Source organism: Lactuca saligna, chromosome 3, assembly GCF_052625555.1.
Source record: "Lactuca saligna cultivar CGN05327 chromosome 3, ASM5262555v1, whole genome shotgun sequence".
Classification (NCBI taxonomy): Eukaryota; Viridiplantae; Streptophyta; class Magnoliopsida; order Asterales; family Asteraceae; genus Lactuca; species Lactuca saligna.
In genome coordinates this window covers 175,466,433-175,538,521 of record NC_136419.1, presented here as the reverse complement: position 1 = coordinate 175,538,521, position 72,089 = coordinate 175,466,433, and positions in this window count along the sequence as shown.

Genomic DNA, 72,089 nt, shown 5'->3' with positions numbered 1-72,089 from the left:
AAGTAGAAGAAGGATACCTCATGGTAAATGGGATATCGTTGGAGGACAACCCAATAAATCCCCTTACAAAGGGACTGACTAGGGTTAAGCACTTGCAGCATGCAAGGGGCAATGGGCTAACAGACGATATTAGTTTTAGTGGTTAGATAAATAAAAACTTGTAATAGCTAAAATGTAATTGACATTTGATGATTAAATAAAAGGAGTTTTATTTATAAGTAAAGTTATTGTCTTGTGTCAATTATTTAATATTGTTTCATTTTGCATGTTTTGACTTCCAGAATAATAAGATTATTCAAATCATCCACAGCTGATCATAGTTTGGAAGTAGGTAATGAGGCTAGACTGTCATAAGTTGGCTTGTAGATTGTCTAAGACGTTAGACATAGCAAAAGTATGCTACACCATTCATGAGTACAACTGAAATAAGATTTGAGTATTGGATTCAACTCGCGCTCACCAGAATTACTTCATGGAATTTATCACGAGTAATTGTTAGATGATAATATCATATAATCTTCAAACCAAGATATATGAATTGTTGACTACTTGTTGGTTGTGCATTGATGGCATGAAAATGCATCAGTAACTTGATATTATAAAACATGTCACTATGCATGATTTGAAGAGTAGTTAGTACAAGCGTATAATGTCAAAGTTTATATATTCCTTTTATCCTAAGAGGAGTAAAATTAATATCTTGGGCCCCTCGATGATTCTATTTTGACTATGTGTCAGGCCCGATCAGAACTAAATTGATGTGTTCAGTTATGTTCTATGTCTAACGAATCGGAAATCGGGAAAAAAATTGCAGGACAATAAGTATGACCATGTTCCATGTGTTTGTATGCATAGATATCTTGAGAATAGAGGAATATATGTTCCCTTATCTGAAGGATGCATCACTGACTAGGTTAGAGTTCGATAGTTGCTTTTGAAAGCTTACGATTGCTAATTCGGATCCTGAAGTAGCATTGACAGCTATAGTTATTAGATCCAAGTGGGAGACTGTTGGATTTGGTGTCTAAACCCATAACTATAACTAGGATGTACTTGACCCGATTATAGCATGGTCCTTTTGGGTTTCCTTCACCAGTGCAATTTGATAGGATGGACTTTTGAGAATAAGGTTATTTAAGATTTATTAATATATTACAAGTATAATATATTAATATGAAATCATATTATTTATTTAGTATTGATCAAGAATTAATTTAGAATTAATTTTTTGATCAAAAGAGACTAATTAAATATATGGGGATTTATTATGTAAATCAATGATTCTTATAGTGCGGGCTAATGATCCATGGCTATTTAGGATGGGATAAACCAATGAGATAATCCATGGATAGTCTATGGAGGTTTTAACCCCTTGAGCCTACGTAATATGAAAGGTCATTAGGGTTTACAAGGTGTAATCCTAGCACTTGCCACACTATAAATAAACCCCCTAGAGCCAAAATCGGTTGCCACAACATTCTTAGAGAGTGTGTATTGATTTTGTGCTAAGTAACTTATTCTCTCAAGCCTCCTTTTGCATATTGGTGTGTGTAAACCGTTAGAGGCATCACACTTGAGGTGCTAAAGCTTTCAAAGGTCAGGAACTACAAGTCCTTCTAAGAAGTAAGTCATATAACTATTTGTATTGTTTGTTTGACAATTTTTATGCTAGTTAGGATATATGCTTTGGAAAATGAAAATATATATGTATAATTAGAGAAAACATTGATCTAAAGCATTTAGGGTCGCATGTGCACCATAGGAATGTTATAGTGCTCAAAACCCGACACACCTATCTCTCATCACTTGTCGCTACACAATATATATTTATAAGTATAAAAATATGTTTACATTTTAAATCACGTAAACATGTATAAAATGTTAATCTAAATTAGATATCAGGAACACAGATAATATACACACATGGCATGTAATTTATTAAACACTTCATATCTATGTGTAAGATGAAAGTAACTATGTACTCACTTGTTAAAGTGATGATTCCAAACTCGGGCAACGTTTCGCTTCTAACAATTCTATTTTCCTTCGACGAAACCTAGTATCATTACTACTAGATTTTAGTCTAATATTTATTGCGACTATTTACAAGCGATATTGTTTTATAAGTGTTAAACAATACTTTTCAATCACTATGTACAGACAGGGGCCAGACATGAAACATCGGAAGGCAGGACCATTTTGGCATTATAGCACTTCTGAAATCCAACAACCCTATGCAACCCTTCAAACCAGTTTCCCCGTACCGTGAGTAGTTAAAAGATACTATAATAACACTTTATATTTTATAATACTTAGCACATATATTGTCTATAGGTTCATAATAATGACTTATGAATATAAATATAACTTACACTGAAATTAGAATAGTGTAGCTTAACTTGTCGCGTTTTTATTGAAAACTGGGAAATTACGCAGGCAGAACTCCGACTCTAAAAACTTCTTTTGTCGACTTTTTGACGACTGGGAGTTTCTCTATCACTGTAATGCCCGTAGATCCGGGCTAGTCAATTTAGAGGCAATAAGGGATGAAAATGACTTTTCTAGAAAAGATTATTTAGAATAAATAATCTTAGCCAAGTTGTAGAATATTTCACAAGGTTTCCGTACATATAAAGAACGCCGAAATCCGACTTATAACGAAGAAGTTATGGCCCGTCGAAGTTTTACGGCAAAACCGGCACGACACCGGGAAGCGTAAATAGTGAATTTACGATAGAGAGAGATTTATCCTTAGCAATCTAAATGAAAGTCGTAGAATATGTTAAACTAAGAGCGTCGACAAAAAGAACGCCCAAATTTGACTTCGTATGAGGAAGTTATGATTTTTCTAAGATTCGACTTAGCAGTGCACGACCCGAAACTCGAATTTTAGTTCGAGCGGTGTTTGGCTTATGCGACCTAAATGAGAGTTGAAGATCTCATTAATAGGAACTCAACAGTAAAAAGACAGATGAAAACGGAGTCCGTATGAAGGAGTTATGAATTCTTCGCGGTCATTTAACAGTCTAAACGCCTCCTACTGTTAAATTTGAGATCGGTTGAGAGATAGCCAATGGAGTCTAAAAGAAAGTTGTAGATATTGATTTTACCTACGTGTGGATATAAAGAACGTCGAAAACAGAGCTCATATGCGAAAGTTATGATTTTTCTAAGTTTGAAGGTTGATACGCGATAGGGGTGACGTGGCACCACCAGAATTGGACACGTGGCACCACCAGAAGGTTGCCACATGCACTAACTCGGAGAGTCATGACTCAGACTCGGCAATTCCACCAGTCGGGCCTCCTATAAATAGAGGTGCCCGGCATTCACTTCTCTTCACACCTCTCCAACATTCTTTCTCTCTCTAGTTTCTCTCTCTAGCCTCCCAAACCCTCCCTTAAGCCTAGGTAAACCCCCTAGCACCCGAAGGAAGCCTCGAGGCTCCCGGAGTTCCGAGAAAAGAGCCTTTCGGCTCGGGAACGCTGCTCCAACGAAGCCCGATTTTCGAGAAAAACCCGCTTTAAGTGAGCTGTACCTATCCTATCTTTAGTTTAGCTTATGTTTTAATATAGGAATGTTATTGGGTCCTTAAAATAATTATTTGGGCTATTATTATGAGTTATATTGAGTGTTATTAATGCTTATATAATAATAATAATAATATTCAGATAATTAATTAGTCGCGGTTATCGTTAGACTAAACCCTAGTGGTGTTGATACTAGGTTTTATCGAAGGAAATTGTTTTGAGAGTATCGAAGCACTGTCCGAGTGTTGAGTCACCACATATTAGGTGAGTGCATGGTCCCTTTCATCATACACATAGATATGAAGTATTTATTATATAATTTACGTGTTGTGAGTGCATAGTTCCCTTTCATCTTACACATAGATATGAAGTATTTTATTATAAATTACGTGCTATGTGTGCATATTGTCTGAATACTTGTTGTCTATGCTGATGAAAGATTTTATACATGTTTTAAATGATTTAAACTATATATGTATTTTATATCTATGAAAATGTTGGGGTAAAACATGGGTAGATATAATAGATAACATATGAGTTGGATGATGAGTTGAGAGGTGATATAGACTATGAGGTGTGGGTGAGAGGTGTACGATGTGAGAAGCCTTTTTCACAAACGATGTCCCCGTCATTTAGTAGAGTATGGATGACAACCACGGACTATCTTAGATAGTCCAAGTGGAACACTAGCAGGCTCGCAACCTGTAGGTGTTGTTAATGATGTGTTCACCTGGTGTACTCTAAACCTTGGTGATCATGCAGACTTGATACCTAGACCCTGGCGATCATGCAAACTTGGTTCCAAAACCCTGGTGACTATGTAGACTTAGTGCCTATTTTATAAATTCTGGCGACTATGCAGACTTAGTGCCTAAACCCCGGTGACGATGGAGTTCGTGCCGATTCCTTAGGATGATCCTTAGGAACGTATGAACGAGGAATAGTTGATTCTTAGGGTAGATCCTTAAGAATAAAACAGATAATGGGGATGGGTAATTGGGTTGATTGTTTGATTGTGTGAAAATAATAATTATATTATTGTGGGTTGAAAACCCTATGTACTCACCAGGGTTCCCAACCTGACCCACTCAGTTTATTTATATCACAGGTGTTGATATGAAGTCACTTTACACTGAGAGATTTAAAGAGATGTAGATCACTAGTGTAAATAAATGTAAGTTCTATTTATGCTTATGTTTCTTTATTAACGATGACATCCCAAACGTTTTGAAATGAATAAAATACATTTCTCCGAAAATGTTTTAATAACGTATTTATCATGTTTTTCTGGGAACAAATTCCGCAACATTTTTATTTAAAGAACTCTGATTTTTAAAAAGCATAAACAAATTCGGTCTTTTCTGGCCGTGAAAATGGGGATGTCACAGTTGGTATCAGAGCATTAGTTTAAGCGAACTAGGAATATGGATTTATTTCTAGACTTAAACTTAGAATGCTAAGCAATGATTGTGAAGAGTGTGTTTAATAAAATTTAGGTAATACACCTGAATAGACACAAGCACTAGCTTATTTAGGGAAAATTCCTAACATGCTTTTATGTGCTAAATGATTTATGATATGCATTATATGATCGGATCTATGGTCTGTTGCCGACCGGATCTGGAAATTTTATGTGCTCAGGTTTCTAAACGTTTAATTACGATATTAGAATCGGCATGTAACTTTTTGGAGAAATAAGGAGGAATACGTGTCTAATTCTTCCTCTATCTATATTCTCATCTCGATACACCAAACGCTTTCTTTGGAGAATAGAATGTCATGATAAGCACTCATAGAGAATTGAGTAAGTGGATAAAATGAAAAGGCTTACGATAGTGAATGACACCTATCGGAAGATATCATAAGAGTGGTATCTTGCCTTTAGAATATGTCATGCAGTACGTTTAGAGGAGTACAGTACGTCCGAAGTACACCTTCGATTGGCAGGATGATGGAATGATTGGCGTAATTCATGAAGTTGACCCATCGTATGGTATTTCCACCGAGCTGAAGCAGAATTGATGATTGAAGATACGCATAGAAGAAGTCCTAGTAGAGTCTAGGGAAAATTTTGTGATTGTTTGGACACATTTTTATGTGTTAAAAATTGTTTTGTGATAATAACTTGGGAAACTGCGAGACAATACTTGGGACGAGTATGAATAGGTGTGAATGGTAGTAGAGGCCTATACTACTGGAAGCACAGGACTCACGCTTGGATCAGGGAAAGTCACAAGGTTACCAAGAAGCCAGTAATTGATTTCGTTTTATTCAAGTATGTCGTTACCATTGTTTCGGTAATGACTAAGAAGATTGTTGTTATCCCGACCCTAGTGGTCATGTCACATTGAGTCTGACTACGATGATTAGGTTACGTGGTTTAGAGAACCAAGTTGATGTAGCGTCCGACTTTAACCAAACAACTGAAATCAAAGCGACCAATAGAAGTATCGGCTCGACGCTAAAGAAGTTGGTAGCTAGAAATGCTACATGTTAACGTGTGATTATATCACATTAGAACGTGAAGGAAGGCATAGTTTATTTCAGAATCTAACTCTAAAAGACCTAAGTCTAAACGAGCGTCACATGATGATACGTCGTAATCTGGAGTCTAACCTGAAGAAGATAGCAGGTGCACAATTAAGTACTGCTTACAGACAATAAGTCTAAAAGATAGACTTGAAGGATTATAGAAGTTACAATTATTACCTAGGATGAATAGATAACAAATGGAGTAATCACGTGAGCCCTGTTTCGTTGATGATTTCGGGACGTAATCATCCTAAGGGGGAGATAATTGTAACGCCCGTAGATCCAGGCTAGTCAATTTAGAGGCAATAAGGGTCGAAAATGACTTTTCGACAAAAGATTATTTAGAATAAATAATCTTAACCAAGTTGTAGAATATGTCACAAGGTTTCCGTACATATAAAGAACGCCGAAATCCGAGTTATAACGAAGAAGTTATGGTCCGTCGAAGTTTTACGGCAAAACCGGCACGGCACCGGGAAGCGTAAATATCGAATTTACGATAGACCGAGATTTATCCTTAGAAATCTAAATGAAAGTCATAGAATATGTTAAACTAAGAGCGTCGACAAAAAGAACGCCCAAATCTGACTTCGTATGAGGAAGTTATGATTTTTCTAAGATTCGACTTAGCAGTGCACGACCCGAAACTCGAATTTTAGTTCGAGCGGTTTTTGGCTTATGCGACCTAAATGAGAGTTGAAGATCTCATTAATAGGAACTCAAAGGTAAAAAGACAGATGAAAACGGAGTCCGTATAAAGGAGTTATGAATTCTTCATGGTCATTTAACAGTCTAAACGCCTCCTACTGTTAAATTTGAGATCGGTCGAGAATTAGCCGACGGAGTCTAAACGAAAGTTGTAGATCTTGATTTTACCTACGCGTGGATATAAAGAACGTCGAAAACAGAGCTCATATGCGAAAGTTATGATTTTTCTAAGTTTGAAGGCTGATACGCGATAGGGGGTGACGTGGCACCACCAGAATTGGACACGTGGCACCACTAGAAGGTTGCCACATGCACCAACTCAGCGAGTCATGACTCAGACTCGGCAAGTCCACCAGTCAGGCCTCCTATAAATAGAGGTGCTGGGCATTCACTTCTCTTCACACCTCTCCAACATTCTTTCTCTCTCTAGTTTCTCTCTCTAGCCTCCCAAACCCTCCCTAAAGCCAAGGTAAACCCCCTAGCACCCGAAGGAAGCCCCGAGGCTCCCGAAGTTCTGAGAAAAGAGCCTTTCGGCTAGGGAACGCTGCTCCAGCGAAGCCCGGTTTTCGAGAAAAACCCGCTGTAAGTGAGTTGTACCTATCATATCTTTAGTTTAGCTTATGTTTTAATATAGGAATGTTATTGGGTCCTTAAAATAATTATTTGGGCTATTATTATTAGTTATATTGAGTGTTATTAATGCTTATATAATAATAATAATAGTCAGATAATTAATTAGTCGCGGTTATCGTTAGACTAAACCCTAGTGGTGCTGATACTAGGTTTTATCGAAGGAAATTGTTTTGAGAGTATCGAAGCACTATCCGAGTGTTGAGTCACCACATATCAGATGAGTGCATGGTCCCTTTCATCTTACACATAGATATGAAGTATTTATTATATAATTTACGTGTTGTGAGTGCATAGTTCCCTTTCATCTTACACATAGATATGAAGTATTTTATTATAAATTACGTGCTATGTGTGCATATTGTCTGAATACTTGTTGTCTATGCTGATGAAAGATTTTATACATGTTTTAAATGATTTAAACTATATATGTATTTTATATCTACGAAAATGTTGGGGTAAAACATGGGTAGATATAATAGATGACATATGAGTTGGATGATGAGTTGAGAGGTGTTATAGACTATGAGGTGTGGGTGAGAGGTGTACGATGTGAGAAGCCTTTTTCCCAAACAATGTCCCCGTCATTCAGCAGAGTATGGATGAAAACCACGGACTATCCTAGATAGTCCAAGTGGAACACTAGCAGGCTCGCAACCTGTAGGTGTTGTGAACGATGTGTTCACCCGGTGTACTCTAAACCTTGGTGATCATGCAGACTTGATACCTAGACCCTGGCGATCATGCAGACTTGGTGACAAAACCCTGGTGACTATGCAAACTTAGTGCCTATTGTATAAATTCTGGTGACTATGCAAACTTAGTGCCTAAACCCCTGTGACGATGGACTTCGTGCCGATTCCTTAGGATGATCTTTAGGAACGTAAGAATAGTTGATTCTTAGGGTAGATCCTTAAGAATAAAACAGATAATAGGGATGGGTAATTGGGTTGATTGTTTGATTGTGTGAAAATAATATTTATATTATTGTGGGTTGAAAACCCTATGTACTCACCAAGTTTCCCAACCTGACCCACTCAGTTTATTTATATCACAGGTGTTGATACGAAGTCACTTTACACTGAGAGATTTAAAGAGATGTAGATCACTAGTTTAAATAAATGTAAGTTCTGTTTATGCTTATATTTCTGTATTAACGATGACATCCCAAACGTTTTGAAATGAATAAAATACGTTTCTCCGAAAATGTTTTAATAATGTATTTATCATGTTTTTCTGGGAACAAATTCCGCAACATTTTTATTTAAAGAACTCTGATTTTTAAAAAGCATAAACAAATTATGTCTTTTCTGGCCGTGAAAATGGGGATGTCACAATCACACCCTAAAAATAGGATAAATTGAGCAAGAAAGAAAGAAGGATTCTAGAGAGAGTTTAGAGGAATAGTCTAATAAAATATGAAGACTTCATCCTTTATTTATAGGGGTTTAATCATAGAGTAGGGCCTAAGTTTTGTCCGTATCTTCCATGTACAAGCTCTATTTTCTACGTTCTTTATATCCACACATTGGTATTTATGCGTAATACAACTTTCATTTATAAACTGTCGGTTAATTCTCATTCTATCTCAGATTTACAAATTTGTATTGAATTTATCGTGCTCGAAGAGTAGGGACTAAGTTTCGTCCATATCTTTAACATACAAGATCTATTATCGAAGTTTTTTATATCCATGTGTATGTATTTATAAGTACTACGACTTTCATTTAGACTCTATCTATTAATTCTCATTCTATCTCAGATTTATAAATTTGTATCGAATTCGCTGCACTTGAAGAGTCAATATCTTTCGCATACAAGCTCCGTTTTCGACTGTATTTTTATTTTTGAGCTCCTATTAACGACATATTCAATTCTTGTTTAGAATGTTTTGGCTAAAATTTACCTATCTAAAATTTGATTTTCTGGTTGTGCACTGCAATGCTAAATTTTAGAAAAAACCATAACTTCCTCATACGAAGTCAGATTTGGATGTTCTTATTATGCACGCTCTCGGTTTTACATATACTATGAAATTTCTTTGATTACTAAGGCTAAAAAGTATTTTTCTCAAAAATTTAGTTTTTACGATACGCAAAGTCGTGTCAATTTATCAGTAAAACTTCAACGAGTCATAACTTCTTCGTTATAAGTCGGATTTTAGCGTTCTTTATATGTATGGAATCCCCGTGACATATAATATAACTTTGGTTAAGATTATTTAGGCTAAATAGTCTTCTGTAATAAAGTTATTTTTAACGCTCATTGTCTCTAAATTGACTAGCATGAATCTACGGGTGGTACAATTATCTCCCCCTTAGGATGATTACGTCCCATAATCATCAACAAAAAGGGCTTATATAATGACTCCATACGTTATCTTTTCATCCTAGGTAATAATTTTAACTCTTGTATCCTTTCAAATGAGCATCTAACTCTTGGACTTTTTGACTGTCGGCGGTGGTCAATTTTGCACCTGCACTTCGTAATATGTTGGACTTTCAAATGTAACCTTCGAGTTACAAATTTGATCCTTATTGGAGACTCCTGCTTCTTCTTAAATTAATATAAGTTCTTTACTTCGACCATCATAACTGATGGATGGGTCATGTTCTAATGACCTTTCATCGTATGATGCAATGCTTTAGACTCAAGCCTTTTTTAGTCAGATTCCAGAATGGAATATACCGTCCTTTAGGTTCTATTGTGGTATAATCACATTCTATAATGCAGCTCTTCTAGCTACAAGCTTCAATGATCACAATACTTCAATTTCACTTCAATCTTTTGGCTTAAGTCAGATGCTAGATCGATCTTGGTTCTCTGAACCACAAAACATACTCATCTTAGTCGGAATCTATTTTATATGACCACTAGGGTCGAAATAACACTCATCTTATTAGTCATTACCAAAACGATGGTAACGACAAACATGAATAAAACAGAATCAATTACTAGCGCCTTGGTAACATTGTGACTTTCCCTAATCCAGGTGTGCGTCCTGTGCTTCCGGTAGTATAGGCCTCTACTACCTTTCACACCTACTCATACTTGTCCCAAGTATTGTCTCGCAGTTTTCCAAGTCACCATACAATAATTTCACATAGTCATTTAGCACATATGAATATGTCCAAATAATTATAAAAATTTCCCTAGAATCTACTAGGACTTCTACCATGCGTATCTTCCACAATGATTCTGCTTCAACTCGATTCGTGGTCGTAACATCAGACGAAGGGATAACTTTAGGGATCATACCAAAAGTTCTTTATGTCTTCCAATCGAAAGTGTACTTCTCCCGTACTAGATGTATTATTTATTAGACACATTCTAAAGGAAAGATACCTCTATTACGATATCTACTGATAGGTATCAATCACTATCATAAGCCTTCTCATTTCCTCCATTTACTTAGTTCACTATGAGTCTTCACCATGACGTTATGTTCACGGAAGCATGTGTTCAGTGTATCGGGACGAGAATATAAATAGAGAAGGTTTAGATGTGCAATCCTCCTTATTACTCTGAAAAGTTACATGCCAATTCTAATATCATAATTAAATGTTTTGAAATATGAACACATAAAATTTTCAGATCTGATAGGCAATAGACCATGGGTCTGATCAAATAATAGCATCATAAAGCATATAATGCTATAGCGTAAATCATTTAGCACATAAAAGCAATTTAGGCATCTAATCCTAGAGTAAGCTAGTGCTTGTGTCAATTCAAGTGTACTACCAAAAATATAATAGACACACTCCTCCCAATCATTGCTTAGCATTTCAAATTTAAGTCTAGAAATAAATCCTTACTTCTAGTTCTCTTAAACTAATGCTCTGATACCAACTTTGACATCCCCAAATTCACGGTCATTTTAAAAATTTTATTTATGCTTATTTGAAAATCAGAGTATTCATTTTAAAGAATAATATTATGGAATTTTTCCCAGAAACATGAAAAATATATTGTCAAATCATTTCCGAAGAAATGTATTTTTTTTTCTTATATTAAAACTTTGGGATGTCATCGTCAACATAGAAACATAAGCATAAACAGACCTTACATTCATTGACACAAGTGATCTACATCTCCTTTAATCTCTAAGTGTAATGTAGCTTCGTATCAACACCTGTGATACAAATAAATTAAGTGGGTCAGGTTATGAAACCTGATGGGTACATAGGGTTTTCAACTCACAATAATATAGTTAATTTGTTTCTTCACATAATTCATGTCAAACAATTAACCCGATTACCCATCCTCATTTTCTTCATTTAATCTTCCCTAAAGATTTATCTTAAGTGTCATATCCTACATTGTATTTATCTCTCATCTCCTTACATAGCATTTTCTTATATATTTGATCATAAGGACTTATCCTAAGGATCATCACCTACATCGCATAGACATTACTGATTCGGGGATTACTCCATGAATATGTGTCCAGTAAGGGTTAGGGTATCATTGCATGAATACGTAGTTACAACATCGCCTGAACTCGTAATTCATAGTAAGGGTTAGAATATCATCACAAGAATACGTAGTTACAACATCGCTTGAACTAGTAATTCATAGTAAGGGTTAGAGTTTCATCGCATGAATACATAGTTACAACATCACATGAACTCGTAATTCAAAGTAAGGGTTAGAGTATCATCGCACGAATACGTAGTAACAACATCTCCTGAACTCGTAATTCATCACCTACAGGTTATGAGTCTGCTGGTGTCACCACATAACTGTCTAGAATAGTCTGTGGTCACCATCTAAACTCTGGTAGATGACTACATCACCACATCGCCGGTCAAGGTAATGGTATCTCCTCTCATCTCACATAACATATTTATCATCATCTATCTATCATCACCTAATTATCATCACCTTTCTATCATCACCCATCTCTCATCACCCGTCGCTACCCAATATATATTTATAAGTATAAAAATATGTATACACTTTAAATCACGTAAACATGTATAAAGTGTTCATCTAGCATAGATATCAGGAACACAGATAATATGCATACATGGCATGTAATTTATTAAATACTTCATATTTATGTGTAAGATGAAAGTAACTATGCACTCACTTGTTAAAGTGATGATTCCAAACTCGGACAACGTGTCGCTTCTAACAATCCTATTTTCCTTCGATGAAACCTAGTATCATTACCGCTAGATTTTAGTCTAATATTTATTGTGACTATTTACATGCGATATTGTTTTATAAGTTTTAAACAATATTTTCAACCGCTATGTACAGATAGTATCCAAACATGAAACACTGGAGGGCATGACCATTTTGGCATTATAGCACTTCTGAAATCCAACAACTCTATGCAGCCCTTCAAACCAGATTCCCAGTATCGCGAGTAGTTAAAAGATTCTATAATAACACTTTATATTTTATAATACTTAGCACATATACTGTTTATAGGTTCATAATTACGTCTTATGAATATAAATATAAGTTACACTAAAAACAAAATAGTGTAGAACTTACCGAGTTTTTAATGAAAATCGGGAAATTAGACATGCAGAACTCCCACTCTTAAAACTTATTTCGTCGGATTTTTGATGACTTGGAGTTTCTCTATCACCTTAAAACTAGAAGAAATTGAGCAAGTAAGAAAGAAGGATTCTAGAGAAAGTTTAGAGGAATGGTGTAAGAAAATATGAAGAATTCATCATTTATTTATAGGGGTTTGATCATAGAGTAGGCCCTAAGTTTCATCTGTATCTTCCACATATGAGCTTCGTTCTATAAATTCTTTATATCCAGGCATTTCTATTTACAAGTACTACAAATTTCATTTAGACCCCACCAGCTAATTCTCAATTTATCTCTAATTTACAAATCTGTATCGAATTTATCGTGCTCGAAGAGTAGGGACTAAGTTTCATCAATATCTTTAACATATGAGCTCTATTCTCAATGTTCTTTATATCCATGTGTTGGTATTTGCAAGTACTATGATTTTCATTTAGACTCCATCGGCTAATTCACATTATATCTCAGGTTTACAAATCTATATCCAATTCGTTGCGTTCGAAGAGTATGGACTTAGTTTCGTCCATATCTTTTGTATACGAGCTCTATTTTTGATTGTATTTTTATCGTTGAGCTCCTATTAACTAGATGCTCAATTCTCATTTATATTGTTTTGGCTAACAATCGACTGATCTAAAATTCTATTTACGAGTTGTGCGCTGCTATGCTAAATCTTAGAAAAATCATAACTTCCTCATACGAAGTCAGATTTGGATGTTCTTTTTATGCAAGCTCTCGGTTTAACACATACTATGAATTTTGTTTAGATTACACAGGCTAAAACGTAATTTCTCAAAAATTTACTTTTTACGATACGCAGAGTCGTGTCAGTTTATCCATAAAACTTCAACAGGTCATAACTTCTTGTTATAAGTCGAATTTCAGCATTCTTTATATGAACAAAATCCTTGTGACATAAACTATAACTTTGGTTAAGATTACTTAGGCTAAATAATCTTCTACCAAAAAGTCATTATTAACGCACATTGTCTTTAAATTGACTAGCCCGAATTTGCGGGCGTTACAACAGCTGCACCTGAGCTAATCACAATGGTAGGAGTACAAGCAATGATACAAATTATGTTGGATCATAAGATGGAAGTGACAATGAATCTACTCCAACAAAATAGGGATGAACCTACCGTGCCTATTTTGCAACCCGAACTAAGTGAAGAGTTGTCTGAGGAGGGAAATTACAGTCATATTGTGAGTCAAGTTGTACCCCGAGTGGTTAGGAGGAGCGACCTAGGGCATAAAGATTGATAGGGTTGGGCGCATGTATATAAAATTCTTGGGTGCCAAACCACCAAGTCTTTAGAAAACCCCAAAGCAAGTGGAAATTATGCACTGGATCTCCAAGATGGAAATGGTATTCGAAAGTTGCAACTACAACGATAAGCAAAAAACAGTCTTTGTAGTCAGACAACTAAATATCAGAGTTTTAATTTAGTGGAAGTTGTTAGCTGATACAATGCCACTGGGAGAAGCCATGTGGATGTCTTGGGAAGCATTCATGGAGCACTTGAAAATGTAATATTACTCAAAGATAGATCTGATAGACCTAAACAACGAGTTTCAGAACCTGAAGAAAGAATAGATGAGTTGATGAATATGCCACCTCATTCACCGAGAGGATGAAGCTATTCCCCTACTTGTTCCAGCTAAACTCTCCAAGATAGATAGATTTGCTAACAGATTGCCAATGAACTTTAGCCCAACAGTCAGAATGACAACTATTTTAAAGACAGTTGTTAGAGCAGCTAAGAATATAGAGACCCGGATAAAAGAAAATGCTCTAGAAAAATAAAAGTTGGGATAAAAGAGGAAGATTGAGGTATCATCAAGATCTCATAAGAAAGAAAGATTCATGAAGTCCAACCTGGATGAATAAAAGTATGGAGGTAGTGGTGGAATCAAGTGGTGTGAGAAGTGCAAGAAGAAGCACTACGGAAGATGCGATGGTGAAGTGACTTGCTGTAAGTGTGGTAGGATCGATCACTATTCCAAAGATTGTAAATTCAAAAACAAGAAGTGTTATGAATGTGGAGATGGTGGGCATATTTCAAAGAACTGTCCAAAGAAAAACAAAGCTGAAAGGCAAAATGCACCACCAAAGCCAAAGGCGAGAGCATTCCAGATGATCCTTAATGAAACAGGTGACAACACAAGGGGTTAGGAGTAACGATCAATAAATTAGCTATATAGTATCATGTGGTGTAGCCTAATATAAGAGGCGTGCTGTAGGGTGAAATTGAATATTTATGTAATCATTTCGAGAAGTAATATAAGCTATAGTTATGTTATCCGATGTGTTAAATGATTATGTGAAATTCTTGTATGGTAACTTGGTGGACTGCAAGACAATACTTGGGACAAGTATGAATTGTGAAAGGTAGTAGAGGCCTATACTACCGGAAGCACATGACTCGCACTTGGATCAGGTAAAGTCACAAGATTACCAAGGCGCTAGTAATTGACTTCATTTTATTCATGTATGTCGTTACCATCATTTTAGTAATGACTAAGAATATTATTATTACTCCGACCCTAGTGGTCATATCAAATCGAGTCCGACTAAGATGAGTATGTTATGTGGTTTAAAGAACTAAGATCGATGTACCATCTGACTTAAGCCAGGCGATTGAAGTGAAAGATAATCGAAGTGATCCATAAAAGTATCACGATAGTTGAAGCTTTAGCTAATAATGCTACATGCTAGAATGTGATTATATAACATTAGAACATGAAGGAAGGAAACTTCCATTTTGGAATTTGACTCTAAAAGACATGATTCTAAGCATTGCATCGTACGATGAGAGGTCATTAGTGAAGGGTTTTGAGCATTCTAACACTCCTAAGGTATACATGCAACCCTAGAAACCTTGGATCTATGTTTTACTAATATGCATGCAAAAATGATTTTCCAAGGTTCTTAACCTATCTATCATAGCATGGGGAACTTTTAAACATAAATGCTAGAAGAAGAACATACCTTTTTGTACTTCGTATTCCTTGAGAACCTTGTGAGCCTAGCACCTCAAGTGTGATCCCTCGAATGTCTCACATAACACTACAACACTTGGAATAACCTTGAGAGATGTACACTACACTCTAAAATCGGCTAGCCCTCTTTCTTGTGCGACTAGTAGCCAATTTTCCTAGACATGGGGCCTTTATATAGTTGTGACACAAGTAGGGTTACACCATGTAAACCATAATTGTCATGGCTTTTCATATTCCAAGATCCATGGGTTTGTAACCTCCATGGACTATCCATGGAGCACCTTACAAGTTTTAACCCAATCCATACAAACCATGGATCATTACCCCAACTAAACAAGAATAGATGATTTACACAATCACCCCATATATTTAATTAGTCTCTTTTTGATCACATAATTAATTCTAAATTAATTCTTGATCAATACTAATTAAATAATATTATTAATATATTAGAACTTATAATATATTAATAAACCTTAAGTGTTATTTCTCTCATTTAGTCTTTCCAGGTGTTGCAATGCCATGCAACCCAAATGGACCATGCTAACCGGGTTAAGTACATTCCAAGAATAGTTATGAACTTAGACACTTAATCCAACAATTAGAACATAACCCATCGGTCTATTATGGTAATCAAAGGAAAGAACCTATCTTAACTCTATTAAGAAGAAGAATAAGTAGTCTCTAATAAGGATTGTTTTTTAACTTGAATGTTACAATTGAAAGTCCAACATAGGATAAAGAGCATGTACAGGATGAAGCGTCGCCAACAGTCAAGATGTCCACGAATTAAAAACTCGTTAGAAAAGACATAATCGTTATGGTTATTACCTATGATGAAAAGATAATGTATGGAGTCAATATACAAGCCCTGTTTCGTTGATGGTTCCGGAACATAATCATCCTAAGGGGGATATAATTGTATCGTCTATAGATTTGAGCTACTCAATTTAAAGACAAACGAAAATGACCTTTTGATAGACGTTTATGTAGATCAAATAATCTTAAACAAAGTATAGTATATATCATAAGGGTTCCGTACATATAAAGAACGCTGAAATCCTAGTTATAACGAAGAAGTTATTACCTGTCGAAGTTTTACGGCAAAACCAACATGACACCGCCTAACGTAAAAAGTGAGTTTGCGATAAAATACTTATTAGCCTTAGGTATCTAAAAAAAAGTCATAGTATATGTTAAACCAAGAATGTACATAAAAAGAACGTCCAAATCTTACTTCGTATGAGGAAGTTACGATTTTTGTAAGATTTAGCATAGTAGGGCACAGCCTGGAATTCAAATTTTAGATTGATCGATTTCTAGCCAACACAACCTAAATGAGAATTGAATATCTCAGTAGTAGGATGTCAACGATATAAAGACAGACGAAAACGGATGTAGGATGACAAAGTTATGAATTTTTAACGGACTTTACCTATGTAAGCTTGTTAAAATATAAATTTAAAGATAAAATCAAAATTAGCCAATAGAGTGTAAAAGAAAGTTGCAGATCCCATTGATACCTATGGGTGGATATAAAGAACATCGAAAATGGAGCTCGTATGCGAAAGTTATGAATTTTAGAAGATAATTAGTTTTTGGAGTGATCACCGAGTGACACGTGGTGTGATCTAAGCCACCACTTCTTCCCCATGCCTTGCCTCCAGATGATGACACTTAGCACCCAACACATCGTGTAGAGGCTCATACACCATTCATAACCTATAAATAGAGGCATAAATCACTTCATTTCTCACACCATTCTAATCCATTCTTTCCTAACACCCCCAAACCTTGAAGGATTTTCCATACCACTTCCTATGTGTTAGAGGCGAGTCCTGGAGCACCAGAAGGACCCAAGACAAAAAGCTTTCAGCTCAGCAGTTCTTCCTGCGCAGAGCCCAGTTCTTCACTAAACTTCATTGTAAGTGAGCTATGCTTACCCTACTATAAGTATAGCATATGTTTTAGTTCATTGTCATTATTATGAACTTATAAACAATATATGTAAGTACTATAAAATATAAAAAGTGTTATTATAATACCTATTAACTGCTCGTTGTATGGGGAATCTGGTTTGAAGGGCCGCATAGGGTTGTTGGATTTCAGAACAGCTTAAATGCCAAAATGGTCCTGGCTCCGGTGTTTCATGTCATGCCCTATCTGTACATAGTAGTTGAAAAGTATTGTTTAACACTAAATAAAACAATATCGCTCGTAGACCTTGAGTTAATTAAGTCTCAATAAATATTAGACTAAAACTTAACAATAATAATGTTATGTTTCGTCTAAGAAAAATATGGTTGTTAGAAGCAAAGCGATGTCCGAATTTCGATTCATCACTTGAACAAGTGAGTGCATAGTTACTTTCATCTTACACATAGATATGAAGTATTTGATATAAATTACGTGCTATGTGTGCATATTATCTGGTTTTCCTGGTATTTATACTAGATGAACGATTTATATATGTTTATGTGATTTAAACTTTATATGTATTTTTATACTTATAAATATATATTGGATAGCGACGGGTGATGAGAGAAAGGTGATGATAGATAGGTGATAATAACTACGTGATGATAGATATGTGATGATAAATAAGTGATGTGAGATGTGATGAGATTCCATAATCTTGACCTGTGATGTTGCGATGTAGTCGTCTACCAGAGTATACACGGCGATGTAAGGAGATGAAAGGTAAATACGATGTAGGAGATGACCCTTAGGATAAATATTTAGGGAAGATTAGATGAAGAAAATGGGGATGGGTAATCGGGTTTATTGTTTTACATGAATTATGTGAAGAAACAAATTAACTATATTATTATTGGTTGAAAATGGGGAAATGTACTCACCAGGTTTCCCACCATGACCCACTCAGTTTATTTATGTCGTAGGTGTTGATTTGAAGATTCAATACACTGAGAGATTAAAGGAGATGTAAATCATTAGTTTAAATGAACGTAAGGTCTGTTTATGCTTATGTTTCTGTATTGACGATGACATCCCAATGTTTTAATATAAATAAAATATATTTCTTCGGAAATGATTTGATAATATTATTATCATGTTTTTTTTTTCTGGGAACAAATTCTGCAATGATATTTTTTAAAATGAATATTCATATTTTTAAATAAGCATAAATAAAAATTTTAAAATGATCATGAATTTGGTGATGTCATGCAACTATATAGGGTTTGTTGGTCTTACCACCTCAATCCAACCGCTCAACCCGAGCCTTCTTTGCATGCTGCTTATAGTCGTCCCACACTAGGTGTCTTGGCCTTTAGCACAAAGCAAGACCTTCTTAACCCAACCAAATGCACATGTCAACATGTAAACAATCAAGGGTCAAGTAGGCACGTAATACAGGAAAACATCAATCATACAGCTCACTACCGCCTACTAGTCCTCTCATAGCATACATTCCCATTGCCAGCTAAACTCTATGAAATGCATAACCATAAGTAACCACAAGTGAGATAGCCACCCAAACAAATGATCCTACTCTAGAGCCACAACCAAACAATGAACAGACAAGAAATCCTAGATCAAGAGTTATCAGGCTATCTTAAATGACTACATATAGTCCCTAGGGCACTCCACTAGATGATAACCAGCAAGTACAGATAACATACAGTTCTACAAATCAATACATCAAAAAAACATACTCGATACAAAGATACAGATCTAACAGATCACTACAACAAAGAAACATACTTGATACCAGGATATAGATCTAAGAAATCACTATAGTAAAGCAACATACTCGATACCAGGATACAGATCTAATAGATCACTACATCATAGCAGTATACTAAATATCAACAATCCAAGCAATGCAACCATATATACTCATAGGTGAGATAGACACCCCGGCATGTGATCTTACTCTAGAACCACAACAAATAAGGAACGAATAAAATAGCCTAGATAAATAGTCCTCACTCTATTCTACATGAGTATATACAGTCCCCAAGGCATCCCTTTTGCTAACAAATAACCAAAACTTTTGGGCCGACATTGGTTCCTTCGACCTACAAGTATAGAGAGCCAAAAGTCACATTGATATGCGTGTAGGTAACCACCATAGTAACAAAGAATTCTACCAACTTCAACTTACTTCCAATCACCTACAGATAAATAGTTGAGTCAATCCCCAATCATAGGTCATGGTCACTGTCAATAATGACTATTTTCACATGAAATAACGATTAGGGTTCCACATAAAATGATAATTAGGGTTAAGTAAGGACACTTAACCTGTGAAGGACTTAACACCTAAGGGTAGGACTGATTATGGTTTGACCTAGTCATTCTCGGGTATAATAATAATCCAAACAATATCCCAAATACGTTCTGCGATCTTTGTCCAAAATAGGGCTTCCCAATTCAGGGGTTTCCCACATAAAATCATAACTAGGGTTAGTGTTCCACACTTAACCCCTTAAGGACTTAATTAATTAAGTCCAATATTGCATTAAGTTAATTGTAGGGCATTACCGAGTATAACGTAAGGGTAGGACTGATTATGGTTTGACCTAGTCATTCTCAGATATAATAATAATCCACACAATATCCCAAATACGTGCCCCGATCATTGTCCAAAATAGGGCTTCCCAATTCAGGCGTTTCCCATATAAAATCATAACTAGGGTTAGTGTTCCACACTTAACCCCTTAAGGACTTAATTCATTAAGTCCAATACTGCATTAAGTTAATTGTACGGCATTATCGAGTACAACTTAAAGTCCAATTAATAGTTCAACACGGGCCTCGAAAAACTCCAAACTAGGGTTTTGTAAACATTAGGGTTTTCTACCCTAGTTAGGATTTCCAACCCAAACATATGCCACTCAATATAAGGTTAGATGCTTAGGTAATTTAATGTTTAATAAGTCAGACACGATCCACTGCCACCTTAGGCAGTGGTGGTTGGCGGCGGTCCATGACGGCAGCCAACCACTCATGGTGGTGGTGGCGGTTTTGAGTTAGAATACAACCAAACAACTCCTACTAGAACAACCACGCAAAAAAAACACATACACACAATAATACATGCACACAACCACCTCACATGGTGGCTGGTGGTGGCAGGAAATGGAAGCAAGGCGGCAGCCACCATGGTTGGCTATCACGATGGTTTTCTTCATTTTTCCAGTCAACAAAAGACACATATACACACCTCTCCAACTTTCCACAACATCAACACACATACCCACACTCGCAAAAGACGAACATAGCCACCCTCATAACAGCATTAGGAAGTCTGAGAATGACATCAAAAGGGATAGTCACTTGGAGCGACGGTAAAGGTGGGACATGACGTAGCGTTAGAAGAAAACAGAGAATGTGGGAGAGGTTACACCTTTATCGGAGAAGGAAACAACAGCTATGAGCTCCGTTCTTCTGACCTCCCTACTGTCATGTTGTCGAGCTCATGATCCTCTTCTTCATCTATAGCAGGAGCGGTGGTGGTCACTCGGTGGTTCAAGGCAGCGAAAAAGATGATGGTGGCGGCTAGGGGTGTGGAAAGGTTACGACTCCAACAATATTAGGGTTAGGGTTTTGGGGTCGTTTAAATGAGAGTCCAAGGGAGGGGGTGATGGGTTTTAGTCCTGCCTCCTTCATTTCAAACTTAATTTATTTTATTAAACTTTAGTCCTTGCCACCAAAATCTTTTTCAGATTAAATTCATTAATTACCAAAAAGCCCCTAGCTTCCACAATTCAATTCATAATTAGTCCGAAAGTTATACTTTAACCCTCAATTTCCAAAATTTATAACATTTAAATCCTTGTGCTAATGCTTTGATAAGTTATTAAGGATGTAGGGCTAACATAAAAATATAAAAATACATCTCAAGGTTTTAGGGTGTATTATTTATTTACTTATTTTATTTTATTTATTTTATTTTAAACCGGATGTTACACAGATTATTTTGGATCCTCTGATTTTGATATATTAGAAGTTCAAAATAAATTTACTAAGATTTTTAAATATGGAATGATCCATTGAATACATACTATAAAATTAACATCCACAGAAAAGGTGTTTGTAACAACCCAAAAACAGGGATAAAATTTTTAATTAAAAGATTATCAATTTCATCATTAATTGTTCCAAAAACCATCATCAAATATAATATTCAAAACATCATAGTACAAATATTCAAAAGGTGGAAATCATGAGGGGTGGATGTTGAGCCATCATGTCGGGCCCTTCCCTTTCGAACCAAAAGTACCTAAAACTATAAACGTAAAATGTAACCACAAATCTTAATGAGATCTACAAAGTACCACATACCAAACATACATTTGGGCTTAACCTTGGGGTATAATGCAACCCAATATACATATATGGGCCCTACCCTAGGGCGTATTTCAACCCGATAAACATATATGGGTTCCACCCTGGGGTATCTTTCAATCTAAAAAAACTATGGTGAGCATAGCCATGGGGTCTATTTCAACCCAAACATATGATAGTGGTCCCCACCCTAGGGTATATTTCAAACTTATAGTCAGGTGAGAAGCTAAACAAAACGTTGCTCCCAAAATCAACTATATCAGTCACCTTCATGAATAACAGTTATCCAAACTCAGACTACATCTCAAAATACCCAAAATACCCCTAGGTCAGACTTGGTCAACTCCTGGTCAAAGTCAAAGTCAATCAGGTCAACTTGGCGAGTACGTTTGGGTGTATTATGCATTTGACCGACATTGAGTGTCTAAATAGGTACGTACAACATACCTTTTGGTACGCCCAACGTACGCAACTGCCACCCATTCTTTCCATTAAGAGCTTGATCCCTAAGCTCTTTCATCTAAAATCTAGATCTAGCCCTAAAAAGATGTCCATAATTATAACGTTTCCAACTTTATGATCTTGCATGGCTATTATGTGCCCAAAACCCAAAACCCTAACTTCCTAACCCATTAAGACAATCTAGATCATGCATGGAAAAAAAAACTAATGCCCAAGATCATATTTTTATGACTTAACATACCCTAAAACCTCTTAAAGGATGACTTAAATGTCTTGAGTATTCCATACTCACAATGATCAATATGTGGGATAAAAAGGTGCCAACTTAAAGCTAGAACAAGATCTTAATGAAACATTCATCAAGGTTGGAGCTTTATACCTCCAGAAGATGGACAAAGGAGAGTAGTTGCTTGATCCAAAGTCTTGAGTGAAGCACCACAACTTCAAGGTTCTTCCTTCACCTCTAAAAGCTCCAAAATGGCACCAAAAGTCTCTTCAAGCTTCAAAATGCACTCACACTCAGTAAGGTTTCAAAATGATGAAGGAGGTTGGAGTTAAGAGAGTATAAGGCCATAAAGATGTTTAAATAAGATCTAAAGCCTAAAAATTTGGGTTTGCACCCTGGCTAAGTACGCCGTATGTACTCATCGTACGCCCAACATAAGTCTGCATGGCCAAAAATAATGAAAATGCCCTTAGGGACTAACTTTTCAAACGATTCACAATCCAAGTGTCGAAAAGGGAATACCTGAAAATAAATATGTTACAACTCACCCCCACTCGAAATAGACTTCTTCCTTAAAGTATGCTATTGCGAATAAATCTAGGTAGTGCTCTCGCATCTTCGTATCAGGCTCCCAAATCCTTCCGACTCTGATGCTGTCGTTGGACCTTGACCAAAGACACCACTTTGTTGTACAAGACCTTCGTCTTACTATCCAAGATCGTCATTGGTTTCTCCACATAATTCAAGCGATCATCAACTTGAATATCATCGAAAGGGACAACTGAGGACTCATCGTATACATACTTTCGGAGCTGAGAAAAAGGGAATGTGTTATGGATCTAGTTGAGCTCGTCAGGTAAATCTAGCTAGTAGGCAACCTTACCCACTCAGGCAGAAATCCTCAAGGGACCATTAAATCTGGGGCCCAACTTGCTTCGCTTCCTAAATCGGATGACACCTTTCCAAGGTGACACCTTCAACAACACCAAGTCGCCCACCTGAAACTCAAGGTCTGAACGTAGCCGATCTGCATAACTCTTCTGCCAACTTTGCATTACTTACAACCTGTCGCACACCTGCTGAATCAACTCAATGGTCTTAGGTACTACCTCAGTACTCCCCGTGACCCGATGTTCGACCTCCCTCCAATAAAATGGGGTTCTGCACCTCCTACCATATACACAACATCTCAAAAGGTGGCCAGTCAATACTAGCATGATAACTATTCTTGTAAGAGAACTCGTCAAGTGCAAAGTAGGTATCCCAATTTTCTCCAAAATATAATATACATGCCAGAGCATATCTTCAAGCATCTTAATCATCCACTCACTCTGACCATTGATCTAGGGGTGGTATGTCATTCTAAATACAACAGAGTACCCAACTCCTCATCAAACTTCCTCCAAAACCTGGAAGTGAAACGAACATCCCGATCCGAAACCACCAAAACTAGCACTCAATGATGAGCCACCACCTCTCGTGTGTGTGTGTGTGTGTGTGTGTGTATATATATATATATATATATATCAGCTAGCTTCTTAGCATATCTACTCTCAACAATCGGTATGAAGTGTGCACTCTTGGTCAATCTACCAACAATGACCTAGATAGAATCGACTCCACATGCCATCCTTAGAAATTTTATGATATAATCCATGGTAATCTCTTCCCACTTCCACATGGGGATGGGTAATGGTTCCATTTTTCCATAAGGTCTCTAATGTTTGGCCTTGACTTTCCTACAAATAAGGCAATACTCGATACACCAGGTTATTTCCCTTTTCATATAGGGCCACCAATAACTCAATTTCAAATCCCAATACATCTTCATAGCCCCTGGATGGATAGAAAAATTTTACTTATGAGCTTCATCCAGAAGTATCTGTCTCGTCCACCAGTAGTCAGAACCAAAACTCTACCATATTGATTCAACAACCCCCAACAGGCTATGATAAATAAAGGAATCTGCCCCCGGTTCGCTCGGCCTTCCAGTTCTCCGTTTTCAATCCCTCTGCATGAGCCTTTTTTATCAAATCCAACAAAGGTGAAGTAATAACCATCCTCAAAAAAATATCAATGATAAGATCAGTCACTACCTTACAGCTCAAAGCATCGGGCCTCCTAGGGTGGTACAGGATCTCGCAATCATAGTCCTTTACCATATCCAACCATCTCCATTGCCATATATTCAAATTAAGTTGATCCAAAAAGTACCTCAAACTATTGGGGTTAGTGTAAATATTACACCTAACCCCATAGTGCCTCTAAATCTTGAGAGAAAAAACCACAGCCCCAATTCCAAATCATGTGTAGGGTAATTCACCTCATGAGGCTTCAACTACCTCGAAGCGTAAGAAATCATATGACATCTTTTCATAATAAAAGCTCCCAAACCTAAAATAGAGGTGTCACAATAAAGCACAAAATCATATGAACCCATGGGAAGCATGAGAATCGGGTCCTTTCATAAACTCTGCCTTAAAGTCTCAAAAGGCAACTGCTGATCAGGCCCCAACCGAAAAGTCACATTTTTCTTCGTTAATCGGGTCAAAGGCACAAAAATCATAGAGAAATACTAGATAAATCCCTAATAATAACCCAAAATAAGTCGGAAACTTGGAATTTTGGATGGGGTCCTAAGAACATCCCATCGCATCACAACCTCGATCTTGGCCGGGTCGACCAATATACCCTTCTGATTGGCAATGTACCCCAAGAACTGCACCTACGCAACCATAATTCACATTTGGAGAATTTAACATAAAGCCTTTCCTTCCTCAGGGTCTCCAACACCTATCACAAGTGTTCCTTGTATTGCTCCTTGGTCTTGGAGTAGACCAGAATATCATCTATGAATACTATCACTATCTGATCCAACATCAGCCTACAAACCTGGTTCCTAAGATCCATGAATGCTATTGTTTCATTAGTGAGCCTAAATGGCATCACCACCAATCGTAATGACCACAAAGAGTACCAAAGGTTGTGTTTTGAACATCATCATCCTTGAACCTTATCTGATGGTTCCCCGATTGCAAATCAATCTTGGAAAACCAAGATCCACCCTGAAAATGGTCAAACAAATCGTCAATGCTCGTGAGTGGGTAACAGTTCTTCACCGTTAGATTATTCAAATCCTGGTAGTTAATGCACATCTTGTGTGAACCATCCTTCTTCTTCACGAACAAGATCAGTGCTCCCTATGGAGAACTGCTCGTTCAATTAAAACCTTTGTCTGGCAGCTCCGAAAGTTGCATAGACAACTCATGCATCTCTGGTGGTGCCAAGCGACACGGTGCGTTAGCTATTAGAGCCACACCAAGAACCAAACCAATCCAGAAATCAAATTGCCTCTTGGAAGGAATTCTTGGTAACTCCTCAAGAAACACATCGGGGGAATATCTAAGAATGGGCACTGCACTCAACGTCATTGTGCCCTCCCTCGAGTATCCACCACCTATGCCACATACCTCGAACAACCTTAATGATGATATCTCTTGACACTCGCACCTGAACAGAGAGTTGGACCATGCAAAGCTTTCTCTCCAGGAACAACCAGTTCTCCCCTAATTGGGGTTCAAACTCTTACTAGATGGTGCTCATAGTCAATCATGGTCCCATTTGGGCCCAACCAATCCATCCCGATAATAACCTTCGATCCTTGTATAGGAATCAGTACCAAATCAATAGAGTACCTATCACTAAATAGATTCAAAACACTCATAGTATGGTCATTCACAATCTCATCCTCTAATGGGTAATCCAGAGTCCTGAGAGTATCATAAAACTTCTTGCTAAGCACAAGAGATGCAAAGGATCGGGTAGCACCCAAATCAAACAGAACATGAGCAGACATACCATTGACAAAAAAGGTCCCTATAAAAAATCAAATATAAACATGATCAGACATACCATTGACCAAAAAGGTCCCTCATCGGTAGTCACAAAACTTCTTGCTAAGAACAAGAGATACAAAGGATCAGATAGCACCCGAATCAAATAGAACATGAGAATACATACCATTGTCCAAAAAGGTCCCTATACAAAATCAAATAGAAACATGAGCATAAATAAGGAAAGCAACAAAAGTTATGAATAAGTCAATACCAGTAACCGCATCTGGTGTTGCATGGGCCTTATCGGTAGTCAGCTGAAATGCTTTGCTCTTCACCATAGGTGCCTCCGCCTTGGCTTGATGGCCATTACTAATCCTCAAGGAGGTTGGCATAGGCACCGTCACTCCTCCCCCTAACAATCTCAGCCAATCGGCTTTTTTATGGCCGATTTGATTGCAATGAAAGAAAATTAGAGCACTCTTGGGGTAGTCACTACTCCTGTGGCCCGACTGACCACAACTAAAACATACTGAACCCGTCAATCGACACTCCCCACCATGCGACTTGTTGCAGTGGCTTCGACCCCGGTGGCCTCTGATTAGTGAATCGAAAGCCTTGGGCCTCTTAGCTTATCCCACTATTGACTACACCTACTCTGGCTTCCACTTCATCCAAAGCTCCAACTCAATCTTCCACTCATGGGCCTTCTCAATCATATCATTCAGGGTCTTGCACCCCGAAAAGCTCGCAAACTCCTTAATATCCTCTCTCAACATGTAATGGTATCTTGCCTTCTTCATCTCCTCATCGATAGCGTATTGTTGAACCAACAGAGCCCTCCCTCAGAACTTGGTGGTGATCTCCGCTACAGTCTCAATAGTCTGGCAAAGCATAGAATTTAAAACATTCACATATGACTCATGAGAATTCTCATTACATAGACCTCCTTAGAGTCTCCAGGTTCTCATCTCGGGTATAGATCTTGTGCTTCTAGTAGTATGGGCCTAATACTACCTTTCACACCTATTTGTACCTAACTCAAGAATCGTCCTGATTCCTCTAAGCCACATACTAGAAATGCGCACCATTCCTATGCTAAATAGCATATATATCCTAGACTTTCTTAGGAATCCTCAACTCTCACCACTCGTAATACTGAGAACCTCAATCAACACTGTTGGTTGCTATATGCATGAAAGTTTTATATAATTGGAATCACATAGACTGTCAAATGATGACTCTACCCTAAGTCCACAACCACATAAGGAACATGAAATGAGGCCAAATCAATCTTTCTAGGGCTATATGATCCTAGTCATATACAACTTTGAAAGCATACACTTAGCAATTAATTGAGCTGATATCAATTCCAAGTAATATATAACATCAAATTCCCCTAGGCTATAAGGCATCACACAAATCAGGAAATTTTTTCATATGATTCCTGAAGGTATCCTTAGCCCTATTCTAGCATATAAATTTTATATTAAGCATACTAATCACAATACATGGGTATGGGTAACTTGGGAACGACTTACATGAGTTCGGATGATTGCACACATCGCACCCTCTTTTTACTTAGTAAAAGAAATTTAGAAGTTCAATTCTTTTTTCTTTTAAAAACAATATAATTTCCTCAGTTTGACTTCTGACACACATGAAAGTGTGCTTGAATCCCTCAAACCAAGGCACTGATACAAACTTTTAATAGTCTAAAAATAGTGATAAAATATTTCATTCAAAGACTATCAATTTTAGTCATTAATTGTTCCAAAAACCATCATCAAATATGATATTGAAAACATCAGAGTACAACTATTCAAAATGCGAAAATCGTGAGGGGAGGATGTTGTGCCATCACGTCAGACCCTTCCTTTTCAAACCAAAAGTACTTGAAACCATAAACATAAACTATAAGCACAAAGCGTAGTGAGTTCCTCAAAGTACCACATACCAAACATATAGTTGAGCTTAACCATGGAGTATAATGCAACCCAATACACATATATAGGCCCCTGCCTGGGTTGTATTTCGACTCGATCAACAAATATGGGCCCCGCCTTGGGGCCTCGCTCTGCAGTATCTTTCAACCCAATCAAACATTGGTGGACCACACCCTTGGGTATATTTCAACTCAAACATATGATACTGAGCCTAGCCTTGGGGTATATTTCAACTTAGTATACACATATATAAGCCACATAACAATTATCACCCAAATAATACAATAATGGCTCGGCATTGGTGCCTTCGGCCCATGGATACAGTGAGAAAACTTACGTCACAATCGGGTGAGAAGCTGAACAAAACGTTGCCCCTAAAATCAACTCTACCAGTTATCTTCACGAATAACAGTGACCTAAACTCAAACCACATCTCAAAATACCCAAAATACCCCTTAGGTCAAACTTGGTCAACCCCTGGTCAAACTCAATGTCAAAGTAAACCGGTTCAACTCAGCAAGTACGCTGGGCATACTCAACAAGTACGTGGGGGCATACTACACGTTTGACCAACATTGACGGGTTGACCACGTACACACAACGTACCCTTTGGTACGCCTAGTGTATGCGGCTTCCACCTATTCTTTCCATTAAGAGCTTAATCTTTAAGCTCTTTCGTCCAAAATCCAGTTCTAGCCCTAAAAAGTTGTCCTTAATCATAGAGTTTCCAACTTTATGATCTTGTTGTTGGATTAGTGTCTAAGTCCATAACTATTTTGGTATGTACTTGACCCGATGGTGCATGGTCCTTTTGGGTTGCCTTCACCAAAGCAACTTGATATGATGAATTATGGAGAGAAAGGATTAAATATGATTTATTAATATATTATGAGACTAAGATATTAAAGGAGAAATCATATTGTTTAATTAATATTAGTCAATAATTAATTGGTAATTAGTTTTGTGACTAAAAGAGATTAATTAAACTTAAGGGACTGGAATTGTAATTATAAGATAATTGCAATTTGAGCCATGGATTGCCTTATATTATAAGGTGGACGAATTCTATGGGAGAAGCTCATATGGAATCGTCCAAGGCTTTGAGGAAAGGGCTCAACGGGTTGCTTAGGGCTTAAGCATCCTAATTAGGGTTTCCTTATTAGATAACCCTAATAGCCTAACTATATATAGATTCCTTAAGGCTCAAAAACGTGGCTAAGACTTCTCTAGGGTTGGTAGATGTGACATCCCCAAAATCTCGGCCAGAAAAGACCGATTTCATTTATGCTTTTTAAAATAATTTTCAGAGTAAATCCTTTTAATTCTAAAAGAGATGCGGAATTTGTTCCCAAAAACAAAACATGATAAAATAGATATTTATCAAAACATTTCATAAAGAAATATGATTTCATTTCATAATCAAAAGTCGGGATGTCACGTTCCGATACAGATCATAAAGCATAAACGATAGCATTACAAGTCATTCAACAAATATATACATATACAGACTTGTAAACAAAACAACTTGATGTTCGCCCATCTTAAGCTCTTGCGCCACTTCCTGTAAAATAAATCAACTGAGTGGGTCAGGCTTGGGAGCCTGGTGAGCATATAGGGTTTTCAACCCACAATAATTATATTTAATTTCAACAATCAACAATAAACCCGATTTCCCATTCCCGTTATCCTCACCTTACGTTCCTAAAAATAACGTCTATTATAAGGAACCTATTTCAGGATTTTTCATCGGGACGGACATCACTGCAGAGGGGCTTCCTCAACAATAAGTGTCCTAAAGGCAACCATGTGGGGGATAGAGTACACCGGTGAACACGTCGTTCACAACACCTACAGGTAATGAGCCTGCTAGTGTTCCACAGGACAGTCTAGAATAGTCCGTGGTCGTCATCCATACTCTGCTGAATGACTAGAATAACACCAATAACACCGAGGCCTCTCATCTATTTATTACACACCAATTATCTACCCATGTTCTACCCAACATATTAGTAGATAAAAATATACGTTTTTATACATAGTTTAAAAACCTGTATAACATGTTTTAATCAACACATATTCCACATAACAGATGAGACATACACACATAACACGTATTTCATAGAGAATACATCAGATCTATAAGATAGAAGAGAGTGAATATACACTCACACGTATAACAACTAAGTATATACACATAACACATATTTTATAGGAAATACTTCATAATATTGCGTTGGAATGAAAATAACTACACACTCACCTGATCAAAAGATGATCGGGCAGCACTACGGCTTGCAGAAGAGGTGTTTCTCTGTAGATCTGGAAGATCTTCACAAAACCGGGCTCCTCGCGGGCAGCGTTTCGGCTCGGGAATAATGCTCTTTGGGATCCTCGGGGCTTCGGATCTTACTTCGGGGCTCGGGAATGATACCGGGGCTTTGGGGCATAAACGGCATGCAAAACGAGGCAAAACTTAGAGAGAGGGAAGAGTTTGAACAAGAGAAAATGGCTGAATTCGAGTTCTATTTATAGGCTGCTGGGTCTGGGATTACGCGGGGCGTACTCAAATTACGCGGGGCGTACTCGGGTTACGCGGGGCATACTTTGACGTCACTGCGTGCGTCGACTGGTGGCACTCGAGTATTGGTCAGACAAGTTGCATCCGACTGAGTACGCGGGGCGTACACAAATTACGCGGGGGGTAATTGACTTGTCAAACTTCTAAATTGCGTAACTTTCGCATACGAGCTCCGTTTTCGACATTCTTTATATCCACGCGAAGGTCAGACCATACTCTACAACTTTCATTTAGACTCCGTCGGCTAATTTTGATTTTTATTTTTATTATTTATTTTTAGAAGGCCGGGACAGAAAAACTTCGTTATAAATTCATAACTTCTTCGTCTGACGTCCGTTCTCGCCTAACTTTTCATCGTTTCGCTACTAACAACAAGATCTTCGATTCTCATTTAGATTGTTTCGGCTAAAAACCGCTCGATCTCAAATCGAGTATTCGGGCTGCATACTGCCATGTCGAAACTTCAGAAAATCATAACTTCCTCATACGAAGTCAGATTTGGGCTTTCCTTTTATGCACACTCTCGGTTTAACGAAATCTACAACTTTCGTTTGGATCGCTAAGGCTAAATATCGCTCTATCTTATATTCATATTTTACGTCACTCGGCGTCGTGTCGGTTCTGTCGCGAAACTTCGACAGGTCATAACTTCTTCGTTATAACTCGGATTTTGGCATTCCTTATATCCCCGGAATCCTTTTTTCGACCACTAAAACTTTATGCAAAGATGTCGGGCTTATCTCACACTTAAATTTTGACGCTTATTTTATTCTTAATTTATTAAATTATAAAAATTAAGAAAATACACACATAAATCACATAATTCAAATAATTCACAAATAATACATTCTTATTATTTCAAGTTGAGTTACAAGGTTAACCTAGACTATTACATTGCTAAAAATGGCAAGCCTAGAAACACGGGCGTTACAATTCTCTCCACCTTAGAATGATTCCGTCCCCGGAATCACACACCAGCAAACAAATGCGGATAGTGACTCATCATGTCACTCTCCGTCTCCCAGGTGAGATTTGGCCCATTCGTGTGTTTCCATCGGACAAGAACTAACTCCACCATCTTACGTCGCAATTTCTTAGTCTTTCGGTCAACAATTGCCTCCGGTTCCTCAATCAACCTTTTGTTCTCATCGATCCTCAACTCTGAAAGTGGAATTATGTCGGGAACTTCTCCCGTGAACTTCCTCAAATAACATACATGGAAAGTGTTATGAATTCCATTCAGTTCTTCTGGTAGTTCGAGCTTGTAAGCTTGGTTCCCAATCCTCTGAAGAACTTTAAACGGTCCAATAAACTTTGGACTTAACTTTCCCCTTTTTCCAAATCTTATAAGTCCCTTCCACGGCGAGACTTTAAGCAAAACCGAATCTCCAACTTCAAAAGTCATCGGTCTTCGCTTTTTGTCAGCATAACTCTTTTGACGATCCTGAGCTGCTAACATTCTCTCCCTAATTATTTTCAACTTTTCAGTAGTTTGATGGACTATCTCCGGCCCCATAAACTGCTTTTCCCCAGCCTCAAGCCAACAAGACGGCGTACGACACTTCTGTCCATACAAGGCTTGATAAGGTGCCATCTTTATGCTCGAGTGAAAACTATTATTATAGGAAAATTCTACCAAAGGTAAATGTTCATCCCAATTACCTAGGAATTCCAAGGTACATGCTCTCAGCATATCTTCAAGTGTTTGTATTGTTCTTTCACTCTGACCATCAGTCTGCGGATGGTAAGTTGTACTTAAACATAACTTGGTACCCATTTCCTCTTGTAGACATTTCCAAAACCTTGAGGTGAAACGACTATCATGATCCGACACAATTGTTAGCGGAACACCGTGAAGTCTCACAATTTCCTTCACATAAGAATTCGCAAGCTTTTCCATAGACCATTTCTCCCTGGCTGCTATGAAATGCGCACTCTTAGTGAATCGATCAACGACCACCCAAATCATGTCGTGACCATTCTTCGTTCTGGGTAGTTTAGTGACAAAATCCATAACAATGTCTTCCCACTTACCCATAGGCACAGGTAAAGGTTCTAAACTCCCGTACGGTTTCTGATGTTGTGTCTTGAGTCTCGCACAAGTCACACACTCAGCCACATACTTCGCAATGTCGAGCTTCATCGTCAGCCACCAATAATAGGGTTTCAGGTCCCTATACATTTTAGTGCTACCGGGATGAATTGAGTACATGGTCTTGTGAGCTTCTTCCATCAGAAGATCTCTGACTCCTCCTGTCTTAGGTATCCAAATCCGATCTTGGAACACCTTCAGTCCGTGACTGTTTACACCGAACACCAACGTTTTGCCCAAACGTTCCTCCTTCCGGTCATTCTTCTCCGAAGCTTCCTCTTGAGCTTTCTTTATACTTTCTAAAATGGTTGAGACAACTTCAATTCTCAATGCTCTTGGCCTTCTCTTTTCAAGATTGACTTTCCGACTGAGAGCATCAGCAACAACATTGGCCTTACCGGGGTGGTAAAGTATCTCACAGTCGTAGTCTTTAAGTAGTTCCAGCCAGCGTCGTTGCCTCATATTCAATTCTTTCTGACTAAAGAGATATTGGAGACTCTTATGATCAGTGAAAAGTTTGCACTTCGTGCCATAGAGGTAATGCCTCCATATTTTCAGAGCGAAAACTACCGCTACCAACTCCAAATCATGAGTCGGGTAGTTCTTTTCATGCTCTTTCAGCTGTCGAGATGCATACGCGATCACCTTATCTCTTTGGGTCAAAACACAACCCAATCCAACACCAGACGCATCGCTATCAACAGCGAAGTCTTCAACTCCATCGGGTAGAGAAAGTATCGGTGCCTCGCATAGTTTCTTCTTTAGCTTCTCGAATGCTTCTTTATGCTTATCACTCCAAGCATAAGTAGCTCCTTTGTGGGTCAAAGCTGTTAATGGACTAGCAATCGAAGAAAAGCCTTGGATAAACCTTTGGTAATATCCAGCTAATCCTAAAAAGCTTCGAATCTCCGTGGGACTTTTTGGTTGTTCCCACTTCATTACAGCTTCAATCTTTGCTGGATCAACCATTATACCTTCTTGGTTGACCACGTGACCCAAGAATTGGACTTCTCGAATCCAAAAATCACATTTGGAGAACTTCGCATACAACTTCTCCTTCTTCAAGACTTCCAAAACTTCTCGTAAGTGTCTGCCATGCTCCTCTTGGCTTTTTGAATAAATCAGAATGTCATCTATGAACACTATCACAGAATTATCAAGGAACGGGTTACAAACTCTGTTCATTAAATCCATGAATGCTGCGGGAGCATTGGTTAGTCCAAACGACATAACCAAAAACTCATAGTGTCCATATCGGGTTCTGAATGCAGTCTTCTCTATATCCTGCTCTCTTACTTTTAGCTGATGATATCCTGACCTCAAGTCGATCTTTGAGAAATAACTTGAACCTTGTAGCTGATCGAATAGGTCATCAATCCTCGGCAACGGATATCTATTCTTTATTGTTGCCTTATTCAGCTCTCGGTAATCAATGCACATCCTCATGCTTCCATCTTTCTTCTTTACGAATAACACCGGAGCTCCCCAGGGTGATGAACTAGGTCTAATGAAACCTTTGTCCAATAACTCCTGAAGTTGCATCATTAGCTCCTTCATCTCCGTCGGTGCTAATCGATAAGGTGCTTTTGCAATTGGCGTTGTTCCGGGCAACAAGTCAATACGAAATTCTACTTGTCGATCGGGCGGTAATCCAGGAAGATCTTCGGGAAATACTTCCGGATAATCACACACAACGGGAATATTTTGCATCACCTTCTTTTCCTTTTTAGCATCGATCACGAATGCTAAGTATGATGTACACCCATTGGTCAAACATTTTCTGGCTTTCATTAGAGAAATGATTCCAGAATTTACTCTGCATTTATCTCCATACACCATAAACGATTCCTTTCCAGGCGGATTCACTTTCACTATTTTCTTCTTGCATAAAATTTCGGCATCATTGGCACTAAGCCAATCCATTCCCAAAACGATGTCGAAACCATTAAGTTCTATAGGTAATAATTCCTCGTGGAACTTATTCCCATTCAAATCAATTAAAATGTTTTTCATACGATGGCTAACAGGTACAATCTTGCCACTAGCAACTTCGACTAATAAAGCATTATCTAGTCTCACAATAGGCAAAGCTAGTTTTCTACCAAATTCATGCGATATAAAGGAGTAGTTGGCTCCAGAATCAAATAAAATTTGGGCAGGCAATTTGTTAACGAGAAAGGTACCTGAAGCGACGTCAGCTTCATCTTTAGCAGCTTCCAGTGTCATCTGGAATGCTCTCGCCTTTGGCTTTGGCAGAATGTTGGGTCTTGCTGCCTCCTTCTTCTTCGGACAATCCCTTGAGATGTGCCCCTCCTCACCGCAACCATAACAAACATTCTTGGTGAAGGTGCATTCGTTGGCATAATGCCCTGGCTTTCCACATTTGTAGCATGTGGTTTCCCCGCCACACTTCCCATGATGCTTCTTCTTGCACTTGTCGCACCATTTCGCCTCTAGCTTTCCTCCACTTCCTCTCGAACTAGACTTCAAGAATTTACTTTTCTTGCTGGACCCTGAAAATCCATCGATTTTCCTTTTCTCACCAACCTCTAACCTTTCTAGACCTTTTTCCTTTCTAGACCTTTTTCCCTGATCTGGGTCTCAACATTTCTAGCAGCCCAGATGGCGGCTTTCAATGTGGTTGCTTGCTTAACCATTGGACCATAGTCCGTTGGTAGTCCAAGGGCAAACTTGTTGACCTTAGAGAGTTCTGTAGGCACCCAATATGGGATAAACTTCATCTTTTCCGTGAAACTTGTAGCGTATTCAGTAACGCTCAATTTCCCTTTCTTCAAATTCTGAAACTCATTACTGATTTCCAGAAGGTCCTGCTCGGAGCAGTATTGTAGCTTTAGTTGTTCCACAAAGTCTTCCCAAGACATTTTGCTTGCTTCTCCCTTGGGCATAGAGTCAGCTAACAGCTTCCACCAACTCAACACGCCAGATTTTAGCAGAGGGATCGCAAGAGCGGTCTTCTGCCTGTTGCTGCATTCGCAACTTTCAAACATAGTCTCCATTTCAGAGACCCAGTCCATAACTTGTACCGGGGTCGGGCTTCCGGATAGGCATGGTGGTTTGGATGCCATGAAATCCTTATACTTGCACCCATGACCATCATTTCCTCCATACTGGTTATCGCGTCTAACCACTGGTTGTTCGTCTTGACCAATGATCACACTAAAGTTTTCTCCTTCAGACTGCCCTCCATTCTCCTCGGGCTCTTCCGCTTGAATTGTCGGTTCTTCACGATTCTGTCTAAGAAGGCGTCTTGTTTCTTCCATCTGACGATCCAACATCATTTGAATCATCATTTGTACACCAACCGTTGTTATCGGCTCAGGTGCAGCAGCTACGACAGGTACTTGCTCGATTACAGGTGGTTGATTCCTGTTTTCATTAGCATTTCCAACTCCGCTTCTTGTTCTCACCATTTTGATCTATACACCGAATAATTTCACCTTATTACTCCAAACGATTACATGCTAGTTCTAATATCGTACATATACGCTTAGAATCCTAAACATATAAACCTTCAGATCCGGTTGGCAATAAACCATAGATCCGAACAAATAATATCATATATGGCAACATATAACATTTATCACATAAAAGCATTTTAGGCAACTTTCCTAAAATAAACTAGTGCTCGTGTCTAAGATCCAACAGACACACACCTCGCAATCTCCACTTAGAATGCCAAGTTTAAGTTTAGAAATCCTACAAATTCCTAGTTCGCTTAAACTAATGCTCTGATACCAACTGTGACATCCCCAAAATCTCGGCCAGAAAAGACCGATTTCATTTATGCTTTTTAAAATAATTTTCAGAGTAAATCCTTTTAATTTTAAAATAGATGCGGAATTTGTTCCCAAAAACAAAACATGATAAAATAGATATTTATCAAAACATTTCATAAAGAAATATGATTTCATTTCATAATCAAAAGTTGGGATGTCATGTTCCGATACAGATCATAAAGCATAAACGATAGCATTACAAGTCATTCAACAAATATATACATATACAGACTTGTAAACAAAACAACTTGATGTTCGCCCATCTTAAGCTCTTGCGCCACTTCCTGTAAAATAAATCAACTGAGTGGGTCAGGCTTGGGAGCCTGGTGAGCATATAGGGTTTTCAACCCACAATAATTATATTTAATTTCAACAATCAACAATAAACCCGATTTCCCATTCCCGTTATCCTCACCTTACGTTCCTAAAAATAACGTCTATTATAAGGAACCTATTTCAGGATTTTTCATCGGGACGGACATCACTGCAGAGGGGCTTCCTCAACAATAAGTGTCCTAAAGGCAACCATGTGGGGGATAGAGTACACCGGTGAACACGTCGTTCACAACACCTACAGGTAATGAGCCTGCTAGTGTTCCACAGGACAGTCTAGAATAGTCCGTGGTCGTCATCCATACTCTGCTGAATGACTAGAATAACACCAATAACACCGAGGCCTCTCATCTATTTATTACACACCAATTATCTACCCATGTTCTACCCAACATATTAGTAGATAAAAATATACGTTTTTATACATAGTTTAAAAACCTGTATAACATGTTTTAATCAACACATATTCCACATAACAGATGAGACATACACACATAACACGTATTTCATAGAGAATACATCAGATCTATAAGATAGAAGAGAGTGAATATACACTCACACATATAACAACCAAGTATATACACATAACACGTATTTTATAGGAAATACTTCATAATATTGCGTTGGAATGAAAATAACTACACACTCACCTGATCAAAAGATGATCGGGATTACGCGGGGCGTACTCAAATTACGCGGGGCGTACTCAGTACGCGGGGCGTACTCGGGTTACGCGGGGCGTACTTTGACGTCACTGCGTGCGTCGACTGGTGGCACTCGAGTATTGGTCAGACAAGTTGCATCCGACTGAGTACGCGGGGCGTACACAAATTACGCGGGGCGTAATTGACTTGTCAAACTTCTAAATTGCGTAACTTTCGCATACGAGCTCCGTTTTCAACGTTCTTTATATCCACGCAAAGGTCAGACCATACTCTACAACTTTCATTTAGACTCCGTCGGCTAATTTTGACTTTTATTTTTATTATTTATTTTTAGAAGGCCGGGACAGAAAAACTTCGTTATAAATTCATAACTTCTTCGTCTGACGTCCGTTCTCGCCTAACTTTTCATCGTTTCGCTACTAACAACAAGATCTTCAATTCTCATTTAGATTGTTTCGGCTAAAAACCGGTCGATCTCAAATCGAGTATTCGGGCTGCATACTGCCACGTCGAAACTTCAGAAAATCATAACTTCCTCATACGAAGTCAGATTTGGGCGTTCCTTTTATGCACACTCTCGGTTTAACGAAATCTACGACTTTCGTTTGGATCGCTAAGGCTAAATATCGCTCTATCTTATATTCAGATTTTACGTCACTCGGCGTCGTGTCGGTTCTGTCGCGAAACTTCGACAGGTCATAACTTCTTCGTTATAACTCGGATTTTGGCATTCTTTATATCCCCGGAATCCTTGTTTCGACCACTAAAACTTTATGCAAAGATGTCGGGCTTATCTCACACTTAAATTTTGACGCTTATTTTATTCTTAATTTATTAAATTATAAAAATTAAGAAAATACACACATAAATCACATAATTCAAATAATTCACAAATAATACATTCTTATTATTTCAAGTTGAGTTACAAGGTTAACCTAGACTATTACATTGCTAAAAAATGGCAAGCCTAGAAACACGGGCGTTACAGTAGACGGTTTTGGGCAGCCTCCATCCTCTCTCCTCTTCATCCTCTTGCTTATGGTGTTTGTGAACAATTAGAGGAGTGACATTTGTGACTCTAAGCTTTCTAAAGTCAATACAAGGAGGAATTGAGATTGTTATTGCTACATAACAATCAAGGTATGATCTTAAACCTAATTGCATGTTAATATGATTACTTGTATGCTAGAATTAGGGTTTATAATCTTGGATAACTTGCATGTACAATAGAGAAACCTAGATCCAAGCTTTAGGGTTTGTATGAGCACATAGGATGTTCTTATGACCAAAACCCATCAGTGGTATCAGAGCCTTGATTGGTTTCTATTGTACTGATGCATATTTGATCGAAATCAGCACTGAAAATCGAATTTTTGACCTTCTGAGTGTTTGACTCGCCGAGTCAGCTCTACTCGACGAGTCCAGGTCCAGACTCGACGAGTCAAAGGGTCTGACAGCTCAGATTCACGATTTTCTTCCTGTTTTGGCTTTGGATAATTACTATAAACATGTTTTTGTTATAAAATCCGAATTTTTTCAATATTTGGTGATTATCCTTACCTAAATAGAAGATAATTGTTATAATTTAGATAATCACTTGTTTTATTAGATAAAGTTTGATTATTTGTAATTTAGATTTGAATTATCTTGTGAAAAAGTTTTAATTTTTTCCCCTTTAGGTTTTATAGTTTAAATTTGAACCCAAAAGTTTTGTAGTTTTGAAATTTAAATAGTTAAAACCCTAATGTTTTGAAAAAGGTTTCAAAACTTGCCCTCAAGTTTTGGAATTTAAATTTTGATTAATTGTTTAATTTTGATGTATATTAAAATTCTAAACCCTAATGTTTTGAAATGTTTCAAAACTTGCCCTCAAGTTTTGGAATTTAAAAGTTGATTAAAAGTTTAATTAGGAATGTTAAATTCTAAAATCCTAGTAATGTTTTGAAAAAGTTCAAATCACACCCTTATGGTTTTATTAATTAATTAAGGTGTATAATTAAAGAGGTTTAATAAATCCATAAAAGTTTTGGTTTGCAATTTAATTGAATTAAAAGTATAATTATTAAATTTGACCACCTAGTATTTTCAAAGTGTAAAATACACCCTATACTATATATAACATTAAAAAGTCTAACATTATATATATGTATGAGTAAAAGTCAGTCTTACCGTTAGTAGGCCTTATTCACGAAGCTGGTCTATAAGGGGTGTTTAAGGAAATTACCTATAATATGGCGATTGAATGGGTATCCACTCTTACCCACTGCACTCTTGACTAGTGGAGGGTCGTTAGCCGAACGAGTAGGATAGGACGAAACCTTCCATTATAAGTATAATGAAATACAAAGTAACTAAATGTTTTTCAAATTCCCAATCTTAGTTACTTAGGCAAAAGTGAATCGATGCAATTCCATGAAATTACACTTTGTGCCCTTGCGAAGACGTTAGTGGAGATTGTGTGGTTTACCGGCACACTAAATGGTTCTAAGCAAAGGTAGCAAAGGGTGACTCAATGTTTTTCATAGTTCGATGGAGCGTGTGTGGTTTACCGGCACATCGAATAGGTGACTGTAACATGTGAGGGCACCATATAACTTTGCATGGTTATTCACACCCACTTTGTGATCCTCGGCATCCCAGTCAGAAACAAAAGGGGCATATCGAGATTTAAACATGCCATTGAAATGTTCAATGAATCTCAAAGGATCTAGGAGTCTTCATAGATTTAAAACTTAAATTTCTTTTTCGTTTTTCATGGTGGAAATTAGTGAATCGTCATTCACTTACCTTCAAATATTCTGCAACTAGATTACGGCATCCCTTTTCTAGGTTGTAGCGTATTCTCTTGGGTCCTAGCCTTAGTATCTCATTTGGGTGATTTACTAAGGACTCAATCAATCAACTAACTTGAATTCGTTTTTCTCCCGTTTTGTAGATGTCAAAGTTCGACAACTATGGTCTTCCCAAATCCCGTGGAACAAGCATTCTACATGAAGATGGTATTCCACGATTCGACCGAGGAACAAGAAATCATGCTTCACTTCCTCCACCTCCTCCAATTGTTCTACCTAACCCACAAGATCGAAGAATTAAAAGGTTCAACATCACTAAAGCCCTATTGGAAATGAAACATGAAGATGGTAAACCCGTGTGTGCACACGTTCTAGGAATGAAATCACACATTGATAGGTTGATAATGTTGGGTGTGTCATTCCCGAATGAGTTGGCTGTAAATTGGGTTTTGCAATCACTTCCTGAATCATATAATGAGTTCAAAATAAAGGATTATATGATGGATCATGACGACAACCTCATTGACCTAACTTACATGCTCATTGTTGTTGAATCAGAAATGATTTGGCGAAGCAATGGAGCGTATTTGTTGGGAAGGTCAACCGACCATGCTTCCGAGGACGTTCTAAGAGAAGCGACCTGCATCTACTGTCAAGAGAAAGGGCGTTGGATAGAAGTCTGCCCCAAGAGCCTGAAAATTCCAAAGATGGGAGAGTCAAAGAGTATGACTGCGCTTCAGGTAAAATCCATTATCTAACTTAATTAAGTTCCTATTCGTTGATTCTTAGTACATGATGTGATAAGATTGCACTTGAATGTTTTGTAGGATCGGTGAAAAGAAAGGAAGCTTGGTGAAAGAGCAAGATGAATCTAATCACAAGAAATGGATCTTGATCGCATGGACTTGAAGATTAGATTTTGAGCTTAGATCGTTATGATAGAGTTGTTAGAAATTTTCTTTTTGAAATACGTAGTTTTCAATGGATTTTGCATTGTAAGGACAAATGTTTTCCGTTGTTTTTATAAATAAAATAAATTTTGGTTTGACTTATTTATTTATTTGTTTACTTCCTTGCAATGAAATTGTTATGAAAATTGGTGTTTGCATATTTCTACAACAACATGATATGATTCTTATTTATGGTGTTTATGGAAAGGTCGAGAATTTACCAAATAAGGAGAGTTTCTCATCACCCAAGTTTCAACTGGACAGAAATTTGGAATCACGCAACTTGGTTGCATGATAAATGAGAAATTTCATATTTGGAAATTAGACTAATTCGTTGACAAAGTGTCAAGTGAAAGGACTAGGAGATCGAGCACACAAAGTTGTGTGTTGATCAAGGTCACCATAAGGGTAACAAAGATATTCGTCATGATTTACTAAAGGTTTAGTAAATATGATTATACTTATAAGATTAAGTATAACTCTGAATTAATTGAAAAGGTTTAAATCAATGGCAGAACGAATAAGAAGAATCAAGTAGACAGAAAGATAAAAGGTTCTCCATCCTAAGAAGAAGGGAGAGTACCGTTTATGCTTTATGATAGGTCTTAATGATTAAGAACCATATCTCAATTGATCCTCTAAGTGAGTCTTAGTACAATTGTATGTTTAAGAAGAGGAATCAAGAATTGAAGAAATTGTTAAATCAAAAGGTCAATCATACTTCGTTCCAATAACAAGTCTTAAAGTTAAGATTGTGACAATGAGTGAAAAGTAATAAGAAGGTTTATAACATTCATCAAATGTGGAAAGTTGTGATGTCTTGGATAAGACAAAGGCCAACTAGGACCAATTTATGAAGTGTTTTGATAAAAGCTACACTAACTCTTGAATATTTGTTTTGTCAATAAATGGTTATTGACAAGAGAATCTTATATGTCAAGGAGTCAGTGAGAGTCTTAATGGTCTTGAAAGGTTTCAAGAACAAATCAAATGAACCTTATCGATCATCACTAGCACATGAGTTGATGTTTACAACCTATCGTGTTGACATTATTTTGTTTCTGTGCCAATCCAATCGAGTTAATTATGCATGTGAGTTCTATGAGTTCTCATTTGAATGCATAAAAGGCAAGGACCTTGATCAATGAAAAGTAAATTGATAAGAAAATGTGAGTTGCTTAACTACTTGAAAGATGTGGTGGGCAGCTGTGCTACCATAAGGCAAGAAATCAAGATTAATAAAGTTCGATCCATATGAGTTTGAATTTGTCGTAAACTTTGGTTTTGAAAAATTCACATGGATAGGAACAAATACACCGTTTAAATCTAAGTGTCATAAGATTTCCTCCTTCATGAAAATGATTGTGAGGAAATGCTTTCACTAAGAAAGATTTTAAGAAGATAGTGATTTTAAAATTGCATTCTCGAATTCGATTATGGTTACGGTATCCCTTTCCATAATTTGAATTGTGAGGTTTGGCAGTTAGTCTTAATTGTTTAGACACACATATGAACTTTCAAAGGCAAAGGTGTATAAGTTTAAGAATCCTTGATAAAAGATTATCAATGCACTAAGTATTAGAAACATGAACTTAAGAAAGTCAATAAGTATTGTTTTTCTTAAAGTTAAGATGTTTATGAATACATGTCGAAGCTAGTGCAAGCATAAGTGTTATGTTTTATAATAATCATCATGATAGTGGGAGCATAAATGTTATGATTGTATGATTATTAAGGCACATATTGCAAGTTGGCAATATTAATTATAGAAAACAAGAGTTATACCTTGCAAAGTGGTAAGGGTTGTAAAGTTGTTTCGCTATAATTAAGGGAGAGAATATTATGCTTCGTTTCAAATCTAAAGGCTTAGGTTGCGAAATGTTAATAAATTTAGTCAAAGGTACATAGTGTGTTCTTAAAATTTCGATTATGATTACGACATTCCTCTTCACAATTCGAATTTTGAGAACATAGCAAATAAAACATTATGCATCGTGTCCCATACGCTTCGGGTATAGGATCGATTGCAAATGCTTTAATGTTTGACAATTCTAAAATTTTCAAAATGTCTAGCGCATTTAGAGGGAAAAGGGACTAGAATCGGTTTTGACTAAAATAATTAAACAACTATAAAAGGACAATCCAAAGTTCGACGAGGATTGGTTGCTTATGAGTAGTTGGAAGCATGGTATTGAATGGACCATATCGACATTATTATGAATAGAAAAGATTCTATTAAGAATGAGTTGTCATATGGAAATTATGGAAATGTTTCCATATTGGATGGACCATATCGACATCATTACGAATAGATAAGATTTTATTAAGAATGAGTTGTCATATGGAAAATATGGAAGCGTGACCATATTGGGAATTGAATATTAAATATCTATGTCTAGATTAGAAACTTTTATGCAAAAGCATGTTCAAAGGAATGTACTTTGAGTGAGAGACATCACATCTAAGGAATTGTCTTGTAACACTCTCCGATAGAAGATTTTGTAATATCATTGGCAATAGTCTTTGTGACTTTGGTGCAGTGAGATTACGAAAGAATCATTGCATAGAATGTTAGAATCTAGCATATTCTATAAGTAGCAAGAATTTGATATTCTTTCACTTATGAAAAAGGATTTGGAGTTGTGAAATGAGAATGATTGGAAATGTGTTCAATTTGATCTATTTCACAAAGTAAGAACCATAGGTAAACATTGTGTGCATGCTAGGAGCATAGGACAAGTGTAATAATTCAAGTAAGAAGTTGATTACCTGTCACACCCCCAAACCAGAACGGTGGAAACGTTCGGGGGCGGAGGACGTCATATTCAGTATCATAACAGTTCATAGAAAGGAAAGTACACACCACCATACATATATAAAGGTTTTAAAAATGTTTACATAATTGTATTCGTTACATGTTCAAAAGATAAATACATAAACATCTTTCAAAAGAACAAATTAACGCCAACGCGTCAATCCCAAAAGTTGATTTCCAAACCTGCTTAGTGGTTCCCTGAGAATACAAGTTATTTCAAAGAGAAAGTGTCAACAATTATGTTGGTGAGTTCATGAGTAGTGTTTTGAGAAAATGTACGCCATTCGAAAGTTCGTGTATGTTTTTCCAGAAAACGCAGTATTTCAAATGTAAAAAGTTATGGTTTGTTGTGTTGTAAATGAATGTAGTAGATCCAGAAAAATCCCATATTTTCCCTAATGGTTGACATATGAATTGTTGTGTTTTCCAAGAAAATCCCTTATTTTCTTATAAAAGTATGAAATGCATATGAATGTTCGTGTTATAAGTTGTAAATAATTGCACCAGGAAAATCCCTTATTTTCCTATTAGTTGTTTGGTTTGTATACAGGAAAAACCCTTATTTTCCTAACATAACTGGCAATCTTTAAGACCGAAAATCGCAAGCAACCGACGTTCTTAAAAGTTGTGTCATAGTTTTATATAATAAAGCTATACGAAGATCGCATTTGTTAGATGAAGAATAGTTTTAATAGCTACTCGTTCATAAAAGCATAATACCATAATAATTGTATATCCGATGAGTTTTATAACCATACTAACAGTCAGGGCGCGGGATCATAAAAGCATAATACCATAATATGCCTGTAACGACGTTCTTCAGGCGTCGCAACGTTATGCCAACTGTCACCCCAAAGGACGGACTGTAGCTAACAGTCAGGGCGCGGGATCATGACTTCCCGTATAGATCTATACACATTTGAGACGTTCTCCTAACGGGAGACTCTGGTTATAGACAGGACTTGCAACATTACTTTCTAATAAGAAAGTAGTGTTTGAAGATATACACGTCTCATGGATTCTCAACTAAGTCTGTATTAAAGTGATAGTTTTGTATGCAAAGTTTATCCTTTCTCACAATGTTTGTCAAAGCATAAATCATAAGTTTTCAGAATGTATAAAACGACTTAGCAACGAAAGGTACTTTGAAATCACTATATACTTTGTATAATTCTAATGCACGCAAAGTATGACAAGAGTTTTCCATAGTAGTAAGGAATTACAAGTGATTTATTCGATAAAAACAAGTGAAGTGAAACTTTATAAAATACACGATAATAACCGTATGTTTACTTGTATTCCCCCCCTTATAGAGTATAAAAGCATTTAAAATGTATTGAAAGTGTGTTTGAAAGGGGTAGGAACTCACTTGATTGATCGAAGAAGGTGTGACGAAAATCGAGCAGAACTTTGGCTTGAAAAGGCGGATTTTCTCGGGATTTCTCGGGAGTAAAATCGACCTTCGGGACTTGCACAAAATGACCAGGGCTTCAGGGTAGTGCGAGCATGGAAAACGAGGCAAAATGCAAGAAAAGTGAGAGAGAATGAGCAATTTTTCCGAGAACCCTCGCATCCCTTTTGTAGGAGGCTGGAACCGCCTCGGTACGCGGGGCGTACGCTCATACACGGGGCGTACGCGTACGTCACGCATGACCGAGTCCTCGACTGCCTCAGACTTCGGATGAGACGGGGGGGTAGGCTCGCATAGGGGCGATGTGGACGATCCGAGGCCAAGGCCTTGAGTACGCTGGGCGTACTTGTGTCACTCAGACTTCGGATAATACCGAAGTTTTGGATAAAAATATATAGTAATTATTTATCAAACTTCAAAAATTCATATCTCCTTCATACGAACTCTGTTTTCTACGTTCTTTATATCCACGCGTAGGTGAGACTAAGATCTACAACTTTCGTTTAGATTCCGTCGGCAAATTCCGAAATTATTTTTATTATTTATTTATTAAAATGACGTGATTAAGGAATTTCTTTAAAAATTCATAACTTTTTCATACTTTGTCCGATTTGAGCGTTCTTTTTATGCACGTTTGTAGTTTAATGATATCTATGACTTTCATTTAGACACCTAAGGTCAGAAAGTGTTTTATTGAAACTTTGCATTTTTATGTAACTTCGTATCGCCGATTTTTGTCGGAAAAACATAGAATGGTCATAACTTCTTCGTTATAACTCGGATTTTTGTGTTATTTATATGTTTGGAAACCTTAAGACGATATTTACTACATAGCGTACTCCAAACAGAGTTTTTGAATACTTCATTTTTCGATGATATTCTAATCCCTTTTTCAAAGAGGTTACAAGACTCGATCTTTGATGACCTGAAATGACGGGTTGTTACTTCATCCTCCCGTTAGAGGGAATTTTGTCCCGAAATTTTAATACAAAAGGAAAGTTTTAGGGGCTGAGGAAGAGGTGTGGATACTTCTGTTGCATTTGATCTTCTCGTTCCCATGTGAACTCAGGTCCCCTCATAGCATTCCGTCAGACCTTTACTATTGGAATGCGACACTGTTTAGTTCGTTTAACTTCCCTATCCATGATCTCGACGGGTTCTTCCACAAAGTTAAGATTTTCATTTAGTTCGATTTTATCAAGTGGAATTACAAGTGTTTCGTCGGACAAACACTTCTTCAGGTTCGATACGTGGAATACTGGATGTACTTTGTTAAGCTCGGTTGGAAGTCGGAGTTTGTAGGCCACTGGACCAACTCTTGAAATGATTTCGAAGGGACCAATGTACCTAGTATTTAGCTTCCCATGTTTTGCAAAGCGTATCATGCCCTTCCAGGGTGAGACCTTTAGTAGTACACGATCGCCAATCTGAAATTCCAAGGGTTTACATCTTTTGTCGGCATAGCCCTTTTGCCTATCCCTTGAGGATTTCAGTCGTTCTCGTATTTGCATGATCTTTTCTGTAGTTTCTCTGATAATCTCTGGACCAGTGAGGGTGCTATCAAGGACTAGACCTTTTGCTAATTGTGTGTCGCCCACTTCCGTCCAGCACAGAGGTGATCTGCACCTACGGCCGTAAAGGGCTTCAAATGGAGCAGTCTTTATACTAGTATGATAACTATTGTTATAAGAGAACTCGACCAAAGGTAAGTGAACATCCCATGCCTTACCGAAGTCAATTACACATGCTTGCAACATGTCTTCCAAGGTTTGGATCGTCCTCTCACTCTGTCCATCAGTTTGGGGGTGATAGGCTGTACTCATGTCTAATCTTGTTCCCATAGATTTTCGCAATGATATCCAGAATCTGGAAGTGAATCTGCTGTCTTTGTCCGAGATGATAGGCATTGGCACTCCATGGAGTCGTACAATCTCTTGGATATAGATTCTCGATAGCTTTTCCATTTTATCAGTTTCCTTGATCGGTAAGAAATGAGCGGACTTGGTTAATCTATTGACGACTACCCAAATAGTATCTTGGCCACCCTGAGTTTTGGGAAGTTTCGTTATGAAGTCCATGGAAATCAGCTCCCATTTCCACTCAAGTATTTCAGGTTGTTGGAGTAGCCCTGAGGGTTTCTGGTGTTCTGTTTTTATTTTGGCGCAAGTCAAACACTTGCTCACATATGTAGCGATCTCCGCTTTCATGTTTGGCCACCAGTAGAGTTGCTTGAGATCTTGATACATCTTGTCTGACCCGGGGTGTACGGAGTATGGTGTCTTGTGTGCCTCTCTCTTAATTAACTCTCTGAATCCACCAAACTTGGGTGTCCATATTCGGTTCATGAGGTAACGTGCTCCGTCACTCTTGATTTCTAAGTTCTTGTCCATTCCCCTAAGGGTCTCACCCATCACGTTTTCGGGTTTCAAGGCCTCTATTTGAGCTTCCTTGATTTGTGCTGACAGGTGCGATTGGATCGACATGGCTAATGACTTCACTCTTCGGCCAGAGTACTCCTTACGACTAAGGGCATCCGCCACGACGTTTTCCTTTCCCGGATGATAGCGAATCTCACAATCGTAGTCGTTGAGCAATTTGACCCAACGTCGTTGTCTCATGTTTAACTCCTTCTGGTCGAAGATGTGTTGGAGGCTCTTGTGGTCTGTAAAGATAGTGCACTTGGTACCATATAGGTAGTGTCTCCAGATTTTAAGAGCGAAGACCACCGCCCCAAGTTCTAAGTCATGAGTGGTGTAGTTGACCTCATGCGTTTTCAGTTGTCGTGAGGCATATGCAATAACTTTTCCCCTCTGCATTAGCACACAGCCCAACCCTTGCTTCGAAGTGTGGCAATACACCACAAAATCTTCGGTCCCCTCTGGAAGAGAAAGGATGGGTGCACTGCAAAGGGCCTGTTTCAAGGTCTGAAATGCAGCATCTTGCTTTTCTCCCAGTGGTAGGTCACACCTTTCTGGGTTAAAGCGGTAAGAGGCTTTGTGATGCTGGAGAAATTCTGAATGAACCTTCGATAATAACCAGCAAGACCTAGAAATTGGCGAATTTCTGTTGGAGTAGTTGGTGCAGACCAGTTTTTGATAGCCTTGATTTTTTATAGATCCACGTGGATTCCTTCCTTGCTGACCACGTGACCGAGGAACTCCACCTTTCTAATCCAAAACTCACATTTTGAGAATTTTGCATACAGTCTCTCTCAGTCCGTAACGTCTCTAAGACTTGCCTCAGATGTTGACTATGCTCTTCTTTATTCTTTGAATAAATGAGTATGTCGTCTATGAATACTATCACAAACTTATCCAAGAATGGACGACATACCCGATTCATTAGATCCATGAATACAGCCGGGGCATTGGTTAGTCCGAACGGCATCACTACGAAATCGTAATGTCCGTATCTCGTTCGGAAGGCCGTCTTGGGGACATCACTCTCCAGGACTCGCAGCTAGTGATATCCCGATCTCAGATCAATCTTGGAGAAGTAGTTGCCTCCTTGGAGTTGGTAGAATAAGTCATCGATTCGGGGTAGGGGGTATTGGTTCTTGATGGTAAGTTTGTTGAGTTCTCGGTAGTCGATGCACATTCTGAATGATCCATCCTTCTTTTTCACGAACAACACGGGTGCTCCCCATGGCGAGAAGCTCGGCCTGATGAATCCTTTTCCAAGTAGCTCATTCAGTTGGCTGGATAGATCTTGCATCCCTGCCGGGGCTAATCGATAGGGTGCTTTGGCTACTGGGGTAGCTCCGGGAACCAAATCGATTCTGAACTCGACTAGTCTCGTGGGAGGTATTCCCGGAAGGTCCTCGGGAAAAACGTCGGGAAAATCGCATACGTCGGGCACATTCTTGACGTCCTGGACTTCGCGTTTCACATCTGCAACATGTGCCAAAAACGCATGACACTCTTTGCGTAGGCATTTCTGAGCTTAGATACTTGAGATGATACGAAGAGTGGTACTGGGTTTGTCGCCCAAGACAATGAAAGTTTCGCCAGTTGGCAGACTAAGGCGAACGGCCTTATCGTAACATAAAATGCCTGCATGATGAGAACTCAGCCAATCCATGCCAACGATGACATCGAAACTCTTAATCGAGACTGGCATGAGGCTGATTGAAAAGGGATTATCGTTTAAAGTTAGGGTGCAGTTTAAGTATATCTCCTTAGTGCCTTCGGTTTTCCCGTTGGCCATTTCTACTATGAATGGTTCACTTAATGATTGTGGTATTGATTTTAGCAGGCCTTTAAATTCGTGACTCACAAAACTCTTTTCCGCTCCACTATCAAACAAAATGCATGCATACGAGTTATCGAGAAGAAACGTACCCGTAACAACAATAGGGTCCGCAATGGCTTCATCTTGTCCCATTGCGAAAACTCGGCCCCTTCCGCCGGTATTCCGGTTGTTTGCCTTTGGGCAGTCCCTGCGGTAGTGCCCCGTGTCTCCGCACTCAAACCAGGCATGGCTTACTCCGGTATTAGCAGTAGGGGCGGATGGTTGGGTTGGCTCTTTGCAATAGCGGGCTGTATGTCCCTTCTTATTACACCTGGTGCATTGAAGATCATGGCAAGGACCGTGGTGGTGGAATTTGCATTGGTTGCACTTAGGAAGTTTCCCATTATATGAGTTTGTGGGGGCAGGGTTGCCAGGTACAATCATAGCGTGGGTCGCTACTACTTGTTGTTTCTTGGGGTTCTCCTGGAGGGTTTGTCCCCTCCTCTTGTTCCAAGGCCTACTCTGGCCCTGAGCCTCCTTAGATGGATTTGCGGTTGCTGCAATGGTACCCTGTTTTACTCCATGGTCGATGAGTCGCTGAGCCAGGCGTTTAGCGCTGTTGTAGGTAATAGGGTTAGAAGCTAGGACATGCCCTTGAATCTGGGTTGACAAGCCCCAAATGTACCTTTCAACCTTCTTTGATTCTGGGTTGACCATGGTAGGGCACAATGCAGCGAGGTCGTTGAACCTAGCTGTGTAAGCGACTAGGTCAGACCCAGTCATTTTCAGATTCCAGAGCTCCTGCTCAAGCTTTTGCCCTACCCTCTTGGGAAGTATTCTTCCAGTAGTTGAACCTTCAGATCCTCCCAACTCATGGCGTTGGCGACAGTGAGCGTCACCGAATTCACATGGATTTTCCACCAAGTGAGGGCTCGATCTATGAAGGTGCAAGCAGCGAATTTAACCTTGCTTGCTTCTTGGCATGAGCAGATCTCAAAAACTGTTTCGGTCTTTTCGAACCATTGCATTAGCACAATGAATCCTCCAATTCCATTAAAAGTTTTTGGCTTAGCGTTAGAGAACTCCTTGTAAGTACATTCTCTTACTTGACCACGGCCAGTACCATGATTTGAATGATTCGTGCTGCTACCTGCCCCTCCATTTCCGTTGGAGTTTATTTGCGAGAGGGCTGCAGTTACTACTGCTGTGATAGCAGCCTGGACCATGGTCGGATCATACGTTGGTGGTGGAGGTGGTGTCGTGCCCGGTCTGGGCCTTAGGTTTGGACGAGGAGGCATCGCGCTGCCAAAAGAAAATGAAAGATTTATAAGTTTTGGTAGTTCAGAGTTGAATGATATTGAGTTAACTTTTAATAGTTCTAAGAAATTGGGTTTGACCGACACAGGGTTTTGAGCTTGAAAATAATGTTTGAATAGATGTACTTATGAATTGAAAGAACTACACATAATTAACATCAAGAAAAGGGGATATACCCTTATATATATATATATATATATATATATATATATATATATATATATATATATATATTCAACATATAGTTGTGTTAGATCTGAGTCTAGACAAAAGTTCTTGACCTTTCTAAAGGTCTTCGATTACAGAAAATTTTAAAGAAATAATACTTTTATCCGAAGTCCTAATTTATAACAAAAATTGAGAGTCGGGCAAGTACTACTTGCGGCGCGGTTTGCACTTGGAGCTCGACTCCGTGTCGGACTGCTTTGACTCCATGAGGCACCTATCAAACGCAGCTTGTTGTTCCCTCAATTCTACGAAGGCTGCATTTGCTTGTGCTTGGAATGCTTCGGTGCGAAGGTGGATGTCGTTCTGTAACATCTCTAGGCGGTTGATGTCATCCGTGTGGATTTGTACTTCCACATTGACCTCTCGGATTCGGTTGGCTTGCACTCCGGATTGATAGCACTGGTTGGCAATTTTGCCAACCATGACCGGAAGTGATCGGTCTGCTGATCCCCCGCCTCTGACATCATAGAAGTCTCGGCACATGCCGTAGGGAGGGCGTAAGCTTTGTTGTTGGTTCCAATGATGGAGGTGACTTCCCCACACAGGAGTGGGTCCTTGGAAGTTCCTCACGTGGATGAGACGTTGTGGGATTGGTGTATTGATAATTTCTGGCTCCGAATCTGTGCCAGAGTCATCTCCTTCCTTCAACTCTATAGGCTCTTCGTCTTCTTCAGGATCATCTTCGATCCATCCTCCATTACCTTGGTTGGGGTAGTAGGGGTCATTGGGATGATGGAATGCTGCCATTTAGTCTGTACGAGAATAGGGTTGAGAATTTACTATAAGCTAGAGCACAAGAAACTTACCCTTACGTTTAATGGTTGATGACAACACAAAAACTCCCTTAGTATTATGTAATGATGTGCTTTTGGTAAGTTTTAAAATCGTTGTCCACTGCAGACACTCCTTGGCATACGTTAGTCGTCTCTCGGACAAATATAGTTGATCAGGCTATATTCTTCCCAGTTCCGATTACATGTCCCAAGGAGTAACTGTACTGCACAACTTATTTATAATACTTCTAGAGTTATTCGATATGAAACTGTTATTAGTATGAAATGAGTGCATGCTTACCTTAAAACTAAATAAATTTAATTTCAAAAGTATGCCTTTTCTCAGAGTGTTTTTGCCCAGTTGAGTTTATAGTTGTATACCAAAAAGAAATGGTTTTGATATACTTAATTCCCTATAAACAAAGCTCTGATACCAATCTGTCACACCCCCTTCAACATAAGACACTAAATCTAAGAATACAAGTTATTTCAAAGAGAAAGTGTCAACAATTATGTTGGTGAGTTCATGAGTAGTATTTTGAGAAAATGTACGCCATTCGAAAGTTCGTGTATGCTTTCCAGAAAACGCAGTATTTCAAATGTAAAAAGTTATGGTTTGTTGTGTTGTAAATGAATGTATTTGATCCAGAAAAATCCCATATTTTCCCTAATGGTTGAGATATGAATTGTTGTGTTTTCCAAGAAAATCCCTTATTTTCTTATAAATGTATGAAATGCATATGAATGTTCGTGTTATAAGTTGTAAATAATTGCACCTGGAAAATCCCTTATTTTCCTATTAGTTGTTTGGTTTGTATACAAGAAAAACCCTTATTTTCCTAACATAACTGGCAGTCTTTAAGACCGAAAATCGCAAGTAACCGACATTCTTAAAAGTTTTGTCATAGTTTTATATAATAAAGCTATACGAAGATCGCATTTGTTAGATGAAGAATAGTTTTAATAGATACTCGTTCATAAAAGCATAATACCATAATAATTGTATATCCGATGAGTTTTATAACCATACTAAACATAATATGCATGTAACGACGTTCTTCAGGCGTCGCAGCGTTATGCCAACTGTCACCCCAAAGGACGGACTGTAGCTATCAGTCAGGGCGCATGATCATGACTTCTCGTATAGATCTATACACATTTGACACGTTCTCCTAACGGGAGACTCTGGTTATAGACATGACTTGCGGCATTACTTTCTAATAAGAAAGTAGTGTTTGAAGATATACACATCTCATGGATTCTCAACTAAGTCTGTATTAAAGTGATAGTTTTGTATGCAAAGTTTATCATTTCTCACAATGTTTGTCAAAGCATAAATTATAAGTTTTCAGAATGTATAAAATGACTTAGCAACGAAAGGTACTTTGAAATCACTATATACTTTGTATAATTCTAATGCATGCATAATATGACAAGAGTTTTCCATAGTAGTAAGGAATTACAAGTGATTTATTCGATAAAAACAAGTGAAGTGAAACTTTATAAAATACATGATAATAACCGTATGTTTACTTGTATTTGTTGGATAAGGTGTCTAAGTCCATAACTATTTTTGGTATGTACTTGACCCGACCCGGCATGGTCCATTTGGGTTGCATGGCACCATGCAATTGGATAGACTAAATGAGAGAAATAACACTTGGAGATTATTAATATATTATAAGTTCTAATATATTAATAATATTATTTGATTAGTTTGATCAAGAATTAATCTAGAATTAATTATGTGATCAAAAGATAACTAATTAAATATATGGGTTGATTATGTAAATCATCCATATCTTGTATAGTGGGCTAAGAGGCTCCATGGATTATCAAGTTGGGTTCCACCCATTGGATGCTCCATGGGAGTTACAAACCCATGGGTCATGGAAATGAAGAGTCATGACACATTAGGGTTTAACCCTAGTTGTGTCAACACTATATAAGAAACATATTCTCCACCAAAAACGGCTACACTAAGCAACAAGAGGGCTTGGCCGATTTTGAGAAGTGTGTATTCTCTCATAAGTTCTTCCAAGAGCATTTGGTGTTGTGTGAAGCATTTGAGGCATCACACTTGGGGTGCTAAGCTCACAAGGTTTCAAGGAACACAAACAACAACAATGTAAGTTATTCTATCTATACTTTAAGTTAAAATTGTTCCCCATGTATGCTAGATAGGAATATAACCTTGGAATTCAACTTTGCATGATAATTAGACAAACATAGATCCAAGGTTATTAGGGTTGCATGTACACTTAGGAAGTGTTAGAATGCTCAAAACCCATCAATGATATCAGAGCCTAGGCTTGTTTGCTTTTTATTTGTGCTTAAAAGTTGAAAAAAGTCGAAAATCTTGTTGTCCACGAATGGACTCGTCGAGTCCATAAGAGGGACTCATCGAGTTCATGTGTATCTTCAACCAACTCGGCGAGTAAGTTCATGCACTCGGCGAGTAGGGTCGACTGATTGCAGAATTTCGATTTAGTTGCTGGAAATGAATTAGAAACATTACCCTAAACTTTTTGGTACTTGAAAAACTTGTTTTAGATGGTGTAATGTATTTGATAATTCATTTACAACAACTAGTTATCAAAATTACAAAGTTTTAAGTGTAATTTTTGATTTATGAATAAGTTCATATTCATGTTCTTGTTCTTATGATGTTTTAGATGATCATAGGAATTATTTGTAACCTACGTGGTAGATTAATTCTTGATCATAATGTGTTTTAATGGAGTCCATAACTTGTCCTCAAGTTATGGAAAACCAAGAGTCACACTTGAATTAAAACCATTAAAACAAACACAAGAGTTAGAAAAATGAAGAGTCTTCATTTTATTACTCTATTAAACTCATAAGTTACAAGAAATGAAAAGTTTTGAAAGTTACAAAACTTGCCCTCAAGTTTTGGAACAAGTAAAGTTAAGTTAAAACTTTAAGTTCCAACCCCTAGAATTTTAAAAGTTAAAATTCAACCCTTATACTTATATTATGATGATTTAATAATTATATATATATATATATATATATATATATATATATATATATATATATATATATATATATATATGTATAAGAATAAAGTCGTCTTACCGCTAGTACGCCTCATTCACGAAGCCGGTCTATAAGGTGGGTATAAGGTTGTTGCCTATAAAATGGTGACTTAATGGGTGTCTACTCTCACCCACCGCTTGCTTGAGTGGTGGAGGGTCGTTAGCCGAACGGGTAAGATAAGGACTTATAAATTCTCATTCAAAGTATGATGAATATAATAAAGTAACTAAATGTTTTATTAAATTCCCAATCTTAGTTACTTTAGGAAAATGTGAATAAGGTGCTAATCCATGAAATTACACTTTACACTTTGTCTAAGTCGTTGGTGGAGCGTGTGTGGTTAACTGGCACACTAACTTGGACTTAACAAGGTAGGTAAAGGGTGACTTAAGGTTTATTATAGTATCGGTGGAGCGTGTGTGGTTTACCGGCACATCGATTGAGTGATAAACTTTAAGGGTACCAAGTGATTTGCATGGTTACTTCACACCTCGTTTTGTGATCCTCGGTATCCCAGTCACAAAACTTGGAGGGCACCCTCGAGATTGAAACATGCCTTTGAAAAGTTCATTGAATCTCAAAGAATCTAGGAATTTCTAAAAACCAATAAAACCTAATGTCTAATATTTCGGTTTTCGTGGTGGAAATTGGTGAATCGTCATTCACCTACCTTTCAAATATGGTATAGCTTAGATTACGGCATACCTCTTCTAAGTTATATTATATTGTGATTGGATCCTAGCCTTAATATTACATTTGGGTGTTTTATTAAGGACTCTCTTAAATCTATACTAAACTTGTTCTCCTCCTTCAGATGTCTTCAAATAATGCTTCTGGCTCGAATCCTAATGGCTCCTTTACTCTTATGAGTCTATGTGTGAAAGTCACCTTTGATGGATCCAACTTCAATGAATGGATCAGAAACATCAGGATGATTACCCGCTACGAGGACAAAGAATATGTCCTTGACAAGGAGCTTAAGGAAATTGATGAGTCCACTGCAACTCCCCAGGAGATCGCTGACTTTCATACTAATGAAAGAGATGCAACCAAGGTGGCTTGCATCATGTTGGCCACAATGACAGCAGAACTCCAAAAGTCCTATGAGGATTTCTACCCTTATGAAATGCACCAAGATTTGATGGAAAGATACCATCAAAGTGCACGACAAGAGAGGTACGAAATCATCTGCTCCATGATAACAACCATGATGAAGGACGGGGATTCCGTCACGAGCCACATGTAGAAAATGCAAAGGTATGTGGATCGATTGCTGAAACTTAATGTGAACCTCCCTGAGGAGCTAGCAATAGATATAATTTTGCGCTCCTTACCATCGTGCTATGATCAATTCCGCATGACATATCACATGAATAAGGAAGAGGTCACTCTCAGCAAACTTCAGGGACTTCTCAAGACCGCAGAAACAGGTCTTAAGGGGAAGTCGGTTGCTATCACTCCTACTCCAAACTCAACTCCGGTTTTGGCAATCGGGAAAAGTCGAGGGAGGAAGAGAAAGAGATCTTCGAAGGGTACCAAGGCTCGGACCCTTGATGGCTCTTCTTCAAGTGGAACCAAGAAAGGTTTCATTACTCCTTCTTCTGACCCAAAAGAGGCTGAATGCTTCTATTGCCATGAAAAAGCTCATTGGAAGCGGAACTGCCCAAAGTACCAGCAGGATGTGAAGGATGGGAAAGTCAAACCCAACCATGCAGGTATTTACACTATCATTTCTAATAACTCACCCCATTCTAAATCTTGGGTCCTTGATACCGGTTGTGGTATTCATATTTGTTGTGACTTGCAGGGACTAAGAAGAAGTGAGAATGTGGAGCAAGGAAGAATAAACTTGATCATGGGGAATAGGAAAGCTTCACCTGTCACCAAGATTGGAGTTTATACTTTATCGCTAAGTAGTGGGTTTAGTTTAGATTTGAATAAGTGTTGTTACTCGCCAGGAATGGAAAGAAATATTATTTCCTTTCATGCTTTGTAGAAACAAGGGTTTACCTTTTCGTTTAATAATGAAGTTGGTTCTATTGATGCTTTTTTTAATAATGTTCTTTATTTTAAAGCATTACCTTGTGATGGTGTGTATGAAGCTGTGTCTGTTGTAGATAACTTAGGAAATAATGTTTTGTGTATTGATTCTACTAATAATAATAACTTGGATAAAGCATCATTATGGCATTGTCGTCTTGGACATATAAGCAAGAAACGCATAGGCCAACTCCAAAAGGATGGAGTCTTGGAGTCATTTGACCTAAAGTCAGATGATAGTTGCGAATCATGCTTACTTGGAAAAATGACAAAGTCACCCTTCACAGGCTCGTGTGAAAGGGGTGAAGGTTTGTTGGACCTTATACACATGGATGTGTGTGGGCCATTCAAACATGCCACAAGGGATGCTAATCGTTATTATTTGACTTTTACTGATGATTACAGTAGATATGGATATGTCTACTTAATCAAGCATAAGTCAGAGACTTTTGAGAAGTTTAAGGAATTTAAATAGGAAGTCGAGAATCAATTGGGCAGGAACATTAAGATGCTTCGATCCGATCGGGGTGGTGAGTATCTTAGTTCAGAGTTCCTCGACTATCTAAGGGAATGTGGGATTGTCTCACAATTGACACCTCCTAGGACACCGCAGTTGAATGGTGTGGCTGAGAGGCGTAATCGAACCTTGTTGGACATGGTTCGTTCCATGATGAGTGGAGCTTCGCTACCAATCTCATTCTGGGGGTATGCCTTAGAGATTGCCGCCCATATCCTTAATCTAGTCCCTACAAAGAAAGTTGCCAAAACTCCTCACGAGATGTGGACTGGTAAAGTACCTAAACTAGACCACATCAAGATTTGGGGTTGCGAGGCTTTCGTGAGACGCGAGACTCATGATAAGCTCGAACCCCGAAGCGAGAGGTGTATTTTCATCGGCTACCCACAGCAATCCTTTGGTTACCTCTTCTACAGACCTAGTGACAATGTGGTCTTTGTAGCAAGAAGAGGAGTCATTCGAGAAAGAGAGTTTATAAGCCAAGGAGACAGTGGGAGGCAAATTGATCTTGAAGAAATTCAAGAGTCAAGTGGTGATGGAACTTCAAAATCTAGCCCTCAACTTGAGGAGGAAACTCCTGTTGAGCCAATTGACGAATCTGTACCTCTGAGGCGTTCCACGAGAGTTAGGAGTGCACCTGAGCATTACTATGGATTCCATATTACTGCAGAAGGTGAGACACTTATTAGTGATGGGACACTAGTAAGTCAAGATGACCCTAACAGCTACGAGGAAGCCATGGCAGGCCCCGAGTCTGCTAAATGGAAAGAGGCTATGGATAGCGAGATACAATCCATGTATGACAATCAAGTTTGGAACTTGGTTGAGAATGTACCAGGTCGAAAGACTGTAGGGTGCAAATGGGTCTTCAAGAAGAAGACTGACATGGATGGTAAAGTACACGCTTATAAGGCTAGACTGGTTGCAAAGGGCTTCTCTCAAATTCCTGGAGTGGATTATGATGAGACCTTTTCTCCGGTAGCCAAGATTAAGTCTATTCGGGTTCTGTTAGCCATAGCCACATTTCATGACTATGAAATTTGGCAAATGGATGTCAAAACTGTTTTCCTTAATGGAAAGTTGGCTAAAGATTTTTACATGAGTCAGCCAGAGGGTTTTGTCAGCAATGAGTACCCTAATAGAGTGTGTAAGCTTGAGAAATCCATTTATGGATTAAAGCAAGCACCTCGCAGATGGAATCTTTGCTTTGATGAAAAGGTCAAGGAATTTGGCTTTTCTAGGAGTGAAGATGAATCTTGTGTGTATGTCAAGGCTAGTGGGAGTATAGTTAGCTTTTTGGTATTGTATGTTGATGACATACTACTCATAGGAAACGACATTCCAACCCTGCAGGAAGTAAAGTCCTGGCTTGGAAAGTGTTTCGCTATGAAGGACCTTGGTGAAGCTGCCTATATTTTGGGGATAAGGATCTTGAGAGATCGGAGTAAAAGACTAATTGGACTTAGTCAAAGTACCTACTTGGATAAGGTGTTGAAGAGATTCAGCATGCAAGACTCCAAGAAAGGAGAGTTGCCCATCCAGAGTAACGCCAAACTGAGTAAGACACAAAGCCCTAGCACTGAGGCTGAGATAGCACAAATGAGTTGAGTACCTTATGCTTCGGCTGTAGGATCGATCACGTATGCTATGATGTGTACTCGACCTGATGTAACTTTTGCCCTGAGCATGGTTAGCAGGTTTCAGGGGAACCCTGGCAAGGCATACTGGACTGCGGTAAAGAATATTCTCAAGTACCTACGAAGGACTAAGGACTGGGTCCTTACCCTCGGTGGGAGTGATGACTTGAGAGTTGTAGGGTATAGTGATGCTAGCTTCCAGACTGATAGGGATAACTTCCGCTCTCAGTCGGGCTGGGTCTTTACCCTAAATGGGGGAGCAATTTCTTGGAAGAGTTCCAAGCAAGAGATAGTGGCAGATTCTACTTGTGAATCAGAGTATATTGCAGCTAGCGAGGCGGCAAAGGAGGCGTTATGGCTGAGGAACTTCATTGGAGACCTTGGAGTTGTACCAGCTATTAAAGAGCCAATGGAAATTTTCTGTGATAGTGAAAGTGTTGTTGCCTTAGCCAAGGAACCAAGGGATCACGGGAGATCCAGACACATCGACAGAAAATACCATTTCATCAGACATCGGATCGAAGAAGGACTCCTCATGGCAAAGAGGGTATCATCAGATGAGAATCCGGCAGATCCCCTCACGAAGGGACTGACTCGGGTTAAGCATCTCCAGCATGCTCGGAGCATAGGGCTGAAGGATGATATTAGATTTAGCAGTTAGATAACCTCGAAATTTGTAAAGTGTAATTGACATCTGATGATGAATAAAAGTGTTTTATTTATGAGTAAAGTGTTGCTATCTCTTGTCGATCATTTACTATATTTCTTTTGCATGTTTTGACTTCCAGAATAATTTTTGTTTGGTATAACATATTATTCAAACCTCCACAGTCGGTCATATGTCGGAAGTAGGTATGAATCAAGACTGTCATGTTTGGTTGTAGAGGTCTTGGACAAGGCTACAGCAATCATGAGTGCTCATAAGTTCTGAGCATTGGACTCAACCCACGCTCACTGGAATCACTTCATGGAATTCTATCTCGAGTGATCGTGAGACGGTAATATCGTATAAGTCTTCAAACCTAGAGATATGATTTGTTACTTACAAGTTGGTTATGCATTGATTGTACGAAAAACGCATTGGTAACTCGATGTTATAAATCGCGCTCTTGTGTGTAATTCAATGAGTGGTAGAACAAACATATGAGTCGAAGTTTATCTGTTCCTTCTTGGATTAGAAGCTGATATCTGGGCCCCTCGATGATTTTGTTTTGACCTATGTGCCGGGCCCGGTCAGAACTAAGTTGATGTGTTCAATGAAGTTCTTTGTCAAACAAACCGGAAATCGGGAAACAAACTGTTGGATAATAAGTAAGACATTGTTCCATGTATTTGTCCGACTGATATCTAGAACAGAGGATTATATGATCACTTATCTTAAATGGCGTACCATCATCTTCTCAGTTCCGAGAAACCTTGTAAAGAGCTACGATTGCCGATCGGTTCCTGAAGTCATACTTGCAGTAATAGTTATTAGACTTATCCAAGTGGGAGACTGTTGGATAAGGTGTCTAAGTCCATAACTATTTCTGGTATGTACTTGACCCGACCCGGCATGGTCCATTTGGGTTGCATGGCACCATGCAATTGGATAGACTAAATGAGAGAAATAACACTTGGAGATTATTAATATATTATAAGTTCTAATATATTAATAATATTATTTGATTAGTTTGATCAAGAATTAATCTAGAATTAATTATGTGATCAAAAGATAACTAATTAAATATATGGGTTGATTATGTAAATCATCCATATCTTGTATAGTGGGCTAAGAGGCTCCATGGATTATCAAGTTGGGTTCCACCCATTGGATGCTCCATGGGAGTTACAAACCCATGGGTCATGGAAATGAAGAGTCATGACACATTAGGGTTTAACCCTAGTTGCGTCAACACTATATAAGAAACATATTCTCCACCAAAAACGGCTACACTAAGAAACAAGAGGGCTTGGCCGATTTTGAGAAGTGTGTGTTCTCTCATAAGTTCTTCCAAGAGCATTTGGTGTTGTGTGAAGCATTTGAGGCATCACACCTGGGGTGCTAGGCTCACAAGGTTTCAAGGAACACAAACAACAACAAGGTAAGTTATTCTATCTATACTTTAAGTTAAAATTGTTCCCCATGTATGCTAGATAGGAATATAACATTGGAATTCAACTTTGCATGATAATTAGACAAACATAGATCCAAGGTTATTAGGGTTTCATGTACACTTAGGAAGTGTTAGAATGCTCAAAACCCATCAGTATTCCCCCCCCCCCCCCCCCCTTATAAAGTATAAAAGCATTTAAAATGTATTGAAAGTGTGTTTGAAAAGGGTATGAACTCACTTGATTGATTGAAGAAGGTGTGACGAAAATCGAGCAGAACTTTGGCTTGAAAAGGCGGATTTTCTCGGGATTTCTCGGGAGTAAAATCGACCTTCGGGACTTGCACAAAATGACCAGGGCTTCAGGGTAGTGCGAGCATGGAAAACGAGGCAAAATGCAAGAAAAGTGAGAGAGAGAATGAGCAATTTTTCCGAGAACCCTCGCATCCCTTTTATAGGAGGCTGGAACTGCCTCGGTACGCGGGGCGTACGCTCATACACGGGGCGTACGCGTACGTCACGCATGACCGAGTCCTCGACTGCCTTAGACTTCAGATGGGATGGGGGGGTAGGCTCGCATAGGGGCGACGTGGACGATCCGAGGCCAAGGCCTTGAGTACGCTGGGCGTACTCGTGTACGCGGGGCGTACTTGTGTGACTCGGACTTCGGATAATACCGAAGTTTTGGATAAAAATATATATTAATTATTTATCAAACTTCAAAAATTCATATCTCCTTCATACGAACTCCGTTTTCGACGTTCTTTATATCCACGCGTAGGTGAGACTATGATCTACAACTTTCGTTTAGATTCGTTCGGCAAATTCCGAAATTATTTTTATTATTTATTTATTAAAATGACGTGATTAAGGAATTTCTTTAAAAATTCATAACTTTTTCATACTTTGTCCGATTTGAGCATTCTTTTTATGCACGTTTGTATTTTAACGATATCTATGACTTTCATTTAGACACCTAAGGTCAGAAATTGTTTTATTGAAACTTTGTGTTTTTACGTAACTTCGTATCGCCGATTTTTGTCGGAAAAACTTAGAATGGTCATAACTTCTTCGTTATAACTCGGATTTTTGTGTTATTTATATGTTTGGAAACCTTAAGACGATATTTACTACATAGCGTACTCCAAACATAGTTTTTGAATACTTCATTTTTCGATGATATTCTAATCCCTTTTTCAAAGAGGTTACAAGACTCGATCTTTGATGACCTGAAATGACGGGTTGTTACCTCCCCGAAACGACAAATAATGAGTAATCGATATGGTGATAAAGAAAAGGAGTTTTATTTATACTCAAAGGTTTGAGGCCATAGGGGATTAGTATTGTTCTTGTGTTTCACTTTGCATGTTTTGACTTCCTGAATAATTTAATTGGTTAAGAACAGTCAAATTATTCGAACGGGCCACAGTCATTCATATGTTGGAAGTAGGTATGAATGAAGACTATCGTGAATTGGTGTGTGGATTGTCTAAAAGAGTATTAGACATAAGCAAAGGTTTGCTGCAACGTTCATGAGTGCTTATGAATATGAATTTGAGCATTGGATTAAACCCACGCTCACTTGGATCACTCCATGAATTGTATCACGAGTGATTGGTGAGGCGATAACATCTTATATTCTTAAAACGGATATGTGTGAGTTGTATCTTGCTAATCGGTTGCACATTGATAATATGTAAACACACTAGTAACTTGGTGTTATAAAACATATTGTTGTGTGTGATTCGGTGAGTGAGCACAAGCAAGCATTGTATCAAAGTTTATCCGTTCCTTTTATCCAAAGAAGGATAAAAGCGATATCTTTGGGCCCCTCGATGGTTTAGTGATGACAAACGTAAATGCTCGGCCGGGCTAGGGCTAAGTTGATTTGTTCAATTAGTTAGGCGTCATAAATCGGAAATCGAGATATAGTACAAAGAGAATGATTTGATATCATATCTCATACGACATCTACAATGGAGGAATATATGATCCCTTATCTAAGGACACGCGTATCTGATATGATCAGAGTTGACAGCGGCTTTGGAAAGCTACGATTGCAGATCAGGATCTGAAGTCATACGCAGAATAGTTATTAGACTTATCCAAGTGGGAGACTGTTGGATTAGTGTCTAAGTCCATAACTATTTTGGTATGTACTTGACCCGATGGTGCATGGTCCTTTTGGGTTGTCTTCACCAAAGCAACTTGATAGGATGAATTATGGAGAGAAAGGATTAAATATGATTTATTAATATATTATGAGAATAATATATTAAAGGAGAAATGATATTGTTTAATTAATATTAGTCAATAATTAATTGGTAATTAGTTTTGTAACTAAAATAGATTAATTAAACTTAAGGGACTGGAATTGTAATTATAAGATAATTGCAATTTGGGCCATGGATTGCCTTATATTATAAGGTGGACGAATTCTATGGGAGAAGCCCATATGAAATCGTCCAAGGCTTTGAGGAAAGGGCTCCATGGGTTGCGTAGGGCTTAAGCATCCAAATTAGGGTTTCCTTATTATATAACCCTAATATCCTAACTATATATAGATCCCTTAAGGCTCAAAAACGTGGCTAAGACTTCTCTAAGGTTCGTAGACGGTTTTGGGCAGCCTCCATCCTCTCTCCTCTTCATCCTCTTGCTTATGGTGTTTGTAAACCATTAGAGGAGTGACATTTGTGACTCTAAGCTTTCTAAAGTCAATACAAGGAGGAATTGAGATTGCTATTGCTACATAACAATCAGGGTATGATCTTAAACCTAATTTCTTGTTAATATGATTACTTGTATGCTAGAATTGGGGTTTATAGTCTTGGATAACTTGCATGTACAATAGAGAAACCTAGATCCAAGCTTTAGGGTTTGTATGAGCACATAGGATGTTCTTATGACCAAAACCCATCACTTGCATGGCTATTAAGTGCCCAAAACCAAAAACCCTAACCTGTTAACCCATTAAGACAACCTAGATCATGCATGGAAAAAAAACTAATGCCCAAGATCACATTTTTATGACTTAAAAGGACAACTCAAATTTCTTAGAGTATTCTGTGCTCACAAGGATCAAGATTTGGGACAACAGGTGCCAACTTCAAGCTAGAACAATATCTTAATTAAACATTCATCAAGGTTGCAGCTTTATACCTCTAGAAGATGCATAAGGGAGAGTAGTTGTTGGAACCAAAGTCTTGAGTGAAGCACCAAAACTTCAAGGTTCTTCCTTCACCTCCAAAAGCTCCAAAATGGCACCAAAAGACTCTTCAAGCTTCAAAATGAACTTACACTCTTTCGGGTTTCTAAATGAGGAAGGAGGTTGGAGTTAAAAGAGAGTGTGAGAATATAAAGATGTTTAAATATGTCTAAACCCTAAAAATTAGGGTTTGCACTCTGGCTACGTCTGCCCTACATACTCAGTGTACGCCCAACGTACATGTGCATGGACAAAAGTTACGAAAATGCTACAAGGGACTAACTTTGCAAATAATTCACAATCCATGGGTCAAAAAGGGAATACCTGAAAATCAAGATGTTATACTGTTGTTGGAGTAACAATTTTGTTTGCACTTTTTGGGGGTTGAAAACTTAACATTTTTAGTGAGAGAAATTTGTTTCAAAATCTAACCCATAAAACTACATTTCAGAAAAAAGTTCACAAGTTTTGGTTATGAAATAAGTGAGGTATGTTTGTTCAAAGTCGAAGGTTGAAATCTGCTAGAATGTTGAAAAGTATAACTTATGGAAACATTGTTCAAAATACTGTTTTATTAAATGGTTTAGGTTTCTTTTGCTTATTTTGAGATAAAACAACATTATATTGAAAATATTATGTATATAAAACTTGTTTTGAACCATTAGAACTTGCATGTAACAAAGCTAAATAAGAGAAAATGTTTGAAAAATCAATTTTTGAAGCCAGATAAGGCTTACATGTGCTCACCTTTGCTCTTGACTTTGGTTTCTTTATGGATCACCACCATTTCCAAAACATGCATCATGTTTTTGGTGGTGATCTAAAACATCAAAACAAATGTATTCCTAGCAGCTCCTCTGGAAATGCATCCGCGCACTCTCGTATCACCGGCACGCCACTCACCGTCGTATCGCCCGTCTCCCATATATCCAAGACATGGGATACATATCCTACGCACCCCTGTTGGAGGTGGTGTCTAGCTCTTGCTGTTGAACATAAAGCTCGTCCATGTTGTGACCTCTCTCCCTGAATCACCAAGTCCCCCCCACTTGGGGTCCTGACCCATACCAAATGTTGCGCACAGTCGATCACTGCCCCATTGGGGCTCAACCAATCCAAACCTATAATAATCTTGTTCCCCTGCAATGGTATGGGAACCAAGTCTACCAAGTTGCGCTCCTCGAACAGTCTCAAAACAAAATCCTTGAAAACCTCTGATGCTCGCACTGATTGGTCGTTCGCAATTTGTACCTCTAGAGGGCAATCTAACATGCCCAAAGACTCAGGGAACCTCTTGCTAAGAGTGGAAAATAGAAATGATCGGGTAGCACCCGAATCAAACAACACCTGAACTGGGATACCGTTCACATGGAATGATCCTAACAAAACATATAACATAATACATCAATATCACAAGCGACATATATTAAAAGTTAGAGAGAAGAAACCATACTCGTCACCACATCGGGTGCGGTGCGTGCCTCCACAGCTGTCAACTGAAAAGCTCGGCTCCTCACCACTGGAGCCTCTGACTTGAACTTTCGGCCATCCATAACCCATGCAGTCACTGGAGTCCGTGCCACCACCGGCGTTGCTGCTGCTGTCAATCTCGGGCAGTTGGCCTTTTTATGGCCCCTCTAATTGCAATGCAATAAAATCAGGTCTGATATCTGAACAGTGGGGGCAAGGGCAGTACAATCCTTGCCAAAGTTCCCCATCTTGCTGCATTTGTAGCAACCTGATGATCCCGCTCTACAATCTCCCTCATGCGGCAAGTCACATTTCCTGCAGTGGCTCTGGCCCGGCTGGCCCTTCGACCTCGTGTCGAATTCCTTGGGTTTCTTCCCCGAAGCCCCAATAACCTGTTGTCTCTTTCTTCTTCTTCCTGGAAGAAATGGGTTCCTTAACCCTGTGAAATTCTGGCACGCCAGTCCCCCTAAAGTCCTTGAAGGATAATGTGCGCGTACCCGGCTGGCTGGACGCCAAGTCACTCCTGAATGTTCGGAGGCGATCCTCTATCAACTCAATAATCCCCTCCTTTATCGAACCAAAAATGATTGGGGTCACCTCAAGGATACCGCTCATGATCTCAGACGCGATGAACTCACATAGCCCGTCTTCAACTTGCTCCGATCCCACATCCGAGCCTGATCCTAATCCTGACCCAGACCCTAAACCTCCTACTCCATGTCGCATAATCGTCGTATTGAAGTAAAACACATAAATGTCAGGATCATACATACTCTCGAGAGGTCTCACACACTCTCCAAGTTTCCTAGTTCAATCTCAGCCCTCCTTGACTCGAGTACGGATCCTCTGCTTCTAGTAGTACGGGCCCATACTACCTTCCACATCTATCCGTACATTCATCAAGGATTTCTTCGAATTCACCAAGTCCCTTATACTAATATTGATTTCGAAGTTAATCTTATCCTAGACTTTCCCTAGGGCACTCTCCGACTTACTCTCCGCCTTCAGCTGCACAAGGATTCCCCACCATCTTTCCCTAACTAGCTTGCGAATACTATTACATATTTGCTTACTAGTTATTTAAAGCTAATTGGAACCCCTATAAGCACAATACAAGCAACATTTGTGCATCAAGTAACCATTACCAAGCATAACCTAATCAGTCTACCATATTGCTGACTAACCAGCCCTAGCATATAGCTCAATAAACTCATACAAAAGGCATGTAAGGCATCCTTCCTAGATCCTCAGCCCTAGTCTAGCATGCAGTTCTCATAACCACATAACAGGCATACCAGGCATCCTCCCTATATCCTTAGCCCTAGTCTAGCATGCAGTTCTGATAGTCACATCATATAACATAACATAACATGTATGTATATCTTGGGCAAAAACTTACTTGAGCTCGGCCAGTCGCACACATCACACACCTTGTTCTTTCTCAAAACTATTATTTTTAAATTTTAAAAAACTATTTTTCTTGTAAAAATCCTTCAAGCCCATGATTTGAGTCCAGACACCCCTGAAGGTGTGCCTGAATCCCTCAAACCAAGGCTCTGATACCAACTTGTAACATCCCAAAATCGAGACCCAAATGTTTTTGTTTAATTATGCTACTTATAAAAATGGTTTAAGGAAAAACATCTTTGTTATCATTTCAAAACATCAAGTCACAAATCACAAGTCTCAAAAACCATAACATCAAATATTAAAATACCATATTACAATCTCAGGGTTCTCAAAGTGGAAAATCATGTGTGTGCGATATGTTGCTACCTTACCGGCTCCTTCCCTTTAGCATAATAGGTACCTGAAGCCTAAACTAAAAATTGTAAGCACGAAGCTTAGTGATTTCCCCCATGATACTGTTGCAATAATGTCTAAGGTTGTAACTATATTTGGTATGTACTTGACCTGGTTGTGCATGATCCTTTTGGGTTGCCTTCACCAAAGCAACTTGACAAGGTAATTTAAGGAGAAAGAGATAATATTATGGTTTATTAATATATTATTAGAATAATATATTAAAGGAGAAATCATACTTATTTAATTAGTATTGGTCATAAATTAATTAGGAATTAATTTGGTGACTAAAAGAGATTAATTAAATAAAGGGGTATAAACTGTCACATGCATTATAGTTAAGTTTTGGGCTAAATAAACCTTATGGACTTAAGGGTAAATGAAATTATGATGGGGATCCATCATATTTTCGTCCAAGGCCTTATTCCAGAAGGTTCCTTGGGCTGCTTGGTGGTTAAGCTGTCCATTAGTGTTTAGATTGAAACCCTAGCAGCCTGCAAGTATAAGTAAGACCCCTAGGCTATGGAAATCGGCTACACATACTTCTAAGAGAACCCTAGGTCCGATTTCAGCACCTCTCATCTCTCTTCATATTGCCTTCTTGCTTGTGGGGTTTGTGAACCATTAGAGGAGTTACAATTGTGACTCTAAGCTCAAGATCAAGAAGACTACAATGATTTCAAGCTACTTGAAAGAGGTAAAAAAATTTGGATGTATTTTCTTTGTGATAATTTTGAATTATATATGATAGATCTAGGTTTGTAAGTCTTGGATTCGAAGCATGTACAATAGAGAAACCTAGATCCAAGCATTAGGGTTTGTGTGAGTACATAGGATTGTTTCTTATGCATAAAACCCATCAGTGGTATCAGAGCCTTGATTGGTTTCAATTGTATGTGATGCTTAACTGTTTTGCTTACTGAAAATCAAGTTTCTTTCCTCTGACCGACTCAACGCGACGAGTCAGTATCTGGACTCGGCGAGCTAGCCCCTATTCGGCGAGTCAGAACTGACTCGGCGAGTTTGTGCGTCAGGCAGAGGATATTTTGGGATTTAGTTGCTGTTTTGTCTTGGATTTAATGCCAAAATCATTTCTTGAAGTTAAAATCTGAATTTTACCTTAATTAAATGATTATCCTTGCCAAAATAATAGATAATTTCGAATCTTTTGAATATTGGTTGTTTATGTAACAACCCGAGATTTGTTCGTCGCCAAAACCCGTTCTACCCGGAAAGTCGCCGTTATCAGATTCGTTCCGTTTTCTCTTTGGAGTTAATTATATAAACTCATATGTTTATTTTATTTTAATGAGTGTCTAAATCACTCAGGAACTCTCGTAATTAGCCCGAATATAATTATCTCATAAGTTTTAAAAATGTTCCCGCCGGGTGACGGTAACTTAATCGGGTGCGACCAAAAGTCGCGTTTATCGTCGGTATCGGGTAGAGTTCCACCGCGTACAAGTTTTTAGACCTATATAAACGTGTTTAACCTATCATTTGAAGCTTTTTCCTTCTCTCTCTAACCTCTCTCCTAAATCCAAGTTTAAGGGTCCAAAACTCAAATTTAAGGTCTCAAATCTTTAAGGTACCTTCCTAGCCTTAATCTACAGCATATTTGGCTTCCAAATTCGACATTTAATCATGAAATGGGACAACATATTGGAGTTTACGGCCCAGGAGGTTGCCTAGGCCGTAAACACCATTTTGAAGGGTTTTAATCCCTTAAACTCCTTCCTAAGCTCATTTGGACTTTAGATATGGCCAAGGGACTTTAAGATATGGACTTTAAACAATTAAAACATGAATTTTGTGATGTTTAAAGGAGTTTACGGCCAAGGATCATTCTTGGGCCGTAAACTCATATAATTAGGGTTTTCATGCCCTTAAACCCTTCTAAATCACTAGTATGGCTTAGATATGAATTATAGAACATTGGCTTTAGCATTTGGACACTTGAAACATGATTTTTGGGGGACTTATGTGAGTTTACGGCCAAGGCATGTGCTTGGGCCGTAAACTCCATGATTCATGGTGTTAGAATGCAAACCAAACACCCCTAAGGCCCTTAGATGAATTTTAGAAGTCCTTCCATGCAAGTTTTAGGCCTTGAAACACCTTGTAGCACTATATAGAAGAGTTTACGGCCATGAGGGGGTCTCATGGGCCGTAAACTCCATAAACCCCTCAAAAGTCCCATGCAAACTCATGTTAGGCCTTAGAATAATTCTATTAATCACATATGATTTGTTTTGGAAACATTTAACATCATTTCTTGGAAAAATAAGGGTTTACGGCCATGGAGCCATGCTAGGCCGTAAACTCCCATAAGGGGGTCTATTTGATGTTTTGAAATCATTTCAAGTCCTTAAACCAAGTCTAGAAATTATCCCCTTAATGTTGGAAGTCCAAATTGCACCATAAACCATCCATCATGAGTTTACGGCCGTAAACTCATGGGGAATGGGTGTTTTGGCCGTAAACTCCCTAAAGGGGGTGTTCCTTTGAATTCCCAACTCATTTCCCAAGTCCCTTGCATCATTCATGTCCCTAAACGCCACCCGGGTCCCTCCAAACACTTGTATCGGAGTGTTATCGCGACTTGAAGCATTTGTCCCTATCCAACAATCAATCTAAGTCCTAATTAGATACAAATGTGTATCTTTACATCATAATTAGGAACCTCGTGTGTATACAAGTCCCGGATCAACTCTTAGCATCCAAACTGTCTCATATCTCGTCTGGTGAGTTCATACCCCTACGACTTTTTCACTGTTTTCAATGTTTTCAGGGGGGAATACAAGAAAACTATAACTGTTTTCAAATCATAACATTGATATGTTTCAAATTATATCTGACAAACTTATAAAATCTTTTACTCCTTATGTATTTTGCTGAGCATAAGGAATGACTATTCAATTACAACTAAATGGATTTTAGTTAAGGAAACAATCAAACTAATCAAATTATTATGGGAATAATTTGGGGGTCTTTACTGTTCTTTCTATCATATGTTGATATCCATATAAAGTTATTAGATAAACTATGTCTGATTCAGTTTATCTCCGTATTATTTGAATGTATTGTCAGATAATTTCATGTATGTATCTATATTTACTGTACTATGTTTCATAGTCTTCTGTATGTCGATATCTTATGAGAACCCTGTGAATAGTTTAGTACTGGTTTGTGAGATAGTCACTACCCTTTATGGATGATTAGTAAATCCTCCCCGGAAGTGTAACCAGAGTCTCCTGGAGGGAGAGCGCGGAATTTGTGAATAGATCTATTCGGGACTGACAATCCCACACCTTAACTGCTAGCTACAGTTAGGCGGGCACGCCTGGGGTGACAAATTTTTGGATATCGTTTCGACGTCTGATAAACATCAAGGAGGTCACGTTGTCGTATTAGTATGGTTACCCGACTCACAACATGTATTAATATCAGCTTATTCATAGTTTGGGTTTAGAAACTATATCTCGTTCGGGATAGTGATCCCATGGTTTTCTAAATCTATATCTTATACGGGATAATGATCCCAAGGT